Source organism: Salmo trutta, chromosome 23 (genome assembly GCF_901001165.1).
Source record: "Salmo trutta chromosome 23, fSalTru1.1, whole genome shotgun sequence".
Taxonomy (NCBI): Eukaryota; Metazoa; Chordata; class Actinopteri; order Salmoniformes; family Salmonidae; genus Salmo; species Salmo trutta.
Genome location: NC_042979.1, coordinates 8,343,382 through 8,403,365, shown reverse-complemented (window position 1 = coordinate 8,403,365; position 59,984 = coordinate 8,343,382). Strand labels below are relative to the sequence as shown.

The 59,984-nt window shown below is 42.8% G+C and overlaps 1 protein-coding gene and 1 long non-coding RNA gene across 3 annotated transcripts; one reads left to right on the top strand and one right to left on the bottom strand.

Moving 5' to 3' along the window:
• Positions 1 to 27,388: 27,388 nt before the first annotated feature.
• On the bottom strand, positions 27,389 to 46,158 carry LOC115159220 (beta-1,3-galactosyl-O-glycosyl-glycoprotein beta-1,6-N-acetylglucosaminyltransferase 4). 2 transcript variants are annotated; one of them, XM_029708715.1, is made up of 3 exons: positions 46,084 to 46,158; positions 31,067 to 31,129; positions 27,389 to 30,894 (listed from the first exon to the last, which is right to left on the bottom strand). In XM_029708715.1, the coding sequence occupies exon 3, from the start codon at positions 30,891 to 30,893 to the stop codon at positions 29,544 to 29,546; it is 1,350 nt and encodes a 449-aa protein (XP_029564575.1). In that variant the 5' UTR covers position 30,894; positions 31,067 to 31,129; positions 46,084 to 46,158; the 3' UTR covers positions 27,389 to 29,543. The 2 variants fall into 2 exon arrangements, with proteins under 2 accessions (XP_029564575.1, XP_029564573.1); XM_029708713.1 differs by lacking the exon at positions 46,084 to 46,158 and adding an exon at positions 33,869 to 34,249.
• LOC115159221 (uncharacterized) lies at positions 34,130 to 36,315 on the top strand. The gene is made up of 3 exons (XR_003868871.1): positions 34,130 to 34,224; positions 35,751 to 35,863; positions 36,160 to 36,315. It is a non-coding gene; the product is annotated as an uncharacterized LOC115159221 (long non-coding RNA).
• Positions 46,159 to 59,984: the final 13,826 nt, after the last annotated feature.

Below are 59,984 nucleotides of genomic sequence, written 5' to 3'. Positions count from 1 at the left end.
TTCTTTATTTTTACAATTTTTTACATTGTACATTCTACATCATAAGCATTTCGCTACACCGGCAATAACATCTGCTAAGCACGTGTATGTGTCCCCTGTTAATTTAATACGTGGAATTTCTTTCCTTGTTAATGCGTTTGAGCCTATCCTTTGTGTTTTGACAAGGTAGGGTGGTATACAGAAGATAGCCCTATTTGGTAAAAGACCAAGTCCATATTATGGCAAGAACAGCTCAAATATGCAAAGAGAAATGACAGTCCATCATTACGTTGAGACATGAAGGTCAGTCAATTCGAAAATTTACATGAACTTTCAAAGTTTCTTCAAGTGCAGTCGCAAAAATCATCAAGCGCTATGATGAAACTGGCTCTCATGAGGATCGCAACAGGAAAGGAAGACCCAGAGTTACCTCTGCTGCAAAGGATAAGTTCAGTAGAGTTACCAGCCTCAGAAATTGCAGCCCCAGTAAATACATCTCAACATCAACTGTTCAGAGGAGACTGTGTGAATCAAGCCTTCATGGTCAAATTGCTGCAAAGAAACCACTTCAAAAGAACACCAATAATATGAAGAGACTTGCTTGGGCCAAGAAACACGAGCAATGGACATAAGACCGGTGGAAATCTGTCTTTTGGTCTGATGAGTCCAAATTTGAGATTTTTGTTTCCAACCACCGTGTCTTTGTGAGACGCAGAGTAGGTGAGCAGATGATCTCTGCATTTGTGGTTCCCACCATGAAGCATGGAGGAGGAGGTGTGATGGTGTGGGGGTGCATTGCTGGTGACACTGTCTGTGATTTATTTAGAATTCAAGGCACATTTAACCAGCATGGCTACCACAGCATTCTGCAAAAATACGCCATCCCATCTGCTCTGCGCTTAGTGGGACTATCATTTGTTTTTAAACAGGACAATGACCCAACACACCTCCAGGCTGTGTAAGGCTATTTGACCAAGAAGGAGAGTGATGGCGTGCTGCATCAGATGACCTGGCCTCCACACTCATCCGACCTCAACCCAATTGAGATGGTTTGGGATGAATTGGACTGCAGAGTGAAGGAAAAGCAGCCAACAAGTGCTCAGCATATGTGGGAACTCTTTCAAGACTGTTGTAAAAGCATTCGTGGTGAAGCTGGTTGAGAGAATGCCAGGAGTGTGCAAAGCTGTCAACAAGGCTAAGGGTGGCTACTTTGAAGAATCTCAAATATAAAATATATTTTGATTTGTTTAACACTTTTTTGGTTACTAGATGATTCCATATTCCAGACGTTAGCCAGAAGTTAGCCAGTTCACTGTCATCAGCTATCCTTTAGCTCGAAAAGCTATCGCCAGTTTTTGTACAACGCGACTCAGACCAGAGCATACCGGACCTAATTTCTCTCCATATCCCCGGATTTCTACCGCAAGCTCTGGACATTTACACCTGGATCTTGCAGCTAGCTAGCTGCTATCCGAGTGACTATTGGCTAACGTTGGTCGGGAGCAAACATCAATTATTCCGGAGCTAGCCAGCTGAAGAGTTCCATCAGCAACTCCTGGGCTACAATCACCTATCCGGACCCGTTTTACTGCCGATGCGGAGCCCCACCGGGCCTTCATGACTGGACTACCGACGTTATCTGCCCGAGGGAGTTATCCAACTGGCCCCTTCGTCACGACGTAACCTGAACGTCCATCTGCGGCCCGCGAATCATTAGCTGTCTTATCGGCTGCTCTCTGAATAGGTCTATCAGACAATTTACTTGGCCCACTAAAACTATAACTATTTTGCCAATTGGATTGGTCCCCTCTACCACACGGAACCCCACTAATCTACCGACGGAAACGCACGAGGTGGCTAAAAACAGACCATCTTCTGCCAGCTTGCTACCCATGGCCCGGCTAGCTGTCTGAATCGCCGTGACCCCAACCAACCTCACTACTCACTGGACCCATATGTTCACTTGGCTACGCATGCCTCTCTCTAATATCTATATGCCTCATCCATTACTGTCCTGGTTAGTGATTACTGCCTTATTTCACTGTAGAGCCTCTAGCCCTGCTCAATATGCCTTAACCAAACATGTTGTTCCACCTCCTACATATGCGATGACATCACCTGGTTTAAATGTCTCTAGAGACTATATCACTCTCATCATTACTCAATGCCTAGGTTTACCTCCAATGTACTCACTTCCTACCTTATCTTTGTCTGTACACTATGCCTTGAATCTATGCTATCGTGCCCAGAAACCTGCTCCTTTTACTCTCTGTTCCGAACGTGCTAGATGGACAGTTCGTATAGCATTTAGCCGTACCCTTATCCTACTTCTCCTCTGTTCCTCTGGTGATGTAGAGGTTAATCCAAGTCCTGCAGTGTCTAGCTCCACTCCCACTCCCCAGGCGCTCTCATTTGTTGACTTCTTTAACCGTAAAAGCCTTGGTTTCATGCATGTTAACATTAGAAGCATACTCCCTAAGTTTGTTTTACTCACTGCTTTAGCACACTCTGCCAACCCGGATGTCTTAGCCGTGTCTGAATCCTGGCTTAGGAAAACCACCAAAAACGGTGAAATCTCCATCCCTAACTATAACATTTTCCGCCAAGATAGAACTGCCAAAGGGGGCGGTGTTGCAATCTACTGCAAAGATAACCTGCAGAGTTCTGTATTACTATCCAAGTCTGTACCCAAACACTTCGAGCTTCTACTTCTAAAAATTCACCTTTCCAGAAACAAGTCTCTCACTGTTGCCGCTTGCTATAGAACTCCCTCTTCCCACAGCTGTGCCCTCGATACCATATGTGAATTGATTGCCCCCCATCTATCTTCTGAGCTCGTGCTACTAGGTGACCTAAACTGGGACATGCTTAACACCCCGGCCATCCTACAATCTAAGCTTGATGCCCTCAATCTCACACAAATGATCAATGAACCTACCAGGTACAACTTCAAATCCGTAAGCACGGGCACCCTCATAGATGACATCCTAACTTACTCGCCCTCCAAATACACCTCTGCTGTTTTCAATCAAGATCTCAGCGATCACTGCCTCATTGCCTCCATCCATAATGGGTCTGCGACCAAACGACCAACCCTCATCACTGTCAAACGCTCCCTAAAACATTTCTGCGAGCAGGCCTTTCTACTCGACCTGGCCAGGATATCTTGGAATGACATTGACCTCATCCCGTCAGTAGATGATGCCTGGCTATTCTTTAAAAGTGCCTTCCTCACCATCTTAAATAAGCATGGCCCATTCAAAAATGTAGAACTAGGAATATATATAGCCCTTGGTTCACTCCAAACCTGTCTGCCCTTGACCAGCACAAAAACATCCTGTAGCGTTCTGCATTAGCATCGAATAGCCCCCGTGATATGTAACTTTTCAGGGAAGTTAGGAACAAATATACACAGGCAGTTAGGAAAGCTAAGGCTAGCTTTTTCAAACAGAAATTTGCATCCTGTAGTTCTAACTCAAAAAAGTTCTGGGACACTGTAAAGTCCATGGAGAATAAGATTACCGACCATTTCGAATCCCACCGTACCTTGTCCACTATGCAATCTGGTTTCAGAGCTGGTCATGGGTGCACCTCGGCCACGCTCAAGGTCCTAAACGACATCATAACTGCCATCGATAAGAGACATTACTGTGCAGCCATATTCATCGACCTGGCCAAGGCTTTCGACTCTGTCAATCACCACATTCTTATTGGCAGACTCGACAGCCTTGGTTTCTCAAATGATTGCCTCGCCTGGTTTACCAACTACTTCTCTGATAGAGTTCAGTGTGTCAAATCGGAGGGCCTGTTGTCCGGACCTCTGGCAGTCTCTATGGGGGTGCCACAGAGTTCAATTCTCGGGCCGACTCTCTTCTCTGTATACATCAATGGTGTTGCTCTTGCTGCTGGTGATTCTCTGATCCACCTCTACTCAGACGACACCATTCTGTATACTTCTGGCCCTTCTTTGGACACTGTGTTAACAACCCTCCAGACGAGCTTCAATGCCATACAACTCTCCTTCCGTGGCCTCCAACTGCTCTTAAACGCAGGTAAAACTAAATGCATGCTATTCAATGGATCACTGCCCGCACCTACCCGCCCGTCCAGCATCACTACTCTGGACGGCTCTGACTTAGAATACGTGGACAACTACAAATACCTAGGTGTCTGGCTAGACTGTAAACTCTCCTTCCAGACTCACATTAAGCATCTCCAATACAAAATTAAATCTAGAATCGGCTTCCTATATCGCAACAAAGCATCCTTCACTCATGCTGCCAAACATACCCTCGTAAAACTGACCATCCTACCGATCCTCGACTTTGGTGATGTCATCTATAAAATAGCCTCCAACACTCAACTCAACAAACTGGATGCAGTCTATCACAGTGCCATCCGTTTTGTCACCAAAGCCCCATACACTACCCACCATTGCGACCTGTACGCTCTCGTTGGTTGGCCCTCGCTTCATACTCGTCACCAAACCCACTGGCTACAGGTTATCTACAAGTCTCTGCTAGGTAAAGCCCCGCCTTATCTCAGCTCACTGGTCACCATAGCAGCACCCACTCGTAGCACGCACTCCAGCAGATGTATCTCACTGGTCACCCCCAAAGCCAATTCCTCCTTTGGTCGTCTTTCCTTCCAGTTCTCTGCTGCCAATGACAGGAACGAACTGCAAAAATCTCTGAAGCTGGAGACTCATATCTCCCTCACTAGCGTTAAGCACCAGCTGTCAGAGCAGCTCACAGATCACTGCACCTGTACATAGCCCATCTGTAAACAGCCCATCTATCTACCTACCTTATCCCCATACTATTTTTATTTATTTATCTTGCTCCTTTGCACCCCAGTATCTCTACTTGCACATTCATCTTCTGCACATCTACCATTCCAGTGTGTAATTGCTATATTGTAATTACTTTGCCACCATGGCCTATTTATTGCCTTAACTCCCTTATCTTAACCTCATTTGCACTCACTGTATATAGACTTTTTGTTTTCTTTTGTTCTACTGTATTATTGACTGTATGTTTTGTTTATTCCATGGGTAACTCTGTGTTGTTGTATGCGTCGAATTGCTACGCTTTATCTTGGCCAGGTCGCAGTTGCAAATGAGAACTTGTTCTCAACTAGCCTACCTGGTTAATTAAAGGTGAAATATTTTTTTTTTAAAGCGACGACGTCGTCGGTGCACTTATTGATGAAGCCGGTGACTGAGGTGGTATACTCCTCAATGCCATTGGATGAATCGCAGAACATATTCCAGTCTGTGCTAGCAAAACAGGCATTCGCGTCTTCTGACCACTTCCCTACCGAGCGAGTCACTGTTACTTCCTGCTTTAGTTTTTGCTTGTAAGCAGCAATCAGGAGGATAGAATTATGGTCAGATTTGCCAAATGGATGGTGAGGGAGAGCTTTGTACACATCTCTGTGTGTGGAGTGAAGGTGGTCTCTAGTTTTTTTCCCTTTGGTTGCACATGTGACATGCTGTTAGAAATGACTTTAAACGGATTTAAGTTTGCCTGCATTAACGTCCCCGGCCACTAGGAGCATCGCTAATGGATGAGCATTTTCTTGTTTGCTTATGGCCTTATACAGCTCATTGAGTGTGGTCTTAGTGCCAGCGTCAGTTTGTGGTGGTAAATAGACGGCTACGATAAATATAGATGAAAACTCTCTTGGTAGATAGTGTGGTCTACAGCTTATCATGAGGTACTCTACCTCAGGTGAGCAATACCTCAAGACTACTTTAATATTAGACCGTGCGCACCAGCTGTTATTGACAAATAGACACACACCCCCACCCCTCTTCTTACCGGATGTAGCTGTTCTGTCCTGACGATGCACGGAAAACCCAGCCAACTGTATATTATCCATGTCGTCGTTCAGCCACGACTCAGTGAAACATAAGATGTTACAGTTTTTAGTGTCCCATTGGTAGGATAGTCTTGAACGGAGCTCATCCAGTTTATTTTCCAATTATTGTGCGTTGGCCAATAGAACGGATGGTAGATGCGGGTTACCCACTCGCTGACGAATTCTCACAAGGCACCCTGATCTCCGCCCACTGTATTTCCTTATTTTCGTCATGCGAATGACGGGGATTTGGGCCTTGTCTGGGAGCAACATTATGTCTTTCGCGTTAGACTCATTAAAGAAAAAATCTTCGTCCAGTTCAAGGTGAGTAAACGCTGTTCTGATATCCAGAAGCTATTTTTGGTCATAAGAGACAGCAGCATCAACATTATGTACAAAATAATTTTTTTTACCACTTTTTCATGATATCCAATTGGTAGTTACAGTCTTGTCCCATCGTTGCAACTCCTGTGTGGACTCGGTAGAGGCGGAGAGCCATGCATCCTCCGAAACACAACCCCACCAAGCCACACTGCTTCTTGAAACACTGCTCATTTAACCAGCTGCACCGTTGAGTCAGAGAAAACACCATACAACTGGTGACTGAAGTCAGCGTGCATGCGCCCGGCTGCCACAAGGAGTCGCTAGAGCACGATGAGACAAGGACATCCCAACCAGCCAAACCTTCCCCTAACCTGGACAACGCTGCGCCAATTGTGCACCGTCTCATGGGTCTCCTGGTCGCGGAGGCCATGTACAAAATAAGTTACAAACAATGTAGAAAAAATCACAAAATCACACAATTGGTTAAGAGTATTGGCTGATTTAAGATAATCTTCAACCCTGTTACTTTAATTGCCACTTAATTGCCACTTAATATAGTCCTTTTTCGTAATTTAACCTCTTGAGATGGGAAAACATGCTTTATTTAATGGAGCTGAAAATGATGTGCCCTTTATGACAGAATGTAAATATTTTGTGAAATAAAATAGAAAACAGGTGTGGACTAACAGTGAAATGCTTACAGACCCTTCCCAACAATACAGGTAGAAAGAAAATAGAGAAATAATAGAAAAGTAATAATAAATACACAATGAGTAATGATAACTTGGCTATATACACAGGGGTACCAGTACTGAGTGGATGTGCAGAGGTACAAGGTAATTGAGGTAAATATGTACATATAACTAGGAATAAAGTGACAAATAGTAAACAGTAGCAGTGTGATTAGTCAAAAAAGTGAGTGCAAAAAGGGTCAATGCAGATAGTCCAGGTAGCTACTTGGATAACTATATAATAACCATTTAGCAGTCTTATGACTTGGGGGTAGAAGCTGTTCAGGGTCCTGTTGGTTCCAGAATTTGTGCATTGGTATCGCTTGCCATGCAGTAGCATAGAGAACAGTCTATGACTTGGGTGGATGGAGTAGTTGACAATTTTGGGGGCCTTCCTCTGACACTGTCTGGTATAGAGGTCCTGGATGGCAGGGAGTTCGGTCCCAGTGATGTACTGGGCCGTAAGCACTACCCTCCGGAGCGCCTTGTGGTCGGATGACACGCAGTTGCCATACCAAGCGGTGATACTGCCAGTCAAAATGCCTTCAATGGTGCTACTATAGAACTGTTTGAGGATCTGAGGGCCTATGCCAAATCTTTCCAGCCTCCTGGCGGGGAAGAGGAATTGTCGTGCCCTCTTTACGACTGTGTTGGTGTGTGTGGACCATGATAGATCCTTAGTGATGTGGACACAGAGGAACTTGAAGCTCTCAACCTGCTCCGCTACAGCCATCAATGTGAATGGGGCGTGTCTCGGCCCTCCGTTTCCTGTAATCTACGATCAATTCCTTTGTCTTGCTGACGTTGACGTAGAGTGGCTACAGATGTGAGTGCTATGTGGCGATAGTCATTTTGACAGGTTACCTTGGTGTTCTTGGGCACAGGGACTATGGAAAGTTAACTAAATTCTAAGTTTCTTTTAAGCAAATTACACTACCCAAAAGGCACTCAATTGGTGGAATGACCCACCTGTGGTTTATAGTGTCAAATAACAAATTTGTGTATTTCAGAGTTTGTTCATTTGTATCTCTAATATGTGTCGTCCACTGTTGACAAAAATGTAATAATCCACAAAGTAGTAAAAGATGTAAACCGTCATGTTGCCTGTACCATGACCGTGAATTCCTGAGAAGAAGTAAAAAGCAAGTTAAGTAACACAGATGTAGCGTAACCCATCCTAAATACACTGGGTCAGAGGTTTGTTGTGGGTTTAGTTCTCAGTAATTATCAGTGCACTGATTACCAGTATGAGCAAGCCATTTGTGACGTGTGGAAAAAGTATGTTCTTGCATGTTGACAAAACTTAATGGTAACATGTTTACTTGACACCCAGTGTCATAACACGTTATGACATGGTCATAACCATGTCATAATATGTCATAACCGTGACATAACTTGTCATTGTCATAACCTGTCATAATATGGTGATAACACTGTCATGACCCATACATTTACACCTGTTGTGACATGTATTGCTGGTTATGACACCTACATAAGAGTGTCAAAACCCACATTTATTCAAATGTGTTTTTTTCCCTGCCAATAAGTTTCCTTTCTTTTGAAAGTTTGTTTCTTAAGTCCTTTCAAATCAAATTTTATTTGTCACATGCGCCGATAACAACAGGTGTAGACCTTACCATGAAATGCTTGCTTACAAGCCCTTAACCAACAATGCAGTTTTAAGAAAATAGAGTTAAGAAAATATTTACTAAATGAACTAAAGTTTTTTAAAAAAAGAAAAAAAAGTGACACAATAAAATAACAATAATTTATAAGGGCATAAGGCGAGACCCAAATGTAGACACAGGAGGCAGATGGTTGAGCTCTGATATTTATTATACCAAAAGGGGTAGGCAAAAGGCAGGTTGGGGACTGGCGAGAGTTCATAAACCAGGTCAGAGTCCAAACAGTACCAGGCGATAGGCAGACTCGAGGTCAGGACAGCCAGGGTTTCAGAAAACTGGTCCATGTCCAAACAGTACAAGGGGGTAGAGGCTCGAGGTCAGAACAGGCAGAGTGGTCAGGCAGGCGGGTTCGGTGTCAGGACAGGCAAGAGTCAAAACCAGGATGGCTAGGAAAAAACAGAGACTGGGAAAAAGGAGCTGGGAAAAAATGCTGGTTGACTTGGCAATACAAGACGAGCTGGCACAGAGAGACAGGAAACACAGGGATAAATACACCGGGGATAATAAGTGACACCTGGAGGGGGGTGGAGGCAAGCACAAGGACAGATGAAACAGATACGGGCGTGACATAATTAGACTATATACAGGGGGTACTGGTACCGAGTCAATGTGCGGGTGTACAGGTTAGTTGAGGTAATTTGTTCATGTAGGTAGGGGTAAAGTGAATATGCATAGATAATAAACAGCGAGTAGCATCAGTGTAAAAACAAAGGGGGGCAGTGTCAATATAAATAGTCCCGTTGGCCATTTTATTAATTGTTCAGCAGTCTTATGGCTTGGGGGTAGAAGCTCTTTAAGGAGCCTTTTGGACCTAGACTTGGCGCTACGGTACCGCGTGCCGTGCAGTAGCAGAGAGAACAGTCTATCTGTTGACAATTTTTTGGGCCTTCCTCTGACACCACCAAGTATATACAGTAGGTCCTGGATGTCAGCAAGCTTGGCCCCAGTTATGTACTGGGTAGTACACACTACCCTCTATAGCGCCTTACGGTCGGATACCAAGCAGTTGCCAAACCAGGAGGTGATGCAACCAGTCAGGATGCTCTCGACGGTGCAGCTGTTGAACTTTTTGAGGATCTGGGGACCCATGCCAAATCTTTTCAGTTTCCTGCGGGGGAAAAGGTGTTGTCGTGCCCTCTTCACGACTGTCTTGGTGTGTTTCGACCATGATAGTTTGTTGGTGATGTGGGCACCAAGGAACTTGAAACCCTCGACCCGCTCCACTACAGCCCTGTCGATGTGAATGGGGGCGTGTTCGGTCATCCTTTTCTTGTAGTCCACGAGCAGCTCCTTTGTCTTGCTCACGTTGAGGGAGAAGTTGTTGTCCTGGCACCACACGGCCAGGTCTCTGACCTCCTCCCTATAGGCTGTCTCATCGTTGTCGGTGATCAGACCTACCACTGTTGTGTCGTCAGCAAACTTTATGATGGTGTTGAAGTCTTGCTTGGCCAGGCAGTCGTGGGTGAACAAGGAGTACAGGAGGGGACTAAGCATGCACCCCTGAGGGGCCCCCGTGTTGAGGATCAGTGTGGCAGATGTGTTGTTAACTACTCTTACCACCTGGGGGCGGCCCATCAGGAAGATCAGGATCCAGTTGCAGACGGAGGTGTTTAGTCCCAGGGTCCTTAGCTTAGTGATACCATGGTGTTGAACGCTGAGCTGTAGTCATTGAACAGCATTATCACATAGGTGTTCCAGGTGGGAAAAGGGGGTGTGGAGTGTGACTGAGATTGCATCATCTGTGGATCTGTTGGGGCGGTATGCGAATTGGAGTGGGTCTAGGGTTTCTGGGATGATGGTGTTGATGTGAGCCATGACCAGCCTTTCAAAGCACTTCATGGCTTCCAACGGGAGTGTTACGGGGCAGTAGTCATTACCTTCACTTTCTTGGGCACAGGGACAATGGTGGAAACATGTAGGCATTAAAGACTCAAGGAGAGGTTGAAAATGTCAGTAAAGACCTTGTTGTTGTAATGAATTTTTTACAGTCATGTTTCTATTAATCATATTTTAAATAACTTAATAAATTAACTGTTTGACACTGTCATAAAGCATTATGACCATCCTGGGTCAGTTTACTTGGACTAAGAAAATGCACTTTTTAACACTGTCAAGAAGCATTATAACCATCATAATCATATCAGCCAGATAGGCCTAACACGTACGGTTGAAGTCGGAAGTTTACAGTACATACACTTAGGTTGGAGTCATTAAAACTCGTTTGTAGATCTCCATAAGTCTGGTTCATCCTTGGGAGCAATTTCCAAACGGCTGAAGGTACCACGTTCCTCTGTACAAACAATAGTACGCAAGTATAAACACCGTGGGACCATGCAGCAGTCATACCTCTCAGGAAGGAGACGCGTTCTGTCTCCTAGAGATGAATGTACTTTGGTGCGAAAGGTGCAAATCAATCCCAGAACAACAGCAAAGGACCTCGCGAAGATGCTGGAGGAAACCGGTACAAAAGTATCTATATCCATAGTAAAATGAGTTCTATGTCGACATAACCGTGAAAGGCCGGTCAGCAAGGTAGAAGCCAGTGCTCCAAAACCGCCATAAAAAAGCCAGACTACGGTTTGCAACTACACATAGGGACAAAGATCGTACTTTTTTGAGAAATGTCCTCTGGTCTGATGAAACAAAAATAGAACTGTTTGGCCATAATGATCATCGTTATGTTTGGAGGAAAAAGGGGGAGGCTTGCAAGCCGAAGAACACCATCCCAACCGTGAAGCACGGGGGTGGCAGCATCATGTTGTGGGGGTGCTTTGCTGCAGGAGGGACTGGTGCACTACACAAAATAGATGGCATCATGAGGGAAAATTATGTGGATATATTATTAAAGCAACATCTCAAGACATCAGTCAGGAAGTTAAAGCTTGGTCGCAAATGGGTCTTCCAAATGAACAATGACCCCAAGCATACTACCAAAGTTGTGGCAAAATGGCTTAAGGGCCACAAAGTCAAGGTAATGGAGTGGCCATCACAAAGCCCTGACCTCAATCCTATAGAACATTTGTGGGAAGAACTGAAAAAGCGTGTGCGAGCAAGGAGGCCTACAAACCTGACTCAGTTACACCAGCACTGGGCCAAAATTCACCCAACATATAGTGGGAAGCTTGTGGAAGGCTACCCAAAACTTTTGTCCCAAGTTAAACAATTTAAAGGCAACGCTACCAAATACTAATTGAGTGTATGTAAACTTCTGACCCTCTGGGAATGTGATGAAAGAAATAAATGCTGAAAAAAAGAATTCTCTCTACTATTATTCTGACATTTCACATTCTTAAAATGAAGTGGTGATCCTAACTGACCTAAGACAGGGAATTCTTACTAGGATAAAATGTCAGAAATTGTGAAAAACAGTTAAATGTATTTGGCTAAGGTGTATGTAAACTTCTGACTTCAACTGTAGATAATACTCTCTGACAGTAAGTTACATTCTGTCTTTCTGATTGTTGCCTATACATTACATGTGAACAGTTTAATTCCAAAACACTATATATATATCCATTTTCAAAAATGTTGGCAAATTAGCTTTTTTGGTTTAAAGAACTTATAAAAAAGATATATGTTTAGCCTGTAGACCTGTCTGTTATGGCCTAGTTATATCATGTAGACCTGTTTGTTATGGTCTAGTTATATCCTGTAGACCTGTTTGTTATGGCCTAATTATATCTTGAAGACCTGTTTGTTATGGCCTAGTTATATCCTGTAGACCTGTTTGTTATGGCCTAGTTATATCCTGTAGACCTGTTTGTTATGGCCTAGTTATATCCTGTAGACCTGTTTGTTATGGCCTAGTTATAGCCTGTAGACCTGTTTGTTATGGCCTAGTTATATCCTGTAGACCTGTTTGTTATGGCCTAGTTATATCCTGTAGACCTGTTTGTTATGGCCTAGTTATATCCTGTAGACCTGTTTGTTATGGCCTAGTTATATCCTGTAGACCTGTTTGTTATGGCCTAGTTATATCCTGTAGACCTGTTTGTTATGGCCTAGTTATATCCTGTAGACCTGTTTGTTATGGCCTAGTTATATCCTGTAGACCTCTTTGTTATGGCCTAGTTATATCCTGTAGACCTCTTTGTTATGGCCTAGTTATAGCCTGCAGACCTGTTTGTTATGGCCTAGTTATATCCTGTAGACCTGTTTGTTATGGACTAGTTATATCCTGTAGACCTGTTTGTTATGGCCTAGTTATATCCTGTAGACCTCTTTGTTATGGCCTAGTTATATCCTGTAGACCTCTTTGTTATGGCCTAGTTATAGCCTGCAGACCTGTTTGTTTCCACCCCAGAGTTTGTACTGTAGCTTGTCCAGGTAAGCATATGGACAAGTAGGTTCATCCATGTAGGGACGAGGTAGTGGATATTATAATAGTAAATTGGTGGGTGCATATATTTGTACTGTTTCACACATATACAGGTGTGTGTATGGGTATGTTTTTTTTGCATATCCCAACTCCCCCTGAGACACCCTCAGAGAGTGGGGTCATACCCAGGGTCAGACATTATCAACAGCAACCCTGGAGCCATTACCAGTTACAGGCCCAACACTCTTACTGCTAGGCTACCTACAGCATAATGATATAGATAATACTCTCTGACAGTTAGTTACTTTCTGTATTTTCTGATTGTTGCCTATACATTACATATAAACAATTTAATTCGAGAACACTATATAATTTTTATAATTTTCAGAAATGTTGGCAAATGAGCTTTTATGGTTTAAAGAAGTTCTAAAAAAGATGAGTGTTTTTCCCCATTTAATGGCCATGTACTCTCTACCCGGTACAGCCAGAAGAGAACTGTTCACCCCTCAGAGCCTTGTTCCTCTCTAGGTTTCTTCCTAGGTTCCTGCCTTTCAAGGGAGTTTTTCCTAGCCACCGTGCTTCTACATCTGCCTTGCTTGCTGTTTGGGGTTCTAGGCTGGGCTTCTGTATAGCACTTTGTGACATCTGCTGATGTAAAAAGTGCTTTATGAACACATTTGATTGATTGATATATGTCACCGTATACAAAGCAAGGTTTGAAATGATTGTTTTAGTCAAATATTATATACAGTATATGTCGACAATCCTTCTTCCAAAGGACCTTTCTATGGATTACATTTTGTGAAAATCCCCCAAATCATGGTCTTTTTTGATTCAACACTCTCTTGCTGAACTTTAAACACAGGAAGTGCACCAATGAGCCCATACCCACAATCACAGTGTCTGTAAACAACCGCCTTCTTAAAAACTGTGTTGAAGAACCACATGTCCCAGCTACGGTGGCACATAACATTCTGACAACCATATGTTTCTGAGAGCTTGGTGAGACTGTGGTTGTTCTATGGTTGTTTTGCAAACAACCTTTCTCACAACTTTCTGGGAATGATGCAGGATAGTTAACTGGCTTTGGAACATTCTCAGCACATTTAAGGAACTTGACAACAACAAAAAACATTATTTCATTACTTTAACAGAATGTTTCCTAAAAGTTCAAACATGGTTACATTTCATTTGAATTTTGGTAATGTTCTAGGAATGTTCTGCAACTGCTGTGACATTGGGAATGTTCTCTAATAGTTCAGAGAAAGTTAAGAAACAACATTCTTCTGTGAGAATGTCAGTATTTCAGCATAACATTTCCTACAGATTTCATCATGGTTCTACTTAAAGTCAGGTTCTCAAATTGTTCCGAGAACATTAAGAAAACTATCCATAAAAAACACACAAAAGAGAACGTTCCAAGAATGTTATTTAGAAAGATATATTCTGTTCTCGATCAGGTGTGTTCATGTATGTTGGCCTACGTATTGGCCATACCTGACCTCAGTGAGTGCTTGTTTCCTAGCTGGGGTGTCAAAGTGGGTTTCTATCTGAGTTATGCATATTATAACCACACTGACTCTCTATCTCTATCTCTATCTCTCTCTCTCACACACACACACACACACACACACCAGTTGATCCAACCATTGTGTGTGTGTGTGTGTGTGTGTGTGTGTGTGTGTGTGTGTGTGTGTGTGTGTGTGTGTGTGTGTGTGTGTGTGTGTATAATTCCTGTCTGTAAAGATATGAACGCAACATGTGACATAAGATAAAGGCCCCAATTGAGGTTTAATGCAGGTGAACCCTGGTCAGATAGAATCTGTTTCCCTCTGCTGGAACAGGTGTCATCTATAGCATATCAGATGAGAATGGAACATGGACACAGGAACAAATCTAGCATTTACATATTTATCTAGCCTGCAAGACCAAATGGTACTCAAGGACCAGGTTATGAATTTATTCACCTCTTTATTTACCAAAGCCATATTGGTTGAACTTGCTGTAGGTTACATGTATTGAGCCATAGCATGTCTTTGTCTGTCACATTAACATTTAGCCGTCTCACATTGTTATGGCCTAGTTATATCCTGTAGACCTGTTTGTTATGGCCTAGTTATAGCCTGCAGACCTGTTTGTTATGGCCTAGTTATATCCTGTAGACCTGTTTGTTATGGACTAGTTATATCCTGTAGACCTGTTTGTTATGGCCTAGTTATATCCTGTAGACCTGTTTGTTATGGACTAGTTATATCCTGTAGACCTGTTTGTTATGGACTAGTTATATCCTGTAGACCTGTTTGTTATGGCCTAGTTATATCATGTAGACCTGTTTGTTATGGACTAGTTATATCCTGTAGACCTGTTTGTTATGGCCTAGTTATATCCTGTAGACCTGTTTGTTATGGCCTAGTTATATCCTGTAGACCTGTTTGTTATGGACTAGTTATAGACTGTAGACCTGTTTGTTATGGACTAGTTATATCCTGTAGACCTGTTTGTTATGGCCTAGTTATATCCTGTAGACCTGTTTGTTATGGCCTAGTTATATCCTGTAGACCTGTTTGTTATGGCCTAGTTATATCCTGTAGACTTGTTTGTTATGGCCTAGTTATATCCTGTAGACCTGTTTGTTATGGCCTAGTTATATCCTGTAGACCTGTTTGTTATGGCCTAGTTATAGCCTGCAGACCTGTTTGTTATGGCCTAGTTATATCCTGTAGACCTGTTTGTTATGGGCTAGTTATATCCTGTAGACCTGTTTGTTATGGCCTAGTTATATCCTGTAGACCTGTTTGTTATGGCCTAGTTATATCCTGTAGACCTGTTTGCTATGGCCTAGTTATATCCTGTAGACCTGTTTGTTGTGGCCTAGTTATATCCTGTAGACCTGTTTGTTGTGGCCTAGTTATATCCTGTAGACCTGTTTGTTGTGGCCTAGTTATATCCCGTAGACCTGTTTGTTATGGCCTAGTTATATCCTGTAGACCTGTTTGTTATGGTCTAGTTATATCCTGTAGACCTGTTTGTTATGGCCTAGTAATATCCTTGAGACCTGTTTGTTATGGCCTAGTTATATCCTGTAGACCTTTTTGTTATGGCCTAGTTATATCCTGTAGACCTGTTTGTTATGGCCTAGTTATATCCTGTAGACCTGTTTGTTATGGACTAGTTATATCCTGTAGACCTGTTTGTTATGGACTAGTTATATCCTGTAGACCTGTTTGTTATGGCCTAGTTATATCCTGTAGACCTGTTTGTTATGGCCTAGTTATATCCTGTAGACCTGTTTGCTATGGCCTAGTTATATCCTGTAGACCTGTTTGTTATTGACTAGTTTTATCCTGTAGACCTGTTTGTTATGGACTAGTTATATCCTGTAGACCTGTTTGTTATGGCCTAGTTATATCCTTTAGACCTGTTTGCTATGGCCTAGTTATATCCTGTAGACCTGTTTGTTATGGACTAGTTATATCCTGTAGACCTGTTTGTTATGGACTAGTTATATCCTGTAGACCTGTTTGTTATGGCCTAGTTATATTCTGTAGACCTGTTTGCTATGGACTAGTTATATCCTGTAGACCTGTTTGTTATGGCCTAGTTATATCCTGTTGACCTGTTTGCTATGGCCTAGTTATATCCTGTAGACCTGTTTGTTATGGCCTAGTTATATCCTGTAGACCTGTTTGTTATGGACTAGTTATATCCTGTAGACCTGTTTGTTATGACCTAGTTATATCCTGTAGACCTGTTTGTTATGGCCTAGTTATATCCTGTTGACCTGTTTGTTATGGACTAGTTATATCCTGTAGACCTGTTTGTTATGACCTAGTTATATCCTGCAGACCTGTTTGTTATGGCCTAGTTATATCCTGTAGACCTGTTTGTTGTGGCCTAGTTATATCCTGTAGACCTGTTTGTTGTGGCCTAGTTATATCCTGTAGACCTGTTTGTTGTGGCCTAGTTATATCCCGTAGACCTGTTTGTTATGGCCTAGTTATATCCTGTAGACCTGTTTGTTATGGTCTAGTTATATCCTGTAGACCTGTTTGTTATGGCCTAGTAATATCCTTGAGACCTGTTTGTTATGGCCTAGTTATATCCTGTAGACCTTTTTGTTATGGCCTAGTTATATCCTGTAGACCTGTTTGTTATGGCCTAGTTATATCCTGTAGACCTGTTTGTTATGGCCTAGTTATATCCTGTAGACCTGTTTGTTATGGCCTAGTTATATCCTGTAGACCTGTTTGTTATGGCCTAGTTATATCCTGTAGACCTGTTTGTTATGGCCTAGTTATATCCTGTAGACCTGTTTGCTATGGCCTAGTTATATCCTGTAGACCTGTTTGTTATTGACTAGTTTTATCCTGTAGACCTGTTTGTTATGGACTAGTTATATCCTGTAGACCTGTTTGTTATGGCCTAGTTATATCCTTTAGACCTGTTTGCTATGGCCTAGTTATATCCTGTAGACCTGTTTGTTATGGACTAGTTATATCCTGTAGACCTGTTTGTTATGGACTAGTTATATCCTGTAGACCTGTTTGTTATGGCCTAGTTATATTCTGTAGACCTGTTTGCTATGGACTAGTTATATCCTGTAGACCTGTTTGTTATGGCCTAGTTATATCCTGTTGACCTGTTTGCTATGGCCTAGTTATATCCTGTAGACCTGTTTGTTATGGCCTAGTTATATCCTGTAGACCTGTTTGTTATGGACTAGTTATATCCTGTAGACCTGTTTGTTATGACCTAGTTATATCCTGCAGACCTGTTTGTTATGGCCTAGTTATATCATGTAGACCTGTTTGTTATGGCCTAGTTATATCCTGTAGACCTGTTTGTTATGGCCTAGTTATATCCTGTAGACCTGTTTGTTATGGCCTAGTTATATCCTGTAGACCTGTTTGTTATGGCCTAGTTATATCCTGTAGACCTGTTTGTTATGGCCTAGTTATATCCTGTAGACCTGTTTGTTATGGCCTAGTTATAGCCTGTAGACCTGTTTGTTATGGCCTAGTTATATCCTGTAGACCTGTTTGTTATGGCCTAGTTATAGCCTGCAGACCTGTTTGTTATGGCCTAGTTATAGCCTGCAGACCTGTTTGTTATGGCCTAGTTATATCCTGTAGACCTGTTTGTTATGGCCTAGTTATATCCTGTAGACCTGTTTGTTATGGCCTAGTTATATCCTGTAGACCTGTTTGTTTTGGCCTAGTTATAGCCTGTAGACCTGTTTGTTATGGCCTAGTTATATCCTGCAGATCTGTTTGTTATGGCCTAGTTATATCCTGTAGACCTGTTTGTTATGGCCTAGGTATATCCTGTAGACCTGTTTGTTATGGCCTAGTTATATCCTGTAGACCTGTTTGTTATGGCCTAGTTATATCCTGTAGACTTGTTTGTTATGGCCTAGTTATATCCTGTAGACCTGTTTGTTATGGCCTAGTTATATCCTGTAGACCTGTTTGTTATGGCCTAGTTATATCCTATAGACCTGTTTGTTATGGCCTAGATATATCCTGTAGACCTGTTTGTTATGGCCTAGTTATATCCTGTAGACCTGTTTGTTATGGCCTAGTTATAGCCTGTAGACCTGTTTGTTATGGCCTAGTTATAGCCTGCAGACCTGTTTGTTATGGCCTAGTTATAGCCTGCAGACCTGTTTGTTTCCACCCCAGAGTTTGTACTGTAGCTTGTCCAGGTAAGCATATGGACAAGTAGGTTCATCCATGTAGGGTCGAGGCAGTGGATATAATAGTAATTTGGTGGGTGCGTATATTTGTACTGTTTCACACATATACAAGTGTGTGTATGGGTGTTTTTTTGCATATCCCAACTCCCCCCGAGACACCCTCAGAGAGTGGGGTCATACCCAGGGTCAGACATTATCAACAGCAACCCTGGAGCCATTACCAGTTACTGGCCCAACACTCTTACTGCTAGGCTACCTACAGCATAATGATATAGATAATACTCTCTGACAGTTAGTTACTTTCTGTATTTTCTGATTGTTGCCTATACATTACTTTTGAACAGTTTAATTCCAAAACACTATATATATATCCATTTTCAGAAATGTTGCCAAATTAGCTTTTTTGGTTTAAAGAAGTTGTAAAAAAGATTAGTTTTTTCCCCCATTTTAACTAAACGTAATCAAAAATGTGATCCCCAAAAGTAATTATTTGTCACGGCTGTCAAAAGGAGCGGACCAAAGTGCAGCGTGGTTGTAGTTCCACATTTTTATTAAATCCGTGAAACTTCGCAAAACATAAATAACTGAATTGACAAAAACAAAAATCTGTGACGCAGAGAGAAACAAACACTACTCAAAATTTAATAACCCACCAAATAAAGGACGAAAATCCCATACTTAAATATGATCTCCAATTAGAGACAACGAGGACCAGCTGCTTCCAATTGGAGATCAACCCAAAAAACAACATAGAAATAGAAAAACTAGAACTTAAACATAGAAATACAAAACGTAGAAAAGCACAAAACACCCCATGTCACGCCCTGACCTACTCTACCATAGAAAATAACCTCTTACTAGGGACAGGACGTGACAGTACCACCCCCCCCCCAAAGGTGCAGACTCCGAATGCAACATAAAACAACAAAAGAAACCACAAAACAAAAGGGAGGGTAGGGAGGGTTATAATTGTCTATGGCAGCTCAAAAGCAGTCCACATAACCTCCAGCAGAAGAGGCAGCTCCGGTTCGGGGGGGGGGGGTAATCCCCGCTCCACCCGCTGATCCCTCTGCTTTAGTACCACCGGGCCGTGGATCGCCGTTGGAGGAACCGGACTGCCGACCGCCGCTGGAGGAACCGGACTGCCGACCGCCGCTGGAGGAACCGGACTGCCGACCGCCGCTGGAGGTTCCGGACTGCCGGCCGCCGCTGGAGGTTCCGGACTGCCGGCCGCCGCTGGAGGTTCCAGACTGCGGGCCGCCGCTGGAGGTTCCGGACTGCGGGCCGTCTCAGGAGGTTCCGGACTGCGGGCCGTCTCAGGAGGTTCCGGACTGCGGGCCGTCTCAGGAGGTTCCGGACTGCGGGCCGTCTCAGGAGGTTCCGGACTGCGGGCCGTCTCAGGAGGTTCCGGACTGCGGACCGTCTCAGGAGGTTCCCGACTGCCGGCCGCCGCTGGAGGTTCCGGACTGCCGGCCGCCGCTGGAGGTTCCTTACTGCGGGCCGCCGCTGGAGGTTCCTGACTGCGGGCCGCCGCTGGAGGTTCCGGACTGCGGGCCGTCTCAGGAGGTTCCGGACTGCGGGCCGTCTCAGGAGGTTCCGGACTGCGGGCCGTCTCAGGAGGTTCCGGACTGCGGGCCGTCTCAGGAGGTTCCGGACTGCGGACCGTCTCAGGAGGTTCCGGACTGCGGACCGTCTCAGGAGGTTCCGGACTGCGGACCGTCTCAGGAGGGTCCGGACTGCGGACCGTCTCAGGAGGGTCCGGACTGCGGACCGTCTCAGGAGGGTCCGGACTGCGGATCGTCTCAGGAGGTTCCGGACTGCGGACCGTCTCAGGAGGTTCCGGACTGCGGACCGTCTCAGGAGGTTCCGGACTGCGGACCGTCTCAGGAGGTTCCGGACTGCGGACCGTCTCAGGAGGGCCCGGACTGCGGACCGTCTCAGGAGGGTCCGGACTGCGGACCGTCTCAGGAAGTTCCGGACTGCGGACCGTCTCAGGAGGTTCCGGACTGTGGACCGTCTCAGGAAGTTCCGGACTGCGGACCGTCTCAGGAGGTTCCGGACTGTGGACCGTCTCAGGAGGGTCCGGACTGTGCCCCCCCCCAAAAAAATTATTGGGGCTGCCTCTCGTGCTTCCCTTGTTGCCACGCTCTCGCTGCCGCCACCTGTTCCCATGGGAGGCGCTTTTCTCCTGCCCCTAAATCCTCCAAAGCCCTGGATATACTCCTCCATATCTCCTCAATAGTCCACTGGTCCATACCACGCTGCTTGGTCCTTTGGTGGTGGGAGATTCTGTCACGGCTGTCATAGGAAGGAGCGGACCAAAGTGCAGCGTGTGTGTCGTTCCACATTTTATTTTACTGTGAAACTATGCAATACATATAAATAAACTGAAATACAACACAACAAACCGTGACGCAGAGGTGAAACATACACTAACTCAAATACAAACTACCCCAAACCCAGGTGGAAAAAAACCCTACTTAGGTATGATCTCCAATTAGAGACAACGAGGACCAGCTGCCTCTAATTGGAGATCATCCCAAACAAAACCCCAACATAGAAATACAAAACTAGAACCTGACAACATAGAAATAGAAAACATAGAAGAAATAAAACCAATCATATTTTGTTGCAATTCACTATACATCCGCCTCGCTCTCAGAGACATAACTAGTACTGCTACTGCTGTAGGTTTTATAAAAATAATGCCATTTTTTTTATAAAGAATCATTTGTAACATCGATATACACACACACACACACACAATGGATTAATGCAGGATGGAGATGAAATGTTTTTTTACTGCCAGCCTGCCTTTCTGCCTCCCCTGGACCAGCCCAAACATCCATGGAATGCGTGACAAGCATCTGACTTTCCAGGGTACTCTCTCTCCATCTCTCTACCTCTCTTCCTCCTCTAAGCTACTCTCTGCTTGTGTTTGTCCCCTGAATAATTTTTTAGATGTAAAGATCTATTTTAACCAAATTCTTCTTACACTGAAGATGAAGGCAGTTATGCGGAAAATGTTCTTCAATAGAAAACTACTGTTGTAGCTTCGTTCTGATTCGCACATGTTTTATCTGGCCAGGAGAACCACGTGACCCGACAAGGAAAAAAGTCCCCCAGCTGACAGGATAAAGATGTCTGCGCCTTGAATGAATGGAGGACGAGACAGAAGTCTTATTTCCCTGCGGGTTAGGGTTTGTCCACATGTGTGTTATGACTGTGTTTTATTTACTATAACACACCTACTATGGATGGAAGTAAACCCTCTGTTTGGTCAGGTTCATCTAGCTGTGCTTGAACCTGACCGAGCTCAACAAACTAGCTCTGTTAACTGGGTCAATATCACAAAACAGTACCATTTGGACCATGCAACATTTTAAATTCTATTCCTTTTATGTTTTACTATAAAAAGGGAATATTCGACTTGTAGAAAAACATGTTGGCCAAGCACCAGCACTTAGAGTTAGATCCTTATAAACACATTTTCAATGAATCAGTCATGATATGTTCACCATGTTACGGACATGCACTTAACTGTCTTTAATTACTTTCATTGGACTATTTTAATAACATTTACATTTTCATAAAGCTATTGTGTCCCCTTGTCAACCCCGTCCATTTGTTCTGGTCAAATATAAAGAAATAACAGATTGTATACAATGTGTGGTTTTATACTGAACTTCATCTAATTTGCACCTTAACTTTCTAAATTGAGACGGGTATTAATGATATTTTATATAATTGTGTGGTGTTGGCCATGTCTTACTCTTAAAATACATGACACAAATTCTTCATGTTTGACAATGTAACTGAATTCATTTGAGAAAGATCCCAAGATATCAGGGTGGACCAAGGTATAACAGGGTGGACAGCTGTAATGGGACAGAACATATATTCAACCCTGGACACTGAACACTGAATAGATATCTACATAGTAATACATGTAGTAACAACATTGGAACTGCTATTTAGTTACATATTCATTGTGGAAAAACAACACAGAAATACATTCATTGTGTCAGTCAGAAGCCTCGTCTGCATTTTGTTCTATAGTCGTGTGACGGTTTGTTTCCGGCCGGTCTTACATCATCATCATCACGGAGAAAGACATCCTTCACTTTCCTTGGGATTTCTGTTTCTGTTCTGCTTCCCTTCCTCGTCAAAAAAAGAGCAAAGGTCCGCTTCCAACTTCACTCTCTTATTTGAAAAGCCCAACGCCGTCTGGGCATACTTCTTCAGTATATTCACAGAGGTCACTTTCGCAATGATTTGCTTGTTCTTCTGTTTCCATGCATTTCTGTATTTTGTTTTGAAATCTTTAATGAGAGATGTGCGAAAGAGAAGAGCCCTCTTAATAGGTGATGTCACATTCTGACGTCTCAGCAATGCTTTGACTATCGCACGAGCCAATACAGATGCCTGTTCTCCCCTAATCCTTGCACACCTCTTCCTGTATTTGCCTTTTTTCCCCCCTCTCCTTTGCCACTTCTGATTTTAAATGCTCTCTCTCTCTTTTTGGAGTCTTCTGTGTGTTTTTTTCCCTAATTCGTTCCCCTTGCTGGCGTTGCCGAAAACACATTAAATGCATGGTTAGGATTCAACGGGTAGAGTTAGAGATAAAGTTAAGGATAAAGGTTAGTAGATCGGGATTAGGGTTATGGGTTATGGATTACGGTTAAAGGACGTACAGAAAATAGTCAATATTCTTATAAAAAGTGCAGCATTTAACATAGAAATACTATACATTAGATAACATTTAATGAAGAAAATTTGAAAATTATGAAATATTTGTTTAAATGTATCATTTTATTCCTAATTATTCTCATTGAAGTTGATTGGGGTGGCAGGTGGCCTAGTGGTTAGAGCCAGTAACCAAAAGGTTGCTAGATCAAATCCCTGAACTGAGAAGGTCGTCATTGTAAATAAGAATTTGTTGTTAACTGACTTGCCTACTTACATTTTTTTTAAATTGAGCAGCGCTTGGGACATTGAAAAATTGCCTCCTTCCACTGAAATAAAATGTACTTTGAAGTCTATGTCATTACGCTTCTATTATCATGAAGGCATACACACAAGGATCCTTCTGAAATTTGATCTAGTGTATATTTTTTATATACAATTTTAAATGATTAAGTGATATTGACCCATGTGGCGTTCGTCGTAATGAGGTGGCCAAGGTGCAGCGTGGTAAGTGCTCATATTAATCTTTATTGTAACTCAGAACACTAAATCAAAACAACAAAAGAAAACGAACGTCACGTTCTGCAGGCTTTACTGAGCTGTACAAAAACAAGATCCCACAACTGAAAGTGGGATAAAGGGCTGCCTAAGTATGATTCCCAATCAGAAACGATAGACAGCTGCCTCTGATTAGGAACCATACTCGGCCAAACAACAAAGAAATAGAAAACATAGAATAAAACATAGAAATACAAAATCTAGAATGCCCACCCAAATCACCCCCTGACCTAACCAAAATAGAGAAGTAAAAGGGCTCTCTATGGTCAGGGCATGACAACCCAACTGTTCATCCTTGTACATTATGTGCTACTTTGTGCTATGTACACACGTTTGTTTAAGGTAAATAATTACCTTCGTTTTGCCTGTAAGCTACAACAAATACTTATGCAAACTGTATGCCATCAATTGCCTGGCTACCCAATCACTTCACTCCAGCCAAATTCTGCGCCCACTAATGCTTATTTTCCATGAGGAGTCTGGATTTGCTTTCCTTCCGTACTCTTTTAGAATACAAACACATTCCGACCATTCTGAATGGTCCCAGAAAGCGATGCCATTTTGACTTCAGCACAAACAACTTCTAGGATGGCAGGTTCAGACTGATGTATGGACCAATCGATAGAGTGCAGGGAATTCAATTCAGGGTGAGACGTCAGGCAATGCCAACATAGCATAGGTCATGTACCTCTCACCCAAAAGTCAAACAATGAGGGGCACATCCTGATATCGTATGGGAATGTATGGGAATGCCAAATTGGCAAAGGGTTGAGAATGCAGAACTCACTCCCTAACAATGAAAAGCAACACACACACACACACACACAGGCATACATTGTAACAACTTTTTCACGTTGTTGGAAGCCTGCCTAAACTCACCCTGACCTTTAAAAGTCTTCACAGTAACAGAAACTGCTATATCAGGGGCTGTTCCCAAGTTCCCACGCCTCCCAGAGGACTATAGGGTATCCTATGAGAATAGCGGGAACCAGGTTACCAAGATTTACTGAGATTTCCTGCACAAACCCTCTCCCATTTCCCGGGATAAATGCAGGTAACTGTAAGGTGACCAGGAACATGGATGAGAACAAACAGACCAGCTACAACCTCTAAGTCAATCAAATAGGCAAAAAGACATTACAGGGACAAAAAAAGAGTGGCAATTCAATGGCTCAGATACGAGACGCATGTGGCAGGGACTTCAGAAAATCACAGATTATAAAGGAAAAACCAACCACATTGAGGACGCACAAAGCCTAACTCCCAGACAAACTTAACACATTCTTCTCCTGCTTTGAGGAAAACAACACAGAGCTGCCGTTGTGGGCCCCCGCTGCTCATGAGGACTGCAGGCTCCCGATCTCTGAGGCCGACGTGAGTAGGGCTTTCAAGTGTTTTAACCCTCGAAAGGTGCCAGCATGGACGGCATACCAAGCTGCGTCCTCAGTGCACGCGCAGACCAGCTGGCTGGGGTGTTTACGGATATATTCAACCTCTCCCCATTCCAGTCTGTTGTCCCCACTTGCTTCAAGATGTCCGCCATAGTGCCTGTACCCAAGCAAGCTAAAGTAACTGAACTAAATGACTGCCCCATTGCACTATCCTCTGTCAGGATGAAGTGCTTTGAGAGGCTAGTCAAGGACTATAACCTTCACCTTGCCCGACAACCTAGACCCACTACAATTTGCATACCGCCCCAACAGATCCACGGATGACGCAATCGCTGTTGCACTGCACACTGCCCTATCCCACCTGGACAAGAGGAATGCCCATGTGAGAATGCTGTTCAACGACTACAGCTCACCATAGAGCCCTCTAAACGTATCACTAAGCTTGGGGGCCCTGGGTCCCCAACGGGGGCCAGTACAAAAAAATTAAAATAAAAAATAAAAAAATGCATGAAATGAAAATGAAATGTATGTATTCACTACTGTAAGTTGCTCTGGATAAGAGCGTCTGCTAAATGACTAAAATGTAAAATGTAAAAAAATAAAGCCCTCCTTGTGTAACTGGGTTCTTGACGTTCTTATACTAATAGCTATTCATCAGCCTACAAATGATTATATGTATTGGATAACAGCACAACCATTTGGGCTTTTTTGAGCTTTGGCTCATGAAATGTATTTAAATTGAATGGCTCATCAGACTCTGGTAGTATCGGGCTTGAATGTTCATGCTGATTAAAGCTCTAACCAAAGGCTTTAGAATGACAATACCACATTAAAAAAGTGATTTCTTCTAGGGATGGAACATTGGTAAAATACCGGGGAAATATGAAACCGTGATGACAACACTATACTGTACTGTATATTGTATACTATCACTGGTAGGAAACAAAAACCTACAGTCTCAGAAAATACCCATATTCTACAACATTTTGACCTACAGGTTTTTGAACATACAACCAGTTAAAACCAGACTTCTATTCAAAATGTCTGCTACCTTCAGCATCATTAGATGCTTCACATAATAATTTTACAATGTGTAAGTTGATTGATTGTTTCTAATAATTTCATTAAATTCTGCTGCCATGGACCAAGATTGGAAAACCTAGTAAAAGAGGTTGTTTCACTTCTAATAGGAGCGATCATGTGTGATCGTTAGTGTCTTTACTATGTTTGTAAAGGCAACTTTAGCCAGCTGGTAAGGGGGGGGTGAAACTTTTGTTCCAGAGATTACATTTCCCCTGTTTATCCTCTAATTCACCATTAAATACACACTCATTTTACTCCCTTGTAGGTACTTACTTGTATTAATGCAATCAGCAGGCAACTGATAAGCTAGGGGTTCATTTATTTAGGTCCATATTTTATTTATTTAACTAGGCAAGTCAGTTAAGAACAATTTCTTATTTACAATGACGGCCAACCCGGCCAAACCCTAACCCGGACGACGCTGGGCCGATTGTACGACGGCCGGTTGTTGATACAACCTGGAATCAGGGTCTGTAGTGTTGCCTCTAGCGTTGAGATGCAGTGCCTTAGATCGCTGCGCCACTCGGGAGAACCGTCTTGACAGTTTGAACATGTGAGAGAGGAAATTAAGAAAAAGAACAACGCTTATATGAAATACTTAGGATGCTTAATACGTGACTACAAACAAATAGCTAAAGATAACTTTTTTCCATTATTCAACATGAAAGCAGATCTAATTAAATGGAATAATCTTATCACGCACTGACCTGAGAGAGACGGTTTATTTCTCTAGGTTGTTAGATCAGGGTGTGGCGTGGGCATTCTATGGTTTATATTTCTTTGTGTTTCCCGAGTATGGTTCCTAATCAGAGGCAGCTGTCTATCGTTGTCTCTGATTAGGAATCATACTTAGGCAGCCCTTTTTTCCACCTTTAGGGATCTTGTTTTTGTACAGCTGCCTGTGAGCAGCCCAGAACGTCACGTTTCGTTTTCTTCTGTATTGTTTTTGGTGAGTTTCTTATTTATTAAACATGTGGAACTCTAAGTACGCTGCGCCTTGGTCTACTCCTTTAGACGATCGTGACAAATCTTCTGTTAAATATTACAGGTAGAATAAACATTCCAGATTTGGAAACTCGCTATCCAAGGCTTTTACTTGTGACATATTGCACTAAAGAGGAACAATAACTACATATTGAAGATGGCATGCTCATCCCCAGAAACCTTGTCTATTTTCAATATCTCTCCCTAAAAACAACCTTATAGAACAATCCTTGGATAGCTTTTCAGAATTCATTGATAAATTGGTCCACATGGAACACTAAAGACATAGAAATTGTAAATGACTTGGTAACAGGAAATAAATGTATTTCCATGACAGAATGAAAAAGTAATTTTGGAATATATGCACTTTAAAAATTCAATTTGAAATATTTTGGAAATCCGAGCAACCTTGAGGGAATCTTATTTGAGTCAGGGGAAGACATACAAAACATTGCAGAGAGCATATCCAACTGACAACTCTCTTAGAAATTTTTTTACTATTGGAACCAAGACTTAAAAATAACTGATGTTGGCACAAGATGGAGGGAAAGTTGTAGCATAGCTAACAAAATTACAGTTAACGAAACTACACGCTTAATCCAGTATAAACTAACGTATACAATCATTTTACAAGTTTCAAAATTCACAAATTCTACAGCACAACAGTAGTAGCATGTCATCACGTATAAATGAAATAATGACTCAATAATGCATGCTTTCTGGGAATGCTATAAAGTCTGAAAGACCTTCATGTCTGGACTAATGAACTGATACATACAACTCTCACTTTCTCATTTAAAAACTGAAATGTCTTAAATGAGTATTCAACCTCTTATGTCAAGCTTACATAGGTTCAGGAGTAAAAATGTGCTTAACAAATCACATAATAAGTTGAATGGACTCACTCTGTGTGCAATAATAATGTTTCCCATGATTCATGAATGACTACCGGTACCTAATCTCTGTACCACACAAATACAATTATCTGTAACATCCCTCAGTCGAGCAGTGCATTTCAAACACAGATTCAGCCACAAAGACCAGCTAGGTTTTCCAATGCCTCGCAAAGAAGGGTACCTATTGGTAGATGGGTCAAAATAAAAAAAGAGCTGGCATTGAATATTCATTCAAGCATGGTGAAGTTATTAATTACAAAATGGGTAAATAGTGTACAATCAAGGTGTGCAAAGCTCTTAGAGACTTACCTAGAAAGAGTAACGGCTGTAATTGCTGTCAACGGTGATCCGGACATGTATGACTCGGGTGTGAATACTTATGTACATTTATATTTCTAAAAACATGAATTGATATTATGGGGTATTGTGTGTAGGCCAGTCACACAAAATCTCAATGTAATCTATTTTAAATTCAGGATGTAACACAACAATTTCTGGAAAATGTCAAGGGATGTGAATACTTTCTGAAGTCAGTATACATACTGTAGTCATCATACCCTGGTTTTCACATGCTTTCACCCTGGGAGCCAAGGCTACACCCTGGTTAACCTAATCCATATTACATAAAGGTCAGACTATCACAAACATTCCCCACTTCAAGTCTCAAGTTGCAAAATGAGAGTATAACCCTAACATAGATACCCAAGTGTATCTCATCCAGCATTCCACTATCTCGTCAAGCATTCCACTATCATACATACCATAAAGCACTGTCACATCAATTGAATCTCGGACATGATCAACTCAAAAACAAAAGTCTTTAAAAATACAAAAAGGGTGCTGTCAAAAACAGCATTACAAAAGGTCCATATTCCAACATGAATTAACCCATTAATAATCAATCATCCATTTATTTAACCTTTTCCAGGTATAAGAATATTTTGAAAATAAATACACAGCGCAGAGGATGAGAGGACGAGAGTACTAGAATTAACGATCAATAGGGAATTGTCAATGTAAATAGTAGGTCTTCAGTTCAACAGCTGTTTAGAATCTGTGGAATGTCAGTCCTGGACTCAGAGCTATGTGTGCCACGTTTTCATTGGTCTGTACATTGAGTCTGGAGCAGGATACTTGTTATTTGGCCATAGGCCCAGTTGTACTGCAAGGACTTCTGATTGGTCAACCCCAGGCTAGGGTGGGGGGTTATCAATGGCATCCTGTTCCTTTGTTCTGTTGAGTAAAGCTGAGGACAGGGGAGACTGAACATCTACCTCCCAGCATAACATCTATGATTTGTCCTTCTCAAATAAATACATTATTCTCCCCCTGATTTGCTTTGGAGTTTGTATTATTGAAGAATAACATCAACTGCTAACACAGAGGAGGGAATCTTTTGTTGTGACTTCATAGCCTTGACCAAGAGTCTCTGTTTCTCCTGTAATATATCCTCAAGACATTGGATAAGGACCGGATCAACTTTGTCGTCCACCTTATTAGCGAACCAGCTGCCGTAGTTCAGTAGCCAGCGCAGCTCCCCCGCCCCATAGATACACACACTGCGGACGTGTTTCCCTGTGCATGATGGGTAAAGCGGTCCCTCCAGGTAGTTCCACTTCACCAGCCTGGTCTTGCTCATCAGGTCTGTGATGTCGGCCTGGGCCCGTGACACCTCACCTGGCACACCCGGCACCCGTGTCAGCGTGGCCCAGAAGTGTTCGTCTGGGGAGTAGGTGTCGTTTGACCACACCAGGAAGTCCCTGGCCAGCGCAGACGTGTTCATATAAGTGACGAACTCCCGTGAGAGCACAAAGTACGCGCTGCCGATGAACATCTGTATGCCGTGCGGCGGAGGCCCCTTGGCCTTGTTGGTTTTCACCGGCAGCTGGTGGTACTCGAATGACGCTTTCTGCAGCTCGTGGTGGAAGGAGAAACGCTGCTTCTTGAATTCGCTGGGGCGACTTGTCTCCATCATGTTACCCCCCCGGAGCTTCTTCAGGTCAGCAACCAGCTCTATGTTGGAGCGCAGGGGAAAGTCCTGACCGCACAGGTTGATGACATACCTCCACTTGACCTTTGACCCTATAAGGTCAGACAGGCAGTTGAGGTCAGCATTGAGGCGGCTGATGCTGGCGTACGTCACTGCCTCCAGCTTAGAGGCGATGAAGACGTTGGGCAGACAGCGTGCCAAACCCTCCATGGACTCTCTGAACAGTTCTGATGACTTCAGGTCGTAGTGGATACAGTAGATGTTGTTAGGGGTGTAGACGGCCCTGAGGATCTTCTCCACCATGGAGGCAGACTTGTGGACCACCAGTGAGTAGGCCAGGGGGAAGGCCTGCTCCTCCTCAGACACCTGGACAGCTCCATAACCCCGGGAGCGGAGGTATCGCGGGCAGTTGGAGGTCAGGTTGACCAAGCTTTTGTCCTGCTCTTCCACCACCACCTGTTTTCTGATGACCAGTGACTTCCCCAACTCGGCCGGCTCCATGTCATAGATGGCGTTGCAGTCAATGTTGTAGCGATGGAGCAGCTCGACATCATTGTAGCCTGCGGTAGACCCATAGGTTGCAATAGTAATGCTGTATTTAACAGTGAACTTTAGGAAGGGCCACAGGAAGGCACAGATCACCAGCAGCAATGATAAAAAAGAAATGATCCTCTTCTGCAGTCTGCTTGGAAAAGCAAATCTTATTTTCATTCTGTGGTGATACAAAAGAACAATAATCAGAAAAAAAAGAAACAAGTCCGTTCACGCATGCAATCATGCAAAAAAAAGTACAATATGTTTGATAACCGTGCTCAGCTAGTTATTTGTTCTATTGCTTAGACTACTTAAAAGTTAAATATATAATCCTGTAAAAAAAAAATCACCTCGCTCAGGAAATGGTGTGGAGGTCTCGTAACGTCCTGAAAAGATTGTTCTAAAACCAGAGCCTGGAGAGTTAAAATGTACAGTAAGGTCATAAATTATTGGCACACTTGATAAAGATGAGAAAAAAGACTGTATAAACTGTATCAATAATACAAATACTGAGCTATATTGTATGCAAACAAATAGATTTTGTTAACAAGTAATACAAAAAGAAATCTCAAAGAGATAGCGGTAACGATTATTGGCATCCCTGTTTTCAATACTCCAGCACCCTCCTCTTTAAAGGGTAACAACACTGAGACTTTTTCTGAAACGTTTTATGAGATTGAATGGCACATTGAAAGGGATCTTCCCAACAAACAGGGACATCCTAAGGACAATGTTCCCATTAGGTCCCTTTAAGGGTTATCCCACTGGCATTCTGAGAACATTCTAGGAACAATAGAACATGACGTTAAACTCTGGACCATAAGAGGACGTTCAGTACAGGTCCTGGTTTGGTCGCAGTATAACGTTATAATAAGATATTTGATGTGCTTTAGGGAACGTTCAGAAAAGATTCCTATTATTTGGTTCTGAAAGGAAGTTATCCATGGGACATTCAATGACCACAAGGGGTACCTCATACCTACTGAAAATCATTGATTTAATTGACTTATTTCAGCAATTTGAGTTTGGGTTTTCAGAATAGTTGCCTAATGTTGGTGGGGCATATTATTCTGATGTAATATTACTCCTGAATCACTACAATACACTATATATACAAAAGTATGTGGACCACCCTTTAAATTTGTGGATTTGGCTATTTCAGCCACACCCGTTGCCTACAGGTGTATAAAATCGAGCACACAGCCATGCAATCGCCATAGACAAATATTGGCAGAAGAATGGCCTTACTGAAGAGCTTAGTCACTATCAACGTGGCACCATCATAGGATGCCACCTTTCCAACAAGTCAGTTCATAAAATTTCTGCCCTGCTAGAGCTGACCCGGTCAACTGTGCTGTTATTGTGAAGTGGAAACGTCTAGGAGCAACAACGGCTCAGCTGTGAAGTGGTAGGCAACACAAGCTCACAGAACGGGACCGCCTAATGCTGAAGCACGTAGAGCGTAAAAGATTGTCTGTCCTCGGTTGCAACACTCACAAGTTCCAAATTGCCTCTGGAAGCAACTTCAGCACAATAACTGTTTGTTGGGAGTTTCATGAAATGGGTTTCCATGGCCGAGCAGCCGCACACAAGCCTGAGATCATCATGTGGATTCAGGAGCAGTGGAAACGCATTCTCTGGAATGAGGAACTGTAAAGTTTGGTGGAGGAGGAATAATGGTCTGGGGCTGTTTTTCATGGTTCGGGCTAGGCCCCTTAGTTCCAGTGAAGGGAACAGCATACAATGATATTCTAGACATTTTGTGCTTCCAACTTTGTGGCAAAAGTTTGGGAGGGCCGTTTCCTGTTTCAGCATGACAATGCCCCAGTGCACAAAGCAAGATCCATATGTAACAGTGTAGGTTCCGTCCCTCTCTTCACCCCAACCCGGGCTCGAACCAGGAACCCTTGCACACATCAACAACTGACACCCACCGAAGCATCGTTACCCATCGCGCCACAAGAGCCACGGCCCTTGCAACGCAAGGGGAAACACTACTTCAAGTCTCAGAGCAAGTGACGTCACTGATTTGAAATGCTATTAGCGCGCACCACCGCTAACTAACTAGCCATTTCACATCGGTTACACATACAGAAATGGTTTGTCGAGATCGGTGTGGCTGGCCAGCACAGAGACCTGACCTCAACCCCCCCCCGAACACCTTTGGGATGAATTGGAACTCCAATTGAGCCAGGCCTAATCGCCCAATATCAGTGCCGACCTCACCGATCCTCTTGTGGATGAATGGATGCAAGTCCCCGCAGCAATATTCCAACATCTAGTGGAAAGCCTTCCCAGATGAGTGGCAGCAAAGGGGGAACCAACTCCATACGCAGTGGTGTAAATTACTTAAGTAAAAATACTTTAAAGTACTTCTTAAGTAGGTTTTGGGGGTTTCTGTACTTTACTATTCATATTTTTTACAACTTTTACTTCACTACATTCCTAAAGAAAGTCATTAACTTTTTACTCCATACATTTTCCCTGACACCCAAAAGTACTCGTTACATTTTGAAGGCTTAGCAGGACAGGAAAAGGGTCAAGGGATCTGGCAGACTCACTAAACACACATGCTTCGTTTGTAAATTATGTCGGAGTGTTGGTGTGTCCCTTGCTTTCCGTAAATAAAAACATATATTTAACAAATGGCGCCATCTTGTTTGATTAATATGAGGAATTAAAAATTATTTGTACTTTCACTTTTGATACTTAAGTATATTTGAGCAATTCCATTTTACTTTAGATTTTTAAGTATATTTCAAAACAAGTACTTTTAAAAATTTTCTCACGTAGTATTTTACTAGGTTACTTTCACTTTTACGTGAGACATTTTCTATTAATAAGGCATCTTTACGCAAGTATGACGATTGGGTAATTTTCCATCACTGTCCATATTAACGGCCATTCCTTGATGCTAAATACAGTTTATTGAATTGAGTTTGAGAAAGAAGTAACATGTGAAGACAACAGTGTTCAGTTGACTGTGACTTCCTAGCAATGACTCGAATTTTCTGAAATAAAAGATTTCTCATGTTGAATGTTCTGAAGAAGAATGAATCACTGAATGTGCTCTACATTTCAAGCTCTGATTAAAAAAAAACTATAAAGTCATGTCATTGTGAATTACAAGATTCCACGTTTTTTCTTCTTACTTTTCTCTTTGCATACCGGTATAATTTACATATTTGCCTCCGTACAATCCCATTCCGATTAGTAAACTTTTCGTCAATCTCTCGAAAGTGTTATTCCACAATCAGATTGTTGTTCGCTGCATGGTAAACTCCTTTGCAGAGCTCCGTATGTCTTCGGTTAAGTCCCATCATGTTAAAATGATCCGCTATCGTTATGCTTGGACTCTGACAGCGCGCACGGGGTGACTTTTCCTATTCACTGCAGCAATGAAGAGAGAAAGAGGTGTTGAAGTACCAAACGAGTTGAGACCCAGTGAAGTTAGATCCACTCCCTCTCGCTAAGATTGCGTCCCCTTTTGAGGAACATAGTTTTGTAAGTGAGTACATCACAATTTACTGGAGGATTGGGTATGGGTTACTAATATGCCCACTTTTGCCAATGAGGCACAATTTCCCAGAAACAACACTTTGTGGTCCGTCGCCAACTGCTATGTGGACAATGTTGTCAAGTCCGCATATGGGTGCAATGCACGCACATTTGGCTCAGCAAATAGGAGTGAAAATGGGCTTCCATAAAGTTGGTGTAAACTTCCAATGCATTTCAACAATATTGCCAGATGGCCAGGAATGTTTGTGAGTCCGTTAGCTAATTAGATAGCTGGTACTAGCTAGCTAGTAACTACTTTTGGTTATATAACATTATTTGAGGATGCTAGTGAGCCAGGCTAGCAATGAAATCACAGATGAAAGTGGAATGATACTGTAGCCAGCTAAATACATCAACTAACGCGTAATGTGATGTAGCATGTCAGATGAAGATGTGCGGGCCTACCGAGTGGCGCAGCGGTCTAAGGCACTGTGGCTTGAGGCGTCACTACAGACCCGAGTTCGATCCCAGGCTGAGTCACAGCCGGCCGTGCCCGGGAGACCCATGAAGAGGCGCACAATTGGCCTAGCGTTGTCCAGGTTAGGAGAGGGTTTGGCCTGCCGTGATTACCTTTGTCTCATCGCCTTCTAGCGACTCCTTGTGGCGGGCCGGGCACTTGCAAGCTGACTTCGATCACCACCTGGACGGTGTTTCCTCTGACACATTGGTGCAGCTGGCTTCCGGGTTAAGCGAGCAGTGAATCAAAAAGCTGTGCGGCTTGGTAGGGTTGTGTTTCGGAGGACGCATGGCTCTCGACCTTCGTCTCTCCCGAGTTCATAGATAAGTTGCAGCAATGGGATAAGACTGTATCTACAAATTGGGGAGAAAAGGGGGTAAAAGTACAAAGAAGATATGAAGATGCACATAGCTCACGTTGTCTAGCTACCTTGCTAACTGTAGCCTATTTGCATTTAGGGTCAGTACAGTGCAGGCATTGGATACCAGCTTGCCAACTAATCAGGATGTAGCCAGCTTCCTTTCAACAACGTTTCAACTCGAACTGGCTAGATAGCCAACTAATTTAAACTCGGACAAAGATATTGACAGCTAACACGGATTTGCAAGTTAGGTGGCTGACTACCCACTGGGCACAGACATCCACTCAACGTCGATTCCATGTTTGTTCAACCAGTGTGCGCCTAGTGGGTAGCTAGCATTCGGGGCTTCGCCTGCTAAGCCAAAACAACATGCCTGTTCTCATAAAAGTTTAAAGCATATTTTCTAGGGAAAAAATAAATCAAGGATGGCACTTGTCTACTACAAATAGCAAATAACAAAACGTGTCAGCAAGCATTCAGCAACGTACACAGCTAGTTGCATAGTAACGGTGTTAGTGTCACCGGCCTGAATCTATTCTGTAGTTATAGTCCCTCTATTAGCATAACAATTACTTCCAAATTAGAGAAAGTTATTTTTGTCGTTATATGTTTACTGAGTGATATTGTATATCCAAACCTGGTGGATTTTGTTGTTCAGCGCAGCGTTGTGGGAACCCCTCAACCATATCAGGAGCTGTTCCAGAAGGCTGAGGTTGAGGCAGTGGCCAGACACCAGTCCCACTTCAGAGTAATGGAGGACACTTGAATCGGGTTGGTCACATTTGATCTGGTCAATTGTCAAAATACTATCTGTCCTGGAATTCACCCAACTACCATTGATAATGTAATCAGTGCTGTGTGTATCTTGTATGTTGTAAGAATAGGCCCCTTTCCACTGTGCCAATGGGCCCCAGTCAGGGCCCCAGTCAGTGCCATGCTGGCACATGTCCTATGTGAATTAGCAGTGAATCAGGATCTTTGATTGGCTATGCTCAACTGTGTATTTAATGTTGGCTTCCATGACTGTATTTTGTATCAGTATTTCTCTCCCTCCCTCTGTGATATAGGAGCTGGGTCGAATATGGGAGACGAAGTCGGGCCCCTTCATGACCAGTATCTGTGTTGCGGGGCCTGGAGCTGATCTACACTGCCATGCCCATCAGGCATTGGCAAACACCTCAGAAGCAGTGGTGTAAAGTACATAAAGGAAAACTACACACAAAAAATATATTTTGGTATTTGTTTCATTAGTCCATTGTTGACATAGTCCCAAAATGTTTTGCTTGTCAGCAAATCAAGTTTTCAAGATATGTATGCAGAAATCATCCCAGTATGATTAATTTTGCATCATATTAAGCTGCAATTTGCATCATATGATGCGAAATGCATCATACGGGGATGATTTCTGTATTTTGAAAGCTAGGTGCATCCAGTTTCCTTTGATCATCCTTGAGATGTCACTACAACTTGATTGGACTTCACCTGTGACCAATTAAATTGTTTGCACATGATTTTGAAAGAAACACACCTGTCTATATAAGGTTCCACAGTTGACATAGCATTTCAGAAGAAGAAGTTATGTAATTGTTGGAAGAAGGGGAAGCGGTTGAGACTGAAAAATGGCCAGAAACAAAGACTTTCTTCTGAAACTCATCAGTCTATACTTGTTCTGAGAAATGAAGGCTATTCCATGCGAGAAATTGCCAAGAAACTGAAGATCTCGTACAACACTGTGTACTACTCCCGTCATAGAACAGCGCAAACTGGCTCTAACCGGAATATAAAGAGGAGTGGGAGGCCCAGGTGCACAACTGAGAAAGGACAGGTACATTAGAGTATCTAGTTTGAGAAACAGACGCCTCACAAGTCCTCAACTGGCAGCTTCATTAAATAGTACCTGCACAACACCATTCTCAATGTCAACAGTGAAGAGGCGACTCTGGTATACTGGCCTTCCAGGCAGAGTTCCTCTGTCCAGTGTCTGTGTTCTTTTTCCCCATATTAATCTTTTCTTTTTATTGGCCAGTCTGAGATATGGCTTTTTCTTTGCAACTCTGTCTAGAAGGCCAGCATCCCACAAATGCTGATGCTCCAGATACTCAACTAGTCTAAATAAGGCCAGTTGTATTACTTCTTTAATCAGAACACAAGTTTTCAGCTGTGCTAACATAATTACAAAAGGGTTTTCTAATGATCAATTAGCCTTTAAAAATGATAAACTTGGATTAGTTAACAACATGCCATTGGAACACAGGAGTGATGGTTGCTGATAATGGGCCTCTGTACGCCTATGTAGATATTCCATTAAAAAAAATAATTGGCCGTTTCCAGCTACAAAAGTAATTTACAACATTAACAATGTCTATACAGTATTTCTGATCCATTTTATTGGACCAAAAAAATTGCTTTTCTTTCAAAAACAAGGACATTTAAGTGACCCCAAACTTTTGAAAGGTAGTGTATTTACGGTATTCAATTCAAAGCTCAGCCTTCAGAAAGTATTCATACTCCCTGACTTACTCCACATTTTGTTAGGTTACAGCCTGAATTCAAAATGGATTGAATAGTTTTTTCTCACCCATCTACACACAATAATGACAAAGTTAAAACATGTTTTTAGAAATGTTTGCAAATGCATTGAAAATTAAATACAGAAATATCTCATTTACATAAGTATTCACACCCCTTCGCTATGACACTCCAATTTGAGCTCATGTGCATCCATTTACCTTTGATCATCCTTGAGATGTCTCTACAACTTGGAGTCCACCTGTGACCAATTAAATTGTTTGGACATGATTTTAATAGAAACACACTGGTCTAAGGACCCACAGTTGACAGTGCATTTCAGTAGAAGAAGAAGTTATGTAATCGTTGGAAGAATGGGAAAGGGTTGAGATAGCGGAAGTGTTGTTTGAAACAAAGCGTGTCAAGTATAGTTAGTGATAAAGTGGATAACAGTAAAGTCCAAGAAGGGAACAAAAAGAGCTAAAATTGTTGTGGAAAATGAGTGATGAATCGTTGGTTGTTTGAGTACGTTTTTTGGATAAGGATGCTCATTTGGGAAACCCTTTTCAAATCACAAGGATGGTAAAGGCAGCGCTGGTTAAAGTTGATGCAGTCAAAGTAACCAGGAATGGTATGGTGTTGATATTGTGTCTTTCTAAAAAGCATGACGTGGACTGCTTTGATTTTCAGAGCAGGGAACCGGTTAAAGGTGTTCTCTCTGGAGTCCCATTGGACATTGATAATCAATATCTTAGGCCAAAAATTCCAGGATGTAGTTCATGCACGTCGCTTGACCTGTATCTACACTGAACAAACATGAACACAATATACAAAGTGTTGGTCCCATGTGTCATGAGCTGAAATAAAAGATCCCAGAAATGTTCCATACACACAAAAAGTTCAAATTTTTGCTCAAATCTGGTGCACAAATTTGATTACATGTGTTAGTGAGCATTTCTCCTTTGCCAAGATAATCCATCCACCTGGCGGTGTGACATATCAAGAAGCTGATTAAACAGCGTGATCATTACACAGGTGCACCTTGTGCTGGGGACAATGAAAGGCCACTCTAAAATGTGCAATTTTGTCCAACACAATGCCACATATATCTCAAGTTTTGAGGGAGTGTGCAATTGGCATGCTGACTGCAGGAATGTCCACCAGAGCTGTTGCCAGAGAATTTAATGTTCATTTCTCTACCATAAGCCAAGGCTTTGAGATTTTAGAGAATTTGGCAGTACATCCAACAGGCCTCACAACCACAGACCACATGTAACCATGGCAGACTGTGTTTAGCATTGTGTTGGCGAGCGGGTTGCTGATGTCAACATTGTGAACAGAGTGTCCCATGGTGGGGGTGGGGTTATGGTATGGACAGGCATAAGCTACGGACAACGAACACAACTGCATTTTACCCTTGTAGTGCCATTCATCCGCCACCATCACCTCATGTTTCAGAATGATAATGAACAGCCCCATGTCGCAAGGATCTGTACACAATTCCCAGAAGCTGAAAATGTCCCAGTTCTTTCATGGCCTGTATACTCACCAGACATGTCACCCATTGAGCATGTTTGGGATGCTCTGGATCTACGTGTACAAAAGCGTGTTCCAGTTCCCGCCAATATCCAGCAACTTCACACAGCCATTGAAGAGGAGTGGGACAACTTTCCGCTAGACACAATCAACAGCCTGATCAACTCTATGCGAAGGAGATGTGTCGCGCTGCATGAGGCAAATGGTATTCACACCAGATACTGGCTGGTTTTCTGATCCACACCCCTACTTTTTTAAGGTATCTGTGACCAACAGATGCATATCTGTATCCCCAGTCATGTGAAATCCATAGATTAGGGCCTCATTTATTTATTTCAATTGACAGATTTCCTTATATGAACTGTACTCAGTGAAATCTTTGAAATTGTTGCATATTGCATTTATATTTTTGTTCAGTCTAGAATGGGAAAAAGGTGCAAAGTTTATCTATATTATTGATGTTTGATTAAGTGTATCTACCAACCTATGTAAAGCTGGGATATATTAGATTCGTCGTGAGAATGTTTGTGCAAAACCCGATGCAATACAAGAAGTGTACAAATTTTGCACCGGTGTCAAGTGATTGCAGACGGAAGGAATAGGTTATTGAAGTCTCTGAATGTAACAGTTGCCACTGTGGTTGGGACCATATTCCAGAATTGACTGAGTGCCCTGTTAGGAGCAGAAGGTAGCCTAGTGGTTAAAGTGTTGGGCCAGTAACCGAAAGGTTGCTTGATCAAATTCCCAAGCTGCCAAGATAAAAATCTGTTGTTCTGCCACTAGGCTGTTATTGGAAATAAGAAATTGTTTCTAACTGACTTGCCTAGTTAAATAAAGGTTCAATAGGGTGAAAGAGGTTGAGGTGTCAAGGATCGGGGCTATACAGCAAATATCCTATGTGAAGGGGTAAGAGGCCACAGTGCTGAAGGAGATATGGTGAGGTATACATCACAACCAGTTGCAAATGTTATACGTCAATCAAGTGATCTGGATACACTTATTGTGAAGCTGGATTTTGTAGACTTTATAGCCACAGTTATTCATTGTACTGTCCAAGAAGTCCAAGAATCTGGACATCAATATATCTGCAGCCGAGAATTTTTTGGGCCTCCAAGACATCATGGCAGGAGCACTGCAAGGACTACTGTCACCAGAAAATTTTTCGCCCTCACAGGATCCTTCTGAGCCTGTGTAGGGACCTGATTAGAATGTTGTTAGAAAAGTAGGCTGATTTAGTTTATTTAAATGTCGTTATTGATAGTTTGTATGGATATACAGTACCAGTCAAAAGTTTGGACACCTACTCAGTCAAGGATTTTTCTTTATGTTTACAATTTTCTACATTGTAGAATAATAGTGAAGACATCAAAACTATGAAATAACACATATGGTATCACATAGTAACCAAAAAAGTGTTGAACAAATCAAAATATATTTTCTGTTTGAGATTCTTCAAAGTAGCCACCCTTTGCCTTGACGACAGCTTGGCACACTCTCGGCATTCTCTCAACCAGCTTCATGAGGTTTAAGGAATGCATTTCAATTAACAGGGGTGCCTTGTTAAAAGTTAATTTGTGGAATTTCTTTCCTTAATGCTTTTGAGCCAATCAGTTGTGTTGTGACAAGGTAGGGGTGGTATACAGAAGATAACCATATTTGGTAAAAGTCAATATTATGGCAAGAACAGCTCAAATAAGCAAATAGAAATGAAAGTCCATCACTACTTTAAGACATGAAGGTCAGTCAATCCGGAAAATGTCAAGAACTTGTCAAGAATGTCAAGTGCAGTCGCAAAAACCATCAAGTGCTATGATGAAATTGGCTCTCATGAGGACCGCCACCGGAAAGGAAGACCCAGAGTTACCTATGTTGCAGAAGATAAGTTCATTAGAGTTAACTGCACCTCAGATTGCAGCTCAAATACATGCTTCATGTAGTTCAAGTAACAGACACATCTCAACTGTTCAGAGGAGACGTGAATCAGGCCTTCATGGTCGAATTGCTACAAAGAAGGATACCAACAATAATAAGGAGACGACTTGCTTGGGCCCAGAAACACCAGCAACGGACATTAGACCGGTGGAAATCTGTCCTTTGGTCTGATGAGTCCAAATTCCAGATTTCTGGTTCCAACCGCCGTGTCTTTGTGAGACGTAGAGTAAGTGAATGGATGATCTCTGCATGTGTGGTTTCCACCATGAAGCATGGAGGAGGAGGTGTGATTGTATGGGCTGCGTTGCTGGTGACACTGCCTGTGATTTATTTAGAATTCAAGACACTCTTAACCAGCAAGGCTACCACAGCATTCTGTAGCGATTCGCCATGCCATCTGGTTTGCGCTAGTTTGACTATCATTTGTTTTTCAACAGGACAATGACCCAAAACACACCTCCAAGCTGTGTAAGGGCTATTTGACCAGGGAGGAGAGTGATGGAGTGCTGGTGTGCGTCATATCACCTGACCTCAACCCAATTGAGATGGTTTGGAATGTGTTGGACCGCAGAGTGAAGGAAAAGCAGCCAACAAGTGCTCAGCATATGTGGGAACTCCTTCAAACCTGTTGGAAAAGCATTCCAGGTGAAGCTGGTTGAGAGAATGCCAGGAGTGTGCAAAGCTGTCATCAAGGCAAAGGGTGGCCACTTTCAAGAATCTAATTATATTTTGATTTGCTTACTACATGATTCCATATGTGTTATTTCATAGTTTATGTCTTCACTATTATTCTACAATGTAGAAAAGAGTAAAAATAAAGAAATACCCTTGAATGAGTAGGTGTGTCCAAACTTTTGACTGATGCTATACTTTTGTATATATAGTGTCCCCACCTTGAAGCATGATGGTGGCCGCATCATGCTATGGGGATGCTTTTCAGTGGTAGGGACTGGGAGACTGGTAAGTATAGAAGGAATAATGAATGGAGCCAAATACAGGCAAATCCTTGATGAGAATCTGCTTCAGAGTGCAAACAACCTCAGACTGGGCCTAAGATTTACATTCAAACAGGACAATGACTCCAAGCATACAGCCAAAACAACGCTGGAATGGCTTCAGAACAAGAATGTGAAGGACCTTGAGTGGCTGAGCCAAAGCCCAGACTTGGATCCCATTGAAAATCTGTGGAAAGACGAAAATTGTTGTTCACTGCTGCTCCCCATCAAATTTACTAGAGCTTGAGGAAAATCTGCAAGGAAGAATCTGAGAAAATCCCCAAATCCAGATGTGAAATGCTAATACAGACATACCCAAGACGACTCAAAGCTGTAATCGCCACCGAACGTGCTTCTACAATGTATTGACTCAGGGGTGTGAATACTTATGTAAATTTGTTATTTCTGTATTTAATTTTCAATAAATTAGCAAACATTTCTAAAAACATGTTTTGTCTTCGTCAGTATGGGATATTCTATGTAGATGGATGAGATTTGTTTGTATTTATTCAGGCTGTAACAACAAAATGTGTAATAAGTCAAGGGGTATAAATACTTTCTGAAGGCCCTGTAACTATTGCTGTACACAACTTCTATGTCCATACTGTCTATACACACCAGTATATACATTTTTATATATTGCTCATTCAGATATTTCTTAATTTCTTTATTTTGGGGGGGGGGGGGGATATGTGTGTGTATTGTTAGGTATTACTGCACTGGTTGAGCTAGACCTAGAAACATAAGCATTTCCCTGCACCTGCGATAGCATCTGCAAAATATGTGTACGTGACCAACAATACGATTTGATTTAAAGACGGCACTTCAACAAGCCTATTTCACACCATAGCCTGCTGAATTTCTAAGATAACTTTCATTTCATTTTGATTTATGCACCAATTAAAATGTGGCACTGACTCGCCCATGGCTTGATGTTTCAGCATTGTCTCAATGAAGAGTTTGGTGTTCACCTAGCCACATGCACTTACAAGCCTGCTAGAGTTAGCAGCAGGCGGACGAGCAATATCCACCATCGTAGTACGGAAGAAGCCTGAGCTGGAATGAGAAGCTAACTGAAGCTGACTAGTTTTCGAAATCCCTGAGTAGATCTAGCTTTAATAGAAGTATACCCCACAGAGCTTACCCATGATGTTCCATAATGATTGAAATCAATAAGTCCTCGTTTTACTCAAAGTATGGTATATTTGGGCTTGAAGTAGTTAATTCAAAGTGGGGACTTTTTCTGTATTTCAGTTTTATTTTGAATGGTACCACCCACCAGCATGGCATTGTTTACTAAAACTCCCTGAAGTACATGTCCACGCCCTGCTAAAATCAAATTAACATAAAAAAAGTCCACATAAATAATCTGTCAGTTTAAGCTAGTGTGCAACATCTGCAGTGAAAGGTAACAGAGCTAGAGCGGTATTTATCAGACCATGAGACATCCTGAAAATCGGTCTTCTAACATAATCGTCTGTAGCGTCCGAACGATTTGGCCTACAAAACGGTTTGACCGACCACTCCAAAGATGAGACTCACGAACACGATGATGTTCTCCGTTTTACTCTACGATCCCCACAAGCATCTTGGGACTCATCTGAAGTTGGTACAGCCGATCTGCCAACTTCTGTGGCATCCGAACTGTTTGGGCAACACACTAAGGTGTACACTGTGGAAAGATGAGACTCTCACGAACATTGTTCTGCTCTAGGACACCCACAGGCCTCACAAGACTTGTATGAAGGTCCCCCTGTACCAGTTGAAAACAATGAATGGATGGAAGTATGGTATGTTGTATGGAGACTTTAGTGACCAAAAAAGGGGTTGAATACATGTAAAAAAAAAAAATCTATACAAAAGAAAAACTATTTTTTTATACTTCAAGGGGTCTTAAAATTCCAAATAAAATAGGAAAATTATTAGTAGAACCAACTGGCTTAGACTGTTAAGGGACAAAAATAAAGGGTTAAATATAAAAATAAAAAATCTTTCTTAAATCTCTCAAACTCAGCAAAAAAAGAAACGTCCTCTCGCTGTCAACTGCGTTTATGTTCAGCAAACTTAAAATGTATAAATATTTGTATGAACATAACAAGATTCAACAACTGAGACATGAACTGAACAAGTTCCACAGACATGCGACTAACAGAAATGGAATAATGTGTCCCTGAACAAAGGGGGGGTCAAAATCAAAAGTAACAGTCAGTATCGTGTGTGGCCACCAGCTGCATTAAGTACTGCAGTGCATCATCTCCTCATGGACTGCACCAGATTTGCCAGTTCTTACTGTGAGATGTTACCCCACTCTTCCACCAAGGTACCTGCAAGTCCCCGGACATTTCAGGGGGGAATGGCCCTAGCCCTTACCCTCTGATCCAACAGGTCCCAGACGTGCTCAATGGGATTGAGATCCAGGCTCTTCACTGGCCATGGCAGAACACGGACATTCCGGTCTTGCAGGAAATCACACAGAGAATGAGCAGTATGGCTGGTGGCATTGTTATGCTGGAGGGACATGTCAGGATGAGCCTGCAGGAAGGGTACCACATGAGGGAGGAGGATGTCTTCCCTGTAACACACAGCGTTGAGATTGCCTGCAATGACAACAAGCTCAGTCCGATGATGCTGTGACACACCGCCCCACCCCATGACGGACCCTCCACCTCCAAATCGATCCCGCTCCAGAGTACAGACCTCGGTGTAACGCTCATTCTTTCGACGATAAACGCGAATCCGACCATCACCACTGGTGAGACAAAACCGCGACTCGTCAGTGAAGAGCACTTTTTGCCAGTCCTGTCTGGTCCAGCGACGGTGGGTTTGTGCCCATAGGCGACGTGGTTGCAGGTGATGTCTGGTGAGGACCTGCCTTACAACAGGCCTACAAGCCCTCAGTCCAGCCTCTCTCAGCCTATTGCGGACAGTCTGAGCATTGGAGGGATTGTGCATTCCTGGTGTAACTCGGGCAGTTGTTGTTGCCATCCTGTACCTGTCCCGCAGTTGTGATGTTCGGATGTACCGATCCTGTGCAGGTGTTGTTACACATGGTCTGCCACTGCGAGGATGATCAGCTGTCCATCCTGTCTCCCTGTAGCACTGTCTTAGGCGTCTCACAGTACGGACATTGCAAGGTATTGCCCTGGCCACATCTGCAGTCCTCCCACTTCCTTGCAACATGCCTAAGGCAAGTTCACGCAGATGAGCAGGGACCCTGAGCAGCTTTCTTTTGATGTTTTTCCAGAGTCAGTAGAAAGGCCTCTTTAGTGTCTTAAGTTGTCTTAACTGTGACCTTAATTGCTTACTGTCTGTAAGCTGTTAGTGTCTTAACGACTGTTCCACAAGTGCATGTTTATTAATTGTTTGTGGTTCATTGAACAAGCATGGGAAACAGTGTTTAAAACCTTTACAATGAAGATCTGAAGTTATTTGGATTTTTACGAATTAAAGACAGGGTCCTGAAAAAGGGACATTTCTTTTTTTGTTGAGTTTCTATAGTTCAGAACCAACTTCTTTTAGATTTTTTTTTTGTTTTTTTGGGGGGGGGGGGGGGGGAGACTATTTTGTAGTGAATATGTCATAATAACAATAAGTCCAAATATTTTTGAGATACTTCAAGTGGTCAAAAGCAAATGGTAAAATTATCCTTAGTATGACCTTTAAACAATTCCATGTAGCCAAGAAGAACTCCCCCCACCCGGCTTAGACAAGGCTTATGGGTTAATCAGAAACACTTGCAAAGTTCTTCCTCTTCGTGAGGCACGACTGAGCTGAGTCAAACAGCTTTTTGGGGTGCAAAATTATTTTGCACCTCCACTTTACCAGAAAATGTACATCATTTGTCAATTTTCACTTATTTTTTAGCTAGTCTGTAGTCAAAAGAATTGGACAATTTTATCAATGGTAGGCCTATATTTGCATGATATGTTACAACCTTGCTCAAGATTGTAACAATGGCAAAACACACTGAGTAAAGGAATAACAAAACTAATTCATTCCATAAGTAAAGTTAACACTCACAACAATAATCAGATGAGGCATGAAGGTCAGTAAATTAGGTGTCAACTACCAAAACCACAACAAAACAACCAAAAGTATGCACGGGGAGAGGAATCTCTTGCTGAATGGGGATTCAGTGGCTTTATGCCACAGCTGAGCTGTCACAGGTGTGCCCCATCAGCACTGATGACCCTCCCAGCTCCGCCCACCTCTCCTACTCCGCCCACCAATCTCCTGCAGGAAGTAAGCACAGCAAAACCCAGTAGACAGAGCAGGAAGGGGCCGTCATAGATATGACTGCATTTTGCAACCCTGCTCTCCCGGTCACCCCAAGATGACTTGTTTTGACCATTAGCCTTCCCTGTAGCTCAGTTGGTAGAGCATGGTGTTCGCAACGCCAGGGTTGTGGGTTCGATTCCCACGGGTGGCCAGCACAGAAAAAAAAATGTATGAAATTGTATGAAATGTATGCATTCACTACTGTAAGTCGCTCTGGATAAGAGCGTCTGCTAAATGACTAAAAATGTTTAAAAAATATATATATATATATTTCTTCGCTGCTTTGATCGGTGTGTGCAGCTAGAAACCAGAAGTGTCTATCCTATAATGAGCAAGCAAAAGAAAATTCAAGGAACTTTTTGTTGTTATATTGGTGTTTCGTGTCTGATGCACTCAGGGTATTGTTACGTCATCTGCGACGTGCATCATGAAAAAATTCATTGTAGCCTATCATTTCACTTCCCCTGTGAGAACCATGAGCACTGGCTGACTTGGCTCCTGTAAATACTACAGTATTATCTGGGGGGAAAAGACTGTAGTAAATACTACAGTAATGTCCCCAAAAATACGACACTTTTTAAACTATAGTAAATACTACAGTATTTAATATGCATACACCCTGCCCATTCCCCCATATCCCAAATTGTGCCACCCATAAGTGAGAAACCTACTGTGCATGGCAAATATATATCATATATTGTGTTCCCTACAGGTTATAGGAAAGAGCAGAAGCTTGGACCTGTCTGTTCAGATTCCAGTCCTATTGTACCTACCTACAGGTTATGGACAATTTTAATATTTCACCAGTAGGTTTCCTCAAGCAGAGCCTCCACTTCTATGTCAAAGATAATTAAACAAAAACACTATAGTAAATACTACAGGAATGTCTGCAAAAGCACTACAGTAAATATTACAGTATACTGTATTACACTGCCCTACAATGGAAAAATGCAGTAACTACACTTTTGGTTGGGATGACTGATCGGTTACCTTAGCCCTGGCGGCAGGAATGTTCTAAGTGAGTGCAGTAGGCCTAGCATGCTCCTCCGCCTGGGGCCGGGCTAACGCGGAGCTGTTGCATCCGATGGAGTTAGCATCTTGCTCCTTGGAGGCTCTGGTTTCTGCGCCAGTCACGTCTGTAGGGCCCGGACACGGGGTAACTGGTGGTGAACTGCTGCAGGTGCTAGATGCAGCAGGCCTAGGGTTTTCATCCATTGGGGCTGCTGGGACCTGTACTGAACATCCTCTTATGGTCCTGAGGTTAACATCATGTTTCAATATCTTAGAACATTCTCAGAATGTCAGTGGGATTACATCTTGCCAAAACCCTTAAAAGGGACCTAACGGGACTGTCACCTAATGTCCTTAGAACGACCCCTGTTTGCTGGGAAACCTGCAACCCAAAAAATGTCTGTTGTTTTTTTCTGTTGGTCGGAAAACTTTGATCATCCGAGCAAACAAGGGCCGTTGAAGGAGGCTTTATGTAGAGAAATTAACATTAAATTCTCTGGCAACAGCTCTGGTGGACATTCCTGCAGTCAGCATGACAATTGCACGCTCCCTCAAAACTTGAGACATCTGTGGCATTGTCTTGTGTGACAAAACAGCACATTTTTGAGTGGCCTTTTATTGTCCCCAGCACAAGGCACACTTGTGTAATGATCATGCTGTTTAATTCGCTACTTGATATGCCACACCTGTCAGGTGGATAGATTATCTTGGCAAAGGACAAATGCTCACTAACAGGGATATAAACACATTTGTGCAGCAAACTTGAAAGAAATAAGCTTTTTGTGGGTATGGAACATATATGGGATATTTTATTTCAGCTCATGAAACATGGGACCAACACTGTACATGTTACGTTCATGGTTTGTTCAGTGTAATAATAGACTATATATACACATTTATAAGGACGCCCCTTCAAATAACTGGATTTGGCCATTTCAGCCACACCCATTGCTGACAGGTGTATAAAATCAAGCACACCGCCATGCAATCTCCATAGACAAACATTGGCAGTAGAATGGCCCGTACTGAATAGCTCAGTGACTTTCAACGTGGCACCGTCATAGGATACCACCTTTCCAACAAGTTCTTCAAATTTCTGCCCTGCTAGAGCTGCCCCAGTCAACTGTAAGTGCTGTTATTGTGAAGTGGAAACGTCTTGAAGAAGTATTCTCAGTGGCGATTTTAGCATGTAAATCTTGGGGGGCAAAAATCTTGGGGGGCAACCCCCCCCAAAAAACCACTACACAACACAACACTAAACAATATTGTACATGAATTGCACTATAACGGTGACAAACAGTGCCCACAAACTGTGCCTACATAAAGCTGTTCCAACTGCAGTCCCAACACCTTATCACTGCTACACCTGGCTATCAGCGGAGACTTGTCTGGCAGTGAAGCAGTTCATTCAGCCTCATTTACTGCCCTTAAAAAAACATGCTTTAACAAATGTGGTTTCTACTGACAATTGAGATGTACAAACTATGGCATAAGGGGACGACGAGCGGATAAGAGGCAATCCGGAATTTCGATTAAGACATTAATGAGCGAGCTAGGACGGACGTAGTCAATATAACTATTTGTTCAGCACTTTCGAAATGTACAGCAACAGAATTCAGAACATGGGCCGTCCTTACAGCATTCTCCCTGTACATCAAGTCAGAACCATAGGATAAATAAAGGGGGCATATAAGCAGACAATGAAAGCTTTGACAATATTCAATGATTACATTTAGCTAAAACAGGCTATGGATGATCGTTCAAAACTTATTTTCCAAGTTGGAGCTTGTTTTTTCCTGAGTTCCCAGTTGCCTTGAACTCACTGAAGTCTGAGATTTTCCAGTTCCGAGTTTCCAGTTGCTTTGAATGCAGCAAAAGTCATGCCTGCTTGACAGCATGGCCAATGTTGAATTTTTATCCTTTTAAGCTAGGTAAAGAGGCCCTTTAACTCAGACTTGGACCACACACCCACTCCACTGAATACCAGGCTAGTGATTGCTTTGCAATGCTTGCAGTTAGCCACTGATTCCTTCCAAACTCATTGTTGAATTTGCAATTTCCAACTTGTTGTATAATGTTTAACTCCAACGGCCGATCAGCACCGATACGTTTTATCTATAATTTCTCTTCATATGACAAGGACTGAAAAGGATTTTCCAGTTGATTGTCGACTTGATTCATGACAATGACTGCTAGCTTGCTAGCTAAGATTTTGAAAGTGTCAGTCAAATCAAAGCTACGGTAGATATAATGTGATTTGACGTCATTTTATCTTTGGCCAATGACCTTGTATGGATCATTTCTGGGATCTTTTATTTTAGCTCGTGAAACATGGGACCAACACTTTACATATTCCATTTATTCATTTTTGGTCAGTGTAATTGGTTGTTTTGTCTTGTTTCTACCAAAGTAATTCACATGGAAACGGCCCAAGCTGCTTGCTATAGTTAGCACGCTAGTTAGTCTGTCAGGCAAGAAAATTTGTGTGTAGCGGTAAATTTGGACTGCGCTCTTGTAGCGTTAACTTCAGCTGTCACTTTCACTAGCTAGCCATACAGACAACCATCTAACTAGCCACCGAAATGGATTGACTAATTTGTGTTTATCTGTTGGCCTTAGTTTATGGTTTGTCATGTTTGCTAGGTGCAGACATTCATAGGCTATACATTGCCTCGTTTTCCTATTATTTGACAGCTTAGCTGTTGTGTTAGGGTAGATGCCCGTGCAATGGAGCTCATATGATGAGTTGGATATATGTTTACATAGCCAGCTAACAAGTTGCTTGTTGTATCCTGTTTCTACAGATGCAATTCATTTGGAAACTGTCCCAGCTTTGTAACTAATCAGCTAACATTGGCAAACTACTGTATGTAGTTAGTCTGCCAGGCAACAAAGCAATAGTTGGAGTCGAGAGAGAGAGAGAGAGAGAGAGAGAGAGAGAGAGAGAGAGAGAGAGAGAGAAAGTGTATGTATCGAATGGAGGCTTGTAACTGAATCACACAATGAATTATGGACACCCATTCTTAGAAAGACGGTTTGAGTATGGTTGAGAAAAAGAGGAAGGAAGAGAGAGACGTGTGAGAGGAAGAGAGATTATGTTCCTGACCACTATTGCATTCTATTTGTTCCTCTCCTTCTGTTACTCTGTTCCACTAGATCAGTGAAAGGGAAGGGAGTGATGTGAGCTCAGCAGCAAAAAGTGGGGAGGAAGAGGAGTTAGAGATGATTGGAGGGATAGAGATGTGGAGCGAGGAGGGAGGAGTGGCGCGAGAGGAGAGTGGAGGGAGAGAGGAAGAAGAGGGAGAGAGGAAGAGGAGAGTGAAGGAGAGGAGAGTGAAGAGGAGGGAGAGTGGAAGGAGAGGAACATGGAGAGGAAGAGGGAGAGGAGGAGGAAGAGGATGAGGGAAAGGAAGAAGCAAAGGGAGAGGAGGAGGAAGAGGAAGAGGAAGAGGGAGAGCAAACCTGAGAGGGGAGCCTATGTTTCCATGGAGTGTGTCTTCCCCAAGTCCCACTATTGTACTACACAGCCTGGGCCTAAAGTGACAGTGGCAAGGGTTTTGGAGTTGTTTTTAAAAGGGGTAGGAACTTGTATCTGTTCCAGAGCTTGTAATACGTTACAACAAGAAAATGGGCGGGATTGACCATCTTGACCAACTGAGGAGCTATTACAATGTTGGACGCAAAGGCAGGAAATGGTGGAAGTGCAGTATGTGTTTTGGGGGATTCTCAACATTGCCATAATTAATGCATATATTGTGTATGGGACCCTGCAAAGGCCCCTTCCCAGAAACCGCAGGAGCTGGTCCCTGAAGGAATTCAAAATGCAGCTTGTGCATTGACTTTGTGATATGGCTACAGTGGCAGGAAGAGGGGAGCCAAGAGTGTGGCACCAGGTCGTGCGGGCTGAGATGTAACTCATAATTTGAATGCAGGTGAAGTTTGACGGGCACAAGAGAGGGTGTGTGGTGTGCATCCGGAGAGGATGCAGGGCAAAGAGTGGGAGATGTGTAGAAACCTCCTTTGAGTGCTCTGTGTGTTCTGTGCCACTTTGCAGGATTGGGCCGTGCTTCAAGAAGTTCCATGTTGTAGGCTAAATGCAAACACAGTGTGAAATATGTCCTACAAATCTTTTAGGAAAATGGTGCACTTTTTAAAATGGTCTCTGAACAGTTGTGTTTTGTATATTCTCTCTCTATTGGTCTCTAGCTAATACTCGTTGCATTCACTGAATTGTTGTCAAAGTAGGCTACTATTTCTACATTTTGTGTCAGGCCTGGTCTGTACACCCATCATACCCCTGCCATTCCCAACCAATCAGAGCACTTGGAAAGGCGAATCTGGACACTGCACCCAGCCATTCAGGTCAGAGTGTTATCGTTGTCCGAAGAAAGAAGACACACATTTCTGAGGCTATTTGTATTGTGGACAGTAACAAGAACACCTGAATGTGGTGCGTGCATTGAAATGTATGTTGCAGGGGAGGTAATAACCACAAATGACTTAGTAACTTTGATCAGTTTGCAGCCATGTGTTCTGTAGTACAGCTATTACTATTCTTTCATGTCTGAGTTGCCAATACTGCTTGGCATATTGTTTATAGTATGTAGCATTATCCCGTTGCCATAGGTGTCATTGTTAATTGGTAAACATAGTTTTCATATGCAAATGATACTGTAGCACTTTCCATAGTGGCCTTTGTTAATACAGGTACGAACAGGGATTGAACCCATGTTCTTCAGGTTACAAAACCAAATGACTTACCACATCTCTATTTCCTCTGACTTTCCAACATTATGGAAAGTAGGAGTTGGGTAAATTTAACAACCACAAATAGACAATGGAGAAATTGGGGATTAAACCCTGGACCTCATACATGTAAAGCATGCGCTCTATGTCAACTTTGTATTATATATGTAATGCCACATCAAGACAATTCACTTTTTCTATACACCATTCCAATGAACGTACAGTTCCATGATGTCAACTATCTTTAATAAAGGCACCGGCAGGGATTGAACCTATGATCTTGAGTTTACGAGACCGACACATTACCACTTGGCCACCATTTTCTACTTGGGATAGCGACATTCTGGAAAGTAGCACTTGTGCAAACTTGAATTTGACAACAAATAACTCCATGGAGAAGCTGGCGATAAAACCGTGGACTTCATAATTGTGTTGCACCTCGTCCCCTTTCTTTGGTAGACATAATGCCATATCAATACAGTGTGCTGTTTCATATACAACTCCAATACCATGATGTCAGTTATCTTCCATTATGGCACGGACAGGGATTGAACCCATGATTTGGTTAACAAAACTGACACCTTCCACTTGGCCACCATGCCACTATTTTCTGCTTGGAATATCGAAAGTAGTAGTTGCGTAAAAATGTGAATTTGCCACAAAACAACTCCTGTCACGTCCTGACCGGCAGAGGAAGTAATTGTATTCGATTTTGGTCAGGACGTGGCAGAAGGGTATTTGTTTTGTATGGTTCGGGGTGGTGGTTTTAGTAGGGTATTTGATTTATGTATTCCGGGGAGTTTTGAGTTATGTTCTGTGTTTGTATTTCTATGTTCTTTCTAGTTCTTTGTATTTCTATGTCTAGGTTTGGGTGTTGGACTCTCAATTGGAGGCAGGTGTTTTTAGTTGCCTCTGATTGAGAGTCCTATATATAGGTATGTGTTTTGTTTTGTAGTTTGTGGGAGATTGTTCCATGTATAGCTTATTGCCTTACAGGACTGTTTAGTCGTCGGTGTGTTTCTTTTGTTTTTTCCTTCTTTCCTTAATAAAAGAAGAGTGCACATATTCCTGCTGCGTTTTGGTCCACTTTATCCAACGACAACCGTGACAACTCCTTGGAGAAGCAAGGACCTCATGCGCTCCACCTCTGCGCTACATCCCATTTCATTTGTAGATATAATGCCGTATCAATACCATGTAGTTTTTATATACACCACTCCATTGAAACTACAATGCCATGATATCAGCAATCCTTAAAGTGGTTGTTGCACTGCCACGGGCGAGATTCTAGAACCCACCCAGATAGATCTTGGAGCTCGTGCATGCGCAGAGTACTTTACTACCCTGTGGTGCTGAGGCAAATCAGATAAGACATCAGCATGGAAGGCAGGAGAGAGAAGGTGCCATATGTTAAGTTCATTCAGAGAAACACAAGTACTACTCCACCCAGATTCACTCCCAGTCAAGATTCATGTTATATTACCAAAACTGTGTGTGTGTGTTTAATGTGTCGGTGAAGAGGAAAATGAAATAAAACCCTGAAAAAAGAAGCATCAACATTGTTTTTACCAGACATCCTGTCATCCTGTGCAGGGTCAGAACCCAGAGAAGCATCAGCATTGTTTGTACAGGACATCCTGTGGAGGGTCAGAACCCAAATCAGTCAGAATAATTGCATTAGAAGGTGAGGGCATTCACAGTCGACCGCTCAGACGGCGTTTTTATTATTATACTTGGTACATTTTGATTGAGTAATTTATATCCGAACTTCCGAACACTGCCCCCTAGCCCTAAGAGGTTATTAATATACTGTATTATACTTGGTACATTTTGAGTAATTTAATCGAATGTACTACATACTCTAGGGTTTTTTGTTGTGTTGAGTGTTAATCTTGTTTTTATAGTGAGTGTCTTTACACAATGGAAGACAAAATTAGTCTTATTCTTATTGACATGAATGTGGCGTCAAATTAAAGAAGAGGTTGTGTTTCAAGTTTTTAATGTCACATGCACAAGTACAGTGAAATGTCGTTCTTTCAAAATCAAATAACTTATTACTAGAAAATAAACACACGTGAAATAAGAATAGCAAATATGAAATACACAAAGTAAGTAAGTAAGAAAGTAAGCATACTATATTCAAGAATTGTTTAAAAAGTCAGTCTCAATACCATATTTACATGTGCAGGGATACAGTAGTGATGGAGGCAGATATGTACTGTATACGGGTAAGGGCAACAGGGTATAAGATAAACAGAGTAGAAGCAGCTTGTATGTGAGTGGGTGTGAAGAGTCAGTATAAATGTATGTGCATATTATGTGCGAGTGAGCAAATGATGGAGTGAGTGTTTGTGTGTGTGTGTTGGAGTGACAGTGTGAGTCAGTGTGTGCTCTCTAAAACGAAGTTAACTTGTAATTGTGATTTATTTGTTGTTTTTGAGCTATGTCTGTTTGTTTGAAATGTGTGAGAAAATGTGCTTTATCTTGAAAATTCTCAGTAATCTACAGCAGCATTCTAGAATTCTATTTGGGTCTAAAGGATTAACTAATTTACCGTCTCCGAGGTAGATGGCGTTTTATTAAGCTACCCTGGGTCGTTGGACATTCAAGCCAATCAGTGCGAACCATAATTTTTAGGGTTAGACCAATCAGGTGCAAAATGTTATGCTGAACAACATAAACGTGGAGCTAGCTGGCTAAGTAGCTAGCTGGCTAATTTCACCTTTGCATACATATAACTATATCCATTTCCTACATTTATTAGCGATGGTAAGTACACTATTTAAGAGATATTAACGTAAAAACGTAATTGTAAAAATGAATTGTAATCTAATGAAGGGTAAACTAAGGATAAAGCTACTCAGTAGATTAGCTCAAACACATAATTGCAGAAAACATAAGCCCCGAGGAGCAGTAGATGATTCAGCTGGCAGAGAATGCAGAGGAGTGCAGGTATGTAGATGTCTCTACCCAATCAATTAACTAGATTTAAAAATAAAAAAAAGGCATCTCCTGTTTCGGTAGTGTGAGGCAGTTTGATGTACAAGTACCACCCCTGGACAGGACGTTAGTCTGCTGCAGGGCCTTGACAACCTAAAACATAGGGTGTGTCGTCCCTGATGTTCCAGATAATGTACAGAGGGTCTGCGTTTATCCCTTTTGAATAGTATAGGCTAATACTGTAGGTTTCATGTCAGAAAAACAGGACGGTTACTGTGGATTTAAACATGTTGACTTCTCTTTTGAAGGCATTCAAATGATGGGGTAAAAAAAACGACATGCAGCATCAGTTCGGAGGAGATGAAGAGACGTACAGATGGGCCAGAGAAGATGTCAGCCACAGCCCTCTGCAACTACCTGAGGGTATGTGAGGACCTGGCAATGGTGTGTGCAAGTTGTCCTGTGGATTGCTCTGTGAAAACAGCAAAAGTATGTTCTTGCACAGAGCGATGATGTAGGCAGCTGGCAACCCATGGCCATGGGCGTCTCTAACCAGGAGGGAATAGAGAGGGAGGCCATTTGTGGCATCCATGAAGACCATGGCCTTACCATAGGCCATGACATTTTTCCTAATTTCTTTTGTCATCAGTACAAGGGCAAGGTGTTTGTTGTAGATGTACTGTATTGTTCATAAAATAGTTTCCACTGTGTTTCCTTAGGATTTCCGAGACATTGATGGCATCATTTTTATCCATTTGTTGTTTCTGCATCATGCTTTTCTGATGTTTTGTATGTCCCCTGGTGTCACAAAGTACTCTCCCGTGTTCCAGTCACTTCCCACGTTCCTTGGCCCAATTCTGTGCAAGTAGCAGAATCATTGACGGTGTTACCCCAATACGCAGCCAGCTCTGCAGGTAGGTACGCAGCCAGCTCTGTAGGTAGGTACGCAGCCAGCTCTGTAGGTAGGTACGCAGCCAGCTCTCTTTCCTCCCTCAAGGTTGGGTGGATCTGGCTGCAGTGTTGGTCTTGGGGATCTGAGGGATCATGACCGTTGTAGATGTCATACAGCCTTTCTATAACAACCATGAAGTCTGGCCTGGACTGCAGAGTGAAGGAGATTTAGGTGTTGCATCCCACTCTTCTCAAACTTTTGCCAGTATCAGTACGCCCTCTTGTACACTTGAAAAGGAAATGGTTACAAGCCCTGGAAAGAAAGAAATGGCAGCCAATAGTACCCTTCACAGGAAACAACACAACAAAACAACTTCCTGCTGTCAGTTATGCCTTTTATATCATAATGAATACATGGACATGGAGTTATGATCCTAGATCAACACATCTACTCTGCAATGCTTTATGAATACAGGACCAGAATATCACCTAATTGCATTTACATCATTGATACCAACGATTACAAAATGCTGCATGTCCTGTCCAATTCTTTTGGATAAACATTAAGTGACTACGGGGTAGGGGTTGTTTCTGGACTGGGATATGATGTGGACAATTACCGTTTTAGTTAGGCATATTGTGAGGATCAACTCAGGTCACGCCCCTGACGTCTCGTGCTACACTCAGTAGTGTCTTAGGGTAGTAATTTGAGGCTGTACTGACATCCCCTAAGCGGTGAGAGCTGTGCCTTGTCAGGAGGGGTGCAATAATGTATGCTGCGATAGCTCATATCTTGTTCGGGTGGCTGGGGCAGTTTGTTTTATCTTGATTACTGTTTAGTCATATGCTCCAACTAACCCCCTCCTTTATCTTTTTCTGCCAGAGGGCTTGAGGCCTTAGGACCACGTCTGAGAGTTGCTACTGCCTCCTTTTGGATCTGCCTTCCTCTTTCACTGCAACCATTGGGACACTAAAATGCAATACCACCACATATGGGTGGCCCTTATTCTGTCAGCAAACCCTATTCTCACATACCTTCCTTTCTTGACTTTATGAAAAGCCATCTGACCGTAACTGTTTTGGTAGTTTTGTTAACTGTTTTGAGTACATAGGTTTTCCCACAATTTGCCAAACCAATTGAGAAAATTGTAACAAACTTGTATTTGACCACATTCAGGCTCACCTTTTCGTTTATTTTGTGTGTGGCGTTTTGGAAACTATCAGAAAGCCTTTAGTCAGGGCTATGAGGAAATTGAGGTCCATGGGTAGCTCCTATAGTCAGGGCTATGAGGAAATTGAGGTCCATGGGTAGCTCCCAGGCTGCGAGGTCGTCTTTGACCCTCTCCGATAATCCATGAAGGAAGGTGTTGAATAGGGACTCTGGATTCCAGGCACTCTCGGCGGCCAACGTGCGAAAATCTACAGCGTAGTCAGCCACACTACGGGAATCCTGACGCAGTTGCAATACTTTCTGAGCCGCCTCTCTCCCTGACATCGGAGAATCAAACAGCTTCCTTACTTCCGTCACGAACGCCTCCAGATTATGGCACACTGCGGTTTGTTGCTCCCACATCACCGTAGCCCAGACGAGCGCCCTCCCAGACATCAGCGTTATAAGATACGCTATCTTCGAGCAATCCGAAGGAAATGAAGAGGGCTGCAGCTCGAAGATGAGGGACAACTGGGAGAGAAATGCCCGGCATGTTTCAGGATCCCCAGCGTAGCGCTCCGGAGGAGTTAAGTGGGGTTCTTGGAGAGCCGGTGTGGGAAGGGGAGAAGCACCGCTAGAGGCGGGGTTACTGAAAGTCTGGGCAGGTACCGTTGTGACTTGCTGCCTATTAGATATCCCGAAGAATTGCTCTAGTAAGTTGTGGAAGGTTTTGGTCATGGCGTTCTGCCACAGAGTGGAATCTTTCTATAAGGTTCCATAGCAACTCCTCGTGTCTTCTAATGGTGGCTCCTTGTGAGGAGACAGTGTTGCAGAGCTGGTCCGAGTCTGCTGGGTCAGTCATAGCCAGTTCGTACTATCACGACTCAGGATATGACCCAGATGCAGACACAGGAGGCGGATAGTACAGTTCTCATAATATTTATTATACAAGGGGACAAGCTGGGGCAGGTCGAGGGCAGGCAGAGGTCAGTAATTCATGGCAGAGCCAATGAGGTACAGAACGGCAGGCAGGCTCAGGGTCAGGGCAGACAGAATGGTCGGAACTGGGAAGACTAGAAAACAGAAACTAGAACGACTCTAAAACGGGGAAACACGCTGGTAAGACTTGACGGGGCAAGACGAACTGGCAACAGACAAACAGAAAACACTGGTATAAATACACAGGGGATAATGGGGACAAATGGGAGACACCTGGTGGGGGGTGGAGACAAGCACAAGGCAGGTGAAACAGATCAGGGCGTGACAATTGGGTACTTTTTCCATGACTGGACAAGACAATAATCTGTAGGCTATGGGCTATTCATGTTAAATTGGCAACAGGATAGATCGGAGGCTTGAGTAAAAAGTGGATTATATACAAAACACATTCAGTCTCAGGTGCAAGTTGACGGAAGTTTGCTAGATAGGTTTGTGTCACGTCACACAGGTAGCCAAATCAAACATTTTCTTTGGTTACAAGTCAGTGAACGAGTAAGGAAAGCTGCAGTCCGCACCACACTGTCTGACTTGACCATCTACGGTTGAGCAATTTACTTAATGGAAGGACAAAACTCCACGCCACCAAAACAAGCTGACATAGCTTTTTAAACAGTTCTTACACTAAAAGGGAGTTATCATAATTTTCACAGTACCTCATAGTGTGTAAAATAATGTTTTCGACTGCACTGGAGCTTTAAGGAAAACAAGTGGGATCTGACATCAACATAAAACAATTTGGGGTCCAAGGTTCCTTGAAGGATTTTGCATCTCTAGCCCCCCCACCCCCCCCACCCTCATATTCTTAAAAAAAAAGTTGTTTTGCCAAAAACCCAATTTGGCTGCCATAATACTATTCGATGGAGGTTATACCACCGGTAAATACAACACTTATGTACAACACTCATGCCCATAATGAATGTTTTGGTGTAAATCTACTTTACTCTGAATCTCAATATGGCTAACATGATTACACTCAAACACCTTTGCCTGCCTGGGAGTGATCGATACCGTGAGGGCACATCGCTTCCACCAGTGGTCCTACCGACCTGGACAAACCCCCCCGAACACAGATGTTCGACTTGATTCACCTGGCATGCAAATGGTTGCGACTGGATACCCGTTCATCCGTCGAGACCATGGTGCTCGACCAGTTTCAGCGAGGTCTACCCCAAGAAGTTTGACGATGGGTTGGCCAGAACGAGGTACTTTCTGCCGACCATCTCGTGGGCCTGGTTGAACGGTATTGTATGGCAGGAACAGCTGAGCAGGCACAGGAGGAAAGATCCCCATTCCCCAGGCCTGGGCAAACCAGCGGACAGGGTAAGACTGTTCCAACATTTGGAGGGGGAAGAGAGCAGCGTGGGGCCGTGAGGAAAGAATCAGAATGGGGCCGAGACACTACGGAAAAAGCCGGAAACTGGGATCGGGGGTTGAGGGGGGTCTCCCCCCCCCGAAACCCTATTATCTGTTACAATTGTTTATCGACCGAGACATATTGCAGCATACTGCCCTATTAAAGAAGAGCCAATGCAATGTAACCTCTGTGAAAATGAAGAAGCTGATATATTGTATGCATGTCCTGTGGTAACCACTGTACTTGAAAGATCAAGAAACAAACATATGTGCATGGTGAAGGTTGAAGGGAAAGAGGTTGAAGCCCTGCTTGATTCTGGCAGTATGCTAACCCTGGTCGTTGCAAACCTAGTGCCGACTCATAAACTGGATACAAGTCAGGATATCAGTGTTACGTGCAGTCATGGGGATACCAGCCCATACCCCACAGCCTTAGTGAGCATACAAACCGAGGACAGGCTGCTGGATTATGAGGTCAGCGTGGTCCCAAAGATGCCATATGACGTAATGCTGGGTAGATACTTCCCTACCTTTGTGAAGTTAGGCCAAAAGA

What these genes read in the sequence shown, in the direction of transcription:
- LOC115159220 (XM_029708715.1), bottom strand. Translation starts at nt 30,893, where the DNA reads ATGAAAATAAGATTTGCTTTTCCAAGCAGACTGCAGAAGAGGATCATT.